Raw genomic sequence first — 72,089 nt, 5'->3', positions numbered from 1 at the left:
TGATTTAATTTTGAATGTATGGCTGAGTATGAGGCAGTATTTTGGGTCTTAGAGATGTTATCGAACGTAAAATAAAAATGCTTGAGGTATATGGGGATTCAACTTTGGTAATTTACCAAATCAGAGGAGAATGAGAGACAAAGGATTTTAAGCTTGTGAAATACCATAAATTGGTTCTGGAACTCATTAAAGAATTTGAAGAAATGACTTTCAATTATCTTTCCAGAGAAGAAAATCAAATGGCAGATGCCTTGGCAACTTTGGCACCCACATTTAAGGAAGATGAGCATTCAAGCATGATGCCCATTGAAATGAGGCTTATGAATATCCATCTCATTGTTTTAACATTGAAGAGGAAGAAGACGAGAAACCTTGGTACTATGATATCTTGCAATATATCATATATCAGAGTTATCCTGAACAAGCAACTGAAAATGATAAGAGAACCATCCGAAGAATGGCATCAGGATATGTACTAGATGGTGAAATTTTGTATAAAAAGGGCCAGGATCAAGTTCTGTTGGAAGCTAAATCAATTTTTGAAGAAGTACATGAAGGAGTATGTGGTACTCATGCTAATGGGCATACAATGGCTAGACAAATTATGAGATTTGGATACTATTGGTCAACTATGGAAACGAACTGCATTAATTATGCCCGAAAGTGTCAAATCTATGGAGACAGGAATCATATCCCTCCTCATCCATTGTATGTAATGACAGCTCCTTGGCCATTCTCTATGTGGGGCATAGATGTTATTGGATAAATTTTTCCCAAAGCTTCAAATGGACATTGGTTCATTTTGGTAGCAATAGACTATTTTACCAAATGGGTAGAAGCAGCTTCTTATGCAAACATTACTCAGTCCACAGTCTGTAAATTCTTGAAAAAAGAGATCATTTGTCGATATGGTCTGCCAGAGAGAATTATTACCGACAATGCTTTGAATCTGAAAAACAAAATGATGAAATATGTATGTGATCAGTTCCAAATAAAGCATCATAATCACCCAAAAATGAATAGAGCGGTTGAGGCAGCTAATAAAAATATCAAGAGGCTTATATAAAAGATGACTGAAACTTATAAAGATTGGCATGATACATGCACTAGAGTCCATAATGATAATACATGCTTCTTTGGACTAATTTTTCTACTTGAAACTATTAAAAGAACAAAGTCTCGAAGATTTAAAGCATATCTATTTGGTAAACATAATGTGAATGAATCAATAAACGATTCTAATGTTGTTCCCTTTAATGTTTCAAATTCGAGGTTGAATCTTTTTGAAGGAAGGTAGGATGATACATGCATCACAAAGATCACATTAAAGGAGGAAGTAATAACTCTTCCAAATGATTCAATTGTCTAAGCCTTGGAAATGAAGACCAGAATAGCAGTGGACTTTCGATGACTTTTTTAATGGGATCATGATCTTATTTGATCAACATGTCTTCTGGAGATACAACCAAATGTCTCTTATCTTTCAAACGGTTCTTGAATCACATCAATCCAATATCGGAAGCTCAAGATACGTCCATTTTAGTGAAGACATCGCATGCAGAAATTCTTATACGAGATTAATTCGTGATTTTGTAAATATTACGAATTTTCAATATTTTTATTGATTATTTGTAATATAATTTAATAAAGGATGATGCATTATCTACTAAGATTAGATTTATTATTTTATTAGGAATTAAGGTTGAGTTAAAACATTTATTTTATTAGGAATTAGAGTTAAGACATGTTTAGTTTGTTATTATTTTATTCATTAGTTATTTAGCACCTTTAGAACCCATCCCCTATATAAATGAGGCTTCATTCAACTTTGAAAAATAGATTTCTTTGATTAATAATACAACGAGAGTTCATTTTTGCAAGTGCTGACTGCCTTGTGCCTTCGAAGCTTATTTTCCTAGAGTTCTTTCAAGTTCTTATGAGGGAGATTAATCTTCACACTTCAATTTTCCTTTTCATCGCGACTAGGAGGGTTGTTTAGAGCCATATTATCGAGTTTTCCTTTTCATTGCGACTAGGAGGGTTCGATAGGACACTTATCCATATATTTTTCCACAAATCCATCCACACCATCAATCATCTTTACCGTTCATCTTCATAATGAGATCTTTTGATTTCTTTATTATCTTATTTCATTTTCAATTTGTTTATCTTATTCTAATCTTTTTGTCTTTTCTTTATCTAGTGGTTAGAGCATTTAATGCACCCAGTCCCTCCACCACACAGCTTACAGCCCCCTAGGGTGAGTCACCACCGTAGCTCTGGTGACTCACCGGGGTATAACCTTTTAACCTGTTATAGTCTATGTGTTTGGTGGAAATAAAAAATCTCATTACCAAATTTCAATTCCCAAGAAACTGACTTTAGACTAGATTTGTCAAAGTTTCATCGTTGAATCTCATCAATAGAAAATAATCTAGTTATCTTTGCAATGTCACGAAAGATGCCCCACGTTGTATGCTTCTAAATATCAATACCAAGCCTTTTGTCTAATTCCTTGCATTGGAGAAGGCTCTCTCATATTTGTGAGATGGTACAACGTCGGGTATATTTCATCTAAGGTAAGGTCAAGGTCTTTTTTTTTTCTAGTAGTGTTTAATCTTTATACTTTGCCAAAAATGTATAACTCTAATTATAAAGAGCTTTTAATATAATGATATTCAAAGAATTGCAAGATTGCAAAAATTGATTCAATGCTCCTAACCTTAAAAGTATCACACTTTATTACAAAAAGCGGAGAAAGGAATAAAAATAAGATCAAACAAGATGCTACAAAATGAAATGTACAATAGTGGAAGATAACAACTTCCACTACCTAATTTTTCCTTGGATGTTGGGTGTATAATCAGACCGATATCTTTCTCTATATTTGTACCCCATTTCTTGATCATTTCTTCTTGATCATTTCTTGGGTAGCTTATTTGGATGAGCTTTTAGGTACAAAAGTCTCTGCTTTTTCCTACGCTTTTTCTTGGTCAAATCCCATCATCATCTTTCCTGGCTGACGGTTGAGCTTAGTTTGAATTTAAGAACAAATTTCTTTAGTGGTGATTACTGTATCTTGGTTATGGATGTTTCTTGCAGCTGTACTTGGAGTAGCACTCTCTTTTCTCTTTAAATTGCCCTCTGCTTCTCTTGACTTTAGAAGATCTTTCATAGGTGTCTCCAAGGTTGTATATACCTTATTTCTTTTTAAACCTGTAGGACAACCTCGAATTACCTTTCCTTTTTCTTTTTCATTTCTTCTTTTTGTTTCACCCATCAAAGAAGTATCGAGAATTATATCAGTCATACTTACTTCATCCTCTTTGGCTTTGCCTTGTTCTCCATTTGTTTTGACACTATCAACTTCATTTTTGGGGTTGACTCCCAAATGTTTGATCACAATGGATTGACTGTTGGCATCCACTTCTATAATTCCATAAGTCAGAAGATCTTAGACTCGTCGTTTGAAGTTACCATAATTTTTGATGGAGTGTCCTCAGATTTCAGCATGATACTCAAAAAAGACCTTTTTATTATACCATATTAGGTAAAGAGGTACCAAAGGTTTAGCTAGACATTAGGCAATAAGCTGGGCTTTGTGTAACTCGGCATATAACTTGCTGCATGAGACCGAAGGAAAACAGGGTAGATATTCCCTTGATATGATTGTTTCTTTACTATGGCTTTCCTGAAAATGTTTGCTTTGAATGTCTGACTCTTTCTCAACCAGCTTTGAGTTTCTGAGGAGCTTAGGTTTTCTATTTTCGAAACATAATAACCCTTCTGCCATAAGCTCTTGGACTTTTAATTTCAACATTATGCAATTTTCTGTAGAATGACCAAAATCTCCAAAATGATAATTGCATGGATTCTTGTTATTTTTCCAATTTGGATGCAAATAAGTACTAGGAGGAATGAGTGTTACAAGACCACTTTTAAAAATAAAAGGTAACAACTTTGAATACAAAATTGGAGTTGAAAAGAGATGTATCATCCTTTTTTCCTTCTTGTCCTTTTTATCCATTTTCAATGGGACTTGTTCCATGTTTCTCTTCTTTGAACCAACTTCAATGTCCATGTTTTCTATCATATTTCTTGATCCATAAAGATGAGTTGGATTTTTACATTCCACAATAGGTTCTTGTTCATTTGTCATCATATCAGTAACGACATCCTTGAAATCAAGATTTTTTCTAAGACTTTTATCTTTTCATGCTCCATAGGGTCTTCTAACATCTTCTCCCTATACAACAGAGTAACCATCATACTCATCATATTAGACATCTGTTCCCTGGACTCAGCTTGGAATACTCTTGTTTCTTCAAGCATTTCTTGCTGGATTTCTACAAGTTGTTCTTAGATTCTTTCAATCTTTCCAACTCGAGCTAATATTCCATTCATTGCTTTCAATCCCTTTTTTAAGACCTGCCCTTGATTTTCAGAACTCATGATTCCAAAATCTTTCACTGATTACTCCCATACTTTTATGATTGATACATGTTATCATGCTATGCAGAACATGAATGTGAATATAAATGTATATGTAAATGCATGTACGAAAAGGTGTAATTCAAGAGTGATCATCTTAAAACAGCTTCAATTGAACACAAAAAGAGTTTTTTCTTTTTCACATCAAAAGATCATTACATATAAGGGATTGATTTTCCCCCTAATTTCTCTATTTCCTTAAAAACCCAAGTTAATTTCCATTCATACTCAGAAGTTGATTCATCATTCTGTTTCAGTTCCCTTATAAAACCGGCTAAGCTTACCAGCTTCTGGGCTACCTTGCTTGCTTGGGCAACAGCTTTATTCATGTCATCTTCTTTTTCTTGAATCTTACCTGCCATTTCCTGAATTTTTAGACAAAATTGTTCATTTTCCTTCATCAGAGAACCTTTATGTTCAAGAAGTTCTTGTACCAGATCTCTATAATCATATACCATTTTCGTCATTGTGTGGTTCTGAGCTCTTATGGATTTTAATTCTTCATTAATCTCACATTGATGGATCAGGTATAAAGTTTCCATGTCGGCTATATCCTTCTTCAATATCTGCCTTTCAGCTTGACATTTCTCCAAAGTGGTGATGGCTGTATTGCATATTTCTTCAGTAATTTGAAAGTCATAGGAGAATTTCTTTGCTTGATCCTCATGTATCTTTTTCCAGTAATAAGCATCAGTCTTCAATTTAATGATTTCTGTCATCCATTCTTCATGGGTATTTCCTAGTCCAACATCTTTAAAGGTTTGACTAACTTTTTAGAAATCATCAAGCATGGCTTCGACCTCTATGCTCAATTTCTTGTTTTCATCTTTCCATAAACGAGCTTGAGCTTCATAAAATTTTTTCTCCCTTATGACTTCTTCTATTGGTGCTCTTACCATAAAAAGCTTTTGGTACCAATCTAACAGGTTTTTTGTATGCATAGCCCTCCATTATTTTAAAAGCTTCCTTAAGATACCCTACTTTGGCTGCTTTATAGTTCACTTGATCATGAAACCCTTTGTCCATAATGAAAACCTTTGATTTTGATAATCACTCTTGAATCAACACTCTTGAGTATGCCATGTTTATGCAGATGCAAACAGAACAATTAATATATATACGGGAAAACTGGTTACTAAGAAAAAATTATATCCTAGCCTCATGCTTTCTAGTTCCATTATTTGTTTGGAAAAATAACCTAACCGCATGATTTCTAGTTCGCATGCATTTATTCAAAAAATAAGATAATATTAAATAAAAGAAAAAGATTCAACATGCTTTTCCCTTGTGTACTTAATCTTACAAGACTCAATCGGGCTAGGCTCCACCTAGACTCTAATTCTAGGTTTTATTATAAGCAGGGTTTTGGCTCTAGAGTAAGAAGGGTCAACGAATTGTTCTTTTTTGGTGTCCCCTTGGACTGCCAAGCCCTCAATCCTGATCCATTACAGACTTTCAGATTAAGTTCAATTTGAAGGATCACACTTCCTTATGTCCATACGGAAGTGAAAACCACATGAGGAACATAAGGTGTGAGTTCAAAGAATGGTCCCCTATCCCATACGGAGGTGAAAACGAGGGAGTAGTTTTCTCATTCACTTAAACATGATAAGAGTGGGGTTTTAGCTCATGTCATAAATGCAGTGCACAATATGTGAGGAAAAGCATAAAAAGAAATAAATTAATATATACATCATATTATTCTATTCTAATGAGCCAAAATTAAATATGTTCACACATAAAAGTTAGTAAAATAATTAAAACAAAATTAAAACAAATTTATTATTTATTGCAAAGGTAGCTAATTAATAAATTAGTGGCTGAACTCTCATTTTAAAAAATATCCCAGTGGAGCCGCCAAGCTGTCGAGACGTTTCTCTGCCTGGGCGACGGAGAGTGTAAATAGTACACCCCAAACGGTGTAACTAGTCTAAAAAAAGTAAGTGTTTATCCTCCATGAATCAGATGAAACACCAAGTTGTAGAGTTGCCACCAATCTTTTTATTTGGTGAGATTGGTCACCAAAATGTCATATTATTCTAATACAAATTCCTAAGAATAATATTAAAATAATACAACTCGGGTCTGCTTACCAGAAAAATGAGTTCGGGAGTCGGTTACGTATGGGGAAGGATTAGCACCCCAAAATGCCCAAATTTGGTACCGGTATTTATTAATTAGTGTCTTTGCAATAAATGATAAATTTGCCTTTTAAATTTAAATTTACTTAACACAACAACAACAACAACAATAACAATAACAATAATTACCAAATAATATTTAATATAAATATTAATAGTCCTATTATAATATTTAATACTATATTATAAAGTTGCCCTTAATATATGAAATTATACTAATATTATAATTAACCTTATAATAATAATTAATGACTAAAATTTAAAATTGTAATATTAATTAACCTAATTTGAAACAATATTAAAATAATATACTAACAATGTAATTTAACCTAAATTACTAATATAGGATTGAAATATAAATAATTAAAAATATAATGACTAAATATAATATTTTACCCAAAATATATAAATATATAGGCGAGACTAAAATATAAATAAATAAAATTAAAAGGCTGAATTAAAATGCGTAAAACCTATCTTCGGGACCAAAATGAAAGGTTTACAAAGCTGGAGGGATCACGCATGTAGTTTACCCATGCTAAAATTACAAAGATACCCTCCCCAAAATGACGTCGCACGAGGGAGGGTATTTAAGCCCTAAAACCGACCCTAAGGCCTTCATTCTTCTCATTTCTCTCTTTTCCCTCTCTCTAGACGAGAGAACCTCTCGGTTCTCTTTAAATTTCCACGCCTGAAGTAGTTCGATCACCGATCGACCGCCGAGTGCCACCGACAACCCCCACCGCCGGCCACCACCCACGGTGGCGGAAAACACTAAACTTACCCAAAATAAAGATCCAAACACACTCGTCCCAAATTCAATCTCCTTTTCACCTAAAAGCCTCACAATAACCTTATATCTAAATAAAACCGAGAGTTTTACCTCGATTTTAACTTGAACCTCCGACGTTTTGGCTTCCAGCGAAGTAAGTACTCTCGACTTCTTCTCTTTATTTGCTATTTTGGCCATGTTTTGCACTCGTTATCTCTTCTGATTCTCATTAATGTTGTTGTTATCTCTCTATTTCTTGTCGTTCGTAGTGCTTGCTCTTGTCATGTCTCTCTTGTTGTGTTTCCTTTGCAGGTTTGATCGAGTCCTTTTATAGGGCTCGGTGGTGCATCCTTTGGACCGGTCACAAGGGTGCCCTTCAGTGAGTCACTAGACCTACGATGGTGACTTACCCTAGGGTTGCAACGTGTACGGATGATAATCTTCTTCTAGAGCCTTCTGGAGTGCTCTGGTGAGATATGGAGAGGTGACGATGGTGTGGAATCAGGCGACTGGAGTACCTGGAGGCGGGAGAATGATAACCCAAGCGTTTCTATTGGCTCGACCTGGACCCTTGATCTACGTTGAGATCGAACGGCTGGGATCTGCTGGTGGCTGGAGAAGATGGAGAGAAACCATAATAGAGTTGGGTTTACTCGTGGGCTTGCTAGAATTGGGTCTGAACTTGTTGTTGGGCTTGAATCAATTGTTACCTAAATTTGGACCTAGCCCGAGTTGGGTTGTAATCGGGATTTCCTCTTTGTAAATGGGCCTCCATTTTTAATAATAATATATAATAACATAACACTCGAAGAAAAACTAGTGTCGACAATTGAATTAGGCCATGAAGGTGTGCACGTCCGATTGTGTCAAACCCTAAAATTCATTTGAAATTTATTAATTATTTTTCGGACTAAGCTATAAATTTTTAAAACTTCTAAGATAAATTCAAAAGTTTGGAAAATTTAGGGACCAACCCTATAATTTACCCATAACTCATATGACAACAAAATAAAAAAAAGGTGAGTAGGAGGCTGGCCAGCCTCAAACCCATGACCTAGGGTATGGCCAGCCATTCCCCTACCGACCGGCCTAGACCCTATTTGTGTTTAAAATATTAAAAACACATATTTTAATTATTTTGTTTTCAGGTTTTAAATTACCAAACCATAATCCCATTTTCCCCATCCCCATGATTCAACTCCATTTTCCCCTGAATTATAAACCTAACTGTTGCCGCCTCTCCTCCGTAATTCGCTCCGATCCGGTCGCTAATATTGCGCTCCGTTACCACTGATCGAACAAGCATCCTTTGGCGAACCCAACCCAACCGTCAGCGACCCGAATCGGCCACTGTTTGGCCTAAATTGAGAGTAAACTGCGCGTGACCCTACCATTTATTTTTTTGTCGATTCAAGCCGCCCTTCTTGTCGACTCACCTCACCACCACTACAGTTGGACTCCTCGTCATCGTGAGCTCAAAATTGGTTGATTATTACGGTTTTTGGTTGATTGTTGAGTTAATTGGGGTTGTTTGGTGTGTTTCGATGCGTTGGAGTAATCAGCGGCCACCCCCGACCCCGTCATCGTCATTAGGCACCACCACGTGGCGCCGTATGTGCATCTGGCTCGTTCCACACTCTGGTTTCTTCTGGAACCGATCTAGCCGGTCTGAGTTAACTCAGACCGAACTGAGTTAACCTGAACTGGTCTGACCCGTTGACTTTGACATGACCTGAATCGTTGACCGGTCTGACCGTTGACTTTGACTGGTTTGACTGTTGACTTTGACTGAAAAAAGTAAAAAATTTTGAAAGCCATATTTTATGTTTTTCAACGTCCTGAGTCTGATTTCAAAGTCCGTTTTACCAAATTCAAACCCAAAAGCCTCTGAATTAACCCTTAAACCTAAAAAATGCATATTTATTTAAGTGATTTAATTCAGTTAGTTTAATTCAAGGCCAAGGATTAATTTATGTTATGGTATATTTAAGGTACTTGAGGATATCCTGACCGTTCTACTGCTCGACTCGGTTCCTTCAGATCCGTTTGCCCGTGAGAGCCCGTGAATACTCGTATAGTTTTGTAACCCTGTTAAATATTCAATTTAGTATATTATGCCAATTATAATCATGTTCTGATATAACTTAGGTTCTCGTTCAGTAGAAGAGCCTAATAAAGTCAGTGCTCGATAGGTATACAAGACTGATCCATTTTGCGAGGTGTGTTCCTTATATGCCATTAACTTATTTTAAATATCTATTTGAAACATTATGTGCACATGATTGTTTTCTCTGATTTGGAATATAATGTTTGAACTGATTTGACTATTGTATAATTTACCTGATTTGAAGTATGATTCCTGATTTACTGAAATTTAAAGCATGATTGGCTGTCATATGATCTTTGGTTACTGTTTTACTGAATTGATTATCTATCTGAACTTTGATTTACTGCTACCACTAGTTATTGTCTGAAAAATGTTTTTATTTGGGGTACTCTGGATCTAGTATGAAGACTCTGACAGGTTCAGTCTCTGCTGGTAATTCCTTGTATAGGTTCAGTACCGACTGTAATTCTTTATAGACTTAAGGCGACCCTTAGGTAGGCTTTCAGGCCTCGAGAACGTTCTTAGGTAGGGTATTAGGCCCCAAGGTGCTCGCTTAGGTTATGCAGTTATGGAGAATTGCATATGGTGTTCGGTTGGAGGGCGATTCTAAAATTTTAAACTAAAAACTCAACAACTATTTTAATTACTATGACCTGAACTGATTTTGAAAACATAAATGTATGTTTTATTTTTGCACTGTTGAAACACACTGAGCTCCTTAGCTCACTCTCCCAAATTTCTCTCTTTCAGATACTTTCAGATACTTTTTAGATAAGTGACCCGTACCTGGCACTTGGAGGATCTACACATTTGTATAGTGAATTTTTTTTGTAATGTTTTATCTTCCAAGCTGCATTTAATTTGGGTGACATGTGCCTATGTTTTAAAAATACTGTTTGATTTACTGATGTTAGATTTGCCTCGATATTATTTTTGAAATATTTTATTTTTACGACTTTAATTTACTGAATTTGAACTTTGATGCTATTAATTATATTTTTAAAGATGTTTTTTTATAATTCATATTTTAAGTTATTAAAGAAAGTTTTTGGAAATTTTTTATCGTAATCCGCTAGATCTGGTCGTAACACATAGGTCGGGTCTAGGGGTTACAAGTATTGGTATCAGAGCTTTTGGTTTTCAATACCTCGAACATCAGTTTCTACAGTTAATTTAGGGAGCAGTCAGAGCTACAGGTGTTGCACCCAAGGTCCCCATCTCTCAAACTCTTATTGTAAATGGAGTTAGGATGTTTAGTGACCCTACTGGTGGAGCCCCGACTGAGGTCGAGATTTGGCTCTATGATACTGAGCGACACATAGATAAGCTAGGTTTAGATCTACATCGACATTATTTAGGAGCAATTTCTATGTTGGACGGGAATGCCCACACCTGGTGGGAGTGTGTGGTCAGCAGTGTTCCGACCGATCGTTTGACCTTTGATTTCTTCAAGGAGAGCTTTAGGAGCTTTTTTATGGGAGAGCATTATCTAGCTCAGAGAAGGCAAAAGTTTCAGGACCTGGTTTAGGTAGATATGATCGTTTCTGAGTAGAAGACCGAGTTCTTGAAGTTGCTGAAGTATGGATTCAGTCTGGTACCTACCGAGAGAGATAGGCGCCAGAAGTTTTCTCAAGGACTCCGATACAAGCTGCGCCGTCAGGTAGTTACTCATCAGGATGAGGTATTCAATATTATAGTCAGGAGAGCAAAAGACGCGGAGAAAGTTGAGGCTTCTGCTCCTGATAATGAGAGGGTAGATCAAGATCGATCTAGGAGGCCTTCTGGTCAGTCTGCGCCTTCCACACGCCCTGATAAAAGAACTCGTACTGCTTCTCATCAGATGAGTCATTCTGGTTCGAGGCCTATGTCTCCTCCACCTCCAGTAGCTAGTCAAGGTGATTTTTTATATTCCACTCCGAAATCGAGTTACGAGTTCTGTGGAAATCGACACGGGGGAGTGTCGTAAGAAGATGGGTATATGTTTTTGTTGTGGATCAAGTAAGCACTTCCAGAGGAATTGTCCGCATCTAGTTCCTATCTATTAGACACCTGCTCAGACTCCTATGTGTTTTCAGGTCTCTATTCAGACTTAAGCTAGGAGTCATAGTCAGGTAGGACTTCTAGATCTATTTCTAGGATCGACAGTAGAGCCCGATTGCATAGTAGAGGACCAACTGCTTCAGAGGCTCGACAACCTGCCCTTGTTTACGCTATCCGATGTTCCGATGATCGAGTTGAGGTCGAGACTTCTGAAGGTATATTTATTGTTATTTCTATTTCATGCCATGTATCTTTAACAACACTTTTTTATACCAGAATTTCTTATCTTAAGACCCACAAACTTTTGATTAAGGCACCGAGACCCTATTTTCACTCCGAGTCTAACAAGATTCTCCATTATCGTCAATAGAGTAATTAGTCCTTATCCTATAAAGAAACCTTCAGAGACCTAGTTTCGCTTTGTTTTTGACTCTACTCTAGTGAATTTCGAGGACGAAATTCTTTTAAAGGGAGGAGAATTATCAAACCCCAAAATTTATTTGAAATTTATTAATTATTTTTTAGACTAAACTGTATATTTTAAAACTTCTGAGATAAATTCAAAAGTTTGAGAAACTCAGGGTCCATCCCCATAATTTACCCATAACTCATAAAACATCAAAATAAAAAAGATAATATAGGGGGCTGGCTTGAACCCATGACCTAGGGTATGGTTGACCATGCCCTACCGACCAACCTAGGCCCTATTTAACTTTAAAATATTAAAACACATATTTTATTTATTTTGTTTTCGGGTTTTAAATTACACAAACCAAAATCTCATTTTCCCCCTCCCCGTGATTCAACTCCATTTCCCCCTGAATTATTAACCAAACCGTCGTCGCCTCTCCTTCGTAATTCACTCCGTTTCGGCCGTCAATACTGTGGTCTGTTACCACCAGTCGAACTAGTATCCTCCGGTGAACCCAACCCAACCATTAGCGACCCAAATTGGCCACCATTTGGCCTAAATCGAGAGTAAACTGCCCGTGACCCCACCGTTCATTTTTTATCGATTCAAGCTGTCATGCTCGTCAACTCTGCTCACTACCACTATAGCCGGAATCCTCGTCGTCGTGCACTCAAAACCCGACTGAAGGTGTCATCCACCGTCTCCATTTTCCTCATCATCGGCGTAGGTAAGCTATGATCTAAATTCCAATTGATTATTGCGATTTTTTGTTGATTGTTGAGTTAATTGGTGTTCTTTGATGTGTTTGGATACGTTGGAGTAATCAGTGGCCGCCCTCGACCCCGTCACCGTCGTCACGCACCACCATGCACCGCCACGTACGCGTGGGGCTCGTTCACCACTCTGGTTTCTTCTGGCCGAACCGAGTCAACTTGAACCGATCCAAGTCAACCCAAATCGGTCTGACCTGTTGACTTTGACCCGACCTGAACCGTTGACCGGTCTGACCGTTGAATTTGACTGGTCAGACCGTTAACTTTGACTTTGACTGAAATAGTCAAAATTTTTGAAAAGCCCTATTTTATGTTTTTCAACATCCAGAGTCTGATTCTGAAGGTTGTTTTGCCAAATTCAAACATGAAAGCCTCCAAATTGAACTGTAAACCTGAAAAATGCATATTTAATTAAGTGATTTAATTCAGTTAGTTTAATTCAAGGCCAAGGATTAATTTCTGTTATGGTATATTTAAGGTACTCAAAGATCACCTGATCGTTCGACTCCTCGACCCGGTTCCTCCCGATCCGTTCGTACGCGAGAGCCCGTAAATACTCGTATAACTCTATAACCCTGTTAAATATTCAGTTTAGTATATTTACTCCGATTATAATTATGTTCTGATATAACTTAGGTTCTCGTTCAACAGAAGAGCCTAGTGAAGCCGATGCTCGATAGGTATACATGACTGATCCATTTTTCGAGGTGTGTTCTTTATGTGCCATATACTTGTTTTAAATGTCTGTTTGAAATATCATGTGCACATGATTGTTTTCTCTGATTTGAAATATAATGTTTAAACTGATTTGACTATTGTATAATTTACTTGATTTGAATCATGATTCCTGATTTACTAAAATTTAAAGCATGATTGTCTGTTTTATGATATCTGGTTACTGTTTTATTGAATTGATTATCTGTCTAAACTCTGATTTACTGCTACCACTAGTTACTGTCTGAAAAACATTTTTATTCGGGGTACTCTAGGATCTGGTATGAAGACTCTGGCAGGTTCAGTCGCTGCTGATAATTCCTTGTATAGGTTCAGCACCGACTGGTAATTTCTTATGGACCTAAGACGACCCTTGGGTAGGCTCCGAGGCCCCGAGAACATTCTTGGATAGGCTCTCAATCCTCAAGATGCTCCCTTAGGTTATGCAGGTTTGGGGAGCTACATATGGTGTTCAGTTGGAGGGCGATTCTAAAAGTTTAAACTAAAAATTATACTACTATTTTAATTATTGTGACCTAAACTGATTTTAAAAACATAACTGTATGTTTTATTTCTATACTGTTGGAACACACTGAGCTCCCTAGCTCAATCCCCCAAATTTCTTTTTTTCAGATACTTTTTGGATAGGCGACCCGTACCTCGCACTTGGGTGACATGTGCTTATGCTTTGAAAATACTACTTTTGTTATTGATGTTAGATTTGTCTCAATACAGATTTCGAAATATTTTATCTTTACGACTTTAATTTACTGAATTTGAACTTTTATGCTATTAATTATATTTTTTTAAAGATGTTTAATTATAATTCAAATTTTAAATTATTAAAGAATGTTTTTGATTTTTTTTTTGTAATATGCTAGATCTGGTCGTAACGTATAGGTCGGGTCTAGGGTTACATATTGTTACTACATAAATCATTTGTTTCTTCGAGGATGATTTAATGCCCCGGAGATTCATTTTGAAAAAAAAATCATAATTAAATCACTATATTAATTAACTGTAAAAATAAAGTTATTATATTGTTATATTACATTGACGTTGGAAACTGTAGTTATGAGAATTTTAAATTATTATTTTTTGGTTAGACATGATTTGGTTAGAATTATTTTTATTTTTCGAACACCTAGATCTATCTAAACAGTAAAGATACTACTATGGGGGGAGAAACACACCTCAAGATGGAAGTATCTATCTACGCATGTTGTAGATTAGGATTCAAAAAGTTTAAAAGCTTTACGGTGATTTCATAGATTTGGAGAGAGATTCGTAAGAATCTAATACGATGAATTGAACGAAAATAACTAGAAATGACAATTGACGACAGCATCGACAATTCGATTGTCTCAGTACTTGAACCATGCTCCCCTGTTTCTAAACCATAAATCCTGAAACATATGAATTCCAGGATTTAATCGTTAGCTATAGTAAGAGTTTTGCTATATTATGTTTTCCATATATAGTACATTATCTTACAAAATTAGTCCACAAACTTTCAAATATTCTATTAAAGTCCTCAAAACATTTGTGTTGTGTAAAAAAAAAACTCTTTACAGCATTCCATTGGAGAAAAAAAAAATAGTTGAGCTAACTCGTTAAACCAAATCGAGTATAACAATACGAAATATTTTTCTACAGTTACTCTTATTCATCTCTGTTTCGCAGAATACAAAATATTGGAGAAATTAGGTTGTGGGGGGGGGGGCTACTCGTTAACGGCTAGAGCTATATATGAGAACAATAATGGGCGATGGAATACAATACAATACAATACAATAATTACATTTTCTAATATTATGCCTTCTATTCATTCATTATACTCGTTAATGGCTATGCATGTCATTAACCGTTCATCGGATTCGTTTTCTTCTTAAAAATCGAGATGCTGCAGCGCGGACAAACATGCTCCAGCCCGTCTGTTTTCGCATAATCCTGTCATTCATGAGAGAGTCAAACCCAGTTGCATGATCGTACCGAGTTCCAGTTTCATTTCTTGATAGGAAAACTTCAGAAGGTATACCTTAAAAGCTCCAAGGCCTTGCCGCCTGTCACGGCCGAATTGAGCCCGTTCACCACAAACTCCACATTTCACCCAGTCACCCGCTGCGCTACCGTAAACTTTCCACCGTCAGTATCGCAAACAATTCCGTATATGTGCAATCGTAAGTGAGAGGGATACCTGTGACATAACAAGCAGCATTCTCCGTCCACATCGTCGTGAGCCAGTTCGTACTCTAAAAGGTAGGACTCGTAATGTCGTTTCAGAGTGTTTCCACCTCCCTAGATAAATTTGAAGAAGAAGCAATGGTTATCGTCCCGATATTAGAAAGTCGACAAGAACTTAAAACTTCATACGATGTAACAACGTACAGTCATTCTGTTTGTCAATGATTGATTGCGCATCTTCGAAGAAACTTGTCCCTTCCAATTTATGCCATTCCCGACATGAAAGCCTCCTCTAGACACCACCTCTCTATACAAGTTAAAAAGGTCACGCTTCGCATTCAGAATGGCATTGGGAAAATCGGCCAACCCACCTTGAGGAACCTACCGATTATGTCCTCGAAGAATCAGAAACTGCATAACATCTCTCAAAAATTCTTCCTGCCAGAAATAAACATAATATATATATATATATATATATATATATTCAAATAAGTGGACGCTATATTTATAAACTCTTGAAACTCAGAGAAGAAGGCTAAACTCTGAGCAAACATGTATTGGGACTCTACCACAATCATGTTTTTAAGTGGTAACAGATTTAAAGATATAATCTGTTGGGTCTGATAAGAACTCGACAATGCTTTCCGCTGTGTAACAGGTGCAGGTTGCTTCAAAGGAACTACCGGCTAGTTAACCTTTCCTTGGTCACCATCATATCTCACGGCCACGGACAATCCAGAAAAGGGAAACATCTTATGGCGATGGGTTACACCTTCCATGACGGTATAGTTCAGAGGTTTAATGTCTTTACATGGCTCTGACCTTTTTAGACTAGGTGGAGGCGGCACCAACCAGCTCGGAGTTCCAGCAGTTATTGAACTACCCAAGGAGGGATCCTTGCCCAGGTTTTTGCAAAAGAAAAGAAGACGTTCAACGTCATCTATTTCGAAAGATGCCATTGACAAAGCCTGTATGCTAGCAATCCTCAGCATAGCTAAGCTGGGGTATGACACATCTGGTGCAAGTTGCCCTAACACCTGTCAAAAATCATTCCGAGAAACTCGTTTTGGTTTCAAATAAATCAAGAAAAGTCGAGCAAACTTTAAAATGGCTAAGGAGTAATATGGTAAATGAGAAAACCAGACCTGTTAAGCCCTTGTAGGCACCTTCATGCACACTTCAAACACACTTGCTCCACAGGCAATCGAGGATGATATACGGAACCCACGCCTGAAGAGGTGGCGGTGGAGCACTATAAGAACGGAACCCCATAAGTATGTTGATGAATGTAGCATGGGGAATGGGAACTCCATAAGAGAAAAGATCAAAGTCGCAAACATTCAACTCAAAACCCTCGAAATTGAACAAAGCCAAAAATCAACATCCCAAAAGAAACTATAACTACGGTCAAATTTATGGATACCTTGCTCGATTATGGTGTTTGCTACCTCGTATCTGAAACCGGTGACAATTGAATCTAGTTAATAAGTGAAGGAAACAGAACATAAAGTTTGAGAGAGAAAAAAATAGTACAAACTTACTTCGATGCTTAAGAGGGCATTAAGCCCATCCTCCAAAGATCCCGAAAGGAATGCATCCTGTAGGGCATACAATTAACAGCCAATAGAAACCGGGGTGAAAAATGTATTTACCGTTTCAAGAACAGAAAAACTAAAACAGAAACCTACCAATACGCATGGCAATCCAAAAACAAGATGTAACACCCTAAACCCAATGTGTCAACACTAGGTTTAAAGTGTAACATCTGGCCCAAGAGTATCCCAAAAATTCATAAAATAAAAAAATTCGTTAACTTAAAACTTCTTTAAAAAACATATTTCATATTAAATACAAAATATTTGACAACAGAGATAGTTTGTATTCAAAATGCGGAGCTTCGACTCTTTCATGATCCACAAAATATATAAAGCAGTTCAAAGTATATAACCAGACATCAGACTGAATACATATATACAACCCCAATGTACACATGGTATGCACATGCCCCTAATAGAATTCAGAACTGTACTCTTGTAGTCGAGATGCTAGATATCCTCAGCGAATGTGCTCTACGGATCTACTATCAGCTATTAACATCCTGAAAATGGTAAACAACTAAAGTGTGAGTTACAAGGGCCCAATAATGTATGCCTATTCAAAGAAACTCATATAACCATAAATTTAGAATGTAAGCGGAAATGTTATACAAACGTCATTAAAAACTTCTGATCGTACTTTGAGTATCATATTCTCGAGCTTTCGTTAACTTTATCAAATTTAGTTGTCACCCTTTATTTATCTATTTTCTCGATTATAACACGAGTCTCTTACCAAAACATACCTTTATTTCAACTGATATACAAATATAATATTTTGCTACTCATAAATTTGGATGTGTACCCAGACGATACATCATCACTTTCATAATTAGATGTGTACCCCGTACGATGCATCATTGTTTTCGTATTTAGGTGTGTACCTCGCACGATATATCACTACTTACATATTTAGATGCGTGCCACGTATGATACATCACCGCTTTTATATTTAGTTTGTACCCCGTACGACACATCACTACTTTCATATTTAGATGTGTACCCCATACGATATATCACCGCTTGCATAATTAGATGTATACCATGTACGATACATCATTGCTTGCATAATTAGATGTGTACCCCTTACGACACATCATCATTTTCATATTTAGGTGTGTACTCCATACGATACATCACTACTAGCATATTTAGATGTGTACCCTGTACGATACATGATCACTTTCATATTTAGGTGTGTACCCTGTACGAATACATCATCGCTTGCATATTTAGATGTGTATCCGTACGATACATCATCACTTTCATATTTATGTGTATATCTCGTACGATACATCATCACTTGAATATAGCATGAAATGGTTCCCATGCTCTGAAATCCATTTGCAACCCAAAATTTAAGTTTCTACTTTAAAATCAGGTTCCAACGTAAAATTCAGATTTCAACTTAAAACATTGTTTCACTAAACAAGTTTCATCCTAAAATATGGTTTCAACCTAAAATAAGTTCCAACCTAAAATATGGTTGCAACCTAAAACAAACAGGTTCCTACTTAAAAATTGATGGGTTTCTATATCCAACCCCCCCCCCCCCAAAAAAAACAAAGCAACGTGCTTTCAACTTACTAATCCAAATAACATGGTTTATATGGGTGTTCAAAGAATAAAAATACATTTCCTTAGCTTTGGTTACTACAAGAAAAAAACTCCCTACTTCCTTCTTCAATCTTTCTTCTTCCCTTTAACTTGAGAAGGTTATTCTTTTTCCCTCACTTCAAAATTAAATCATCAAATAATACACATATAAGAACACTCAAAGATAATAAGCAAGAATTATGCACATTCACTCTTTTAAAACTCATTTACTCTTTTCATTTTCTTCCAAACCCATCAAACCTTAGATGGATATTATCCCCAAGACATGGAGATCTATTACGTAGAATAAAACTTAAGTAACGAGGAGATCGGTTATTGCCTTCGTAATATTTTTCTATTACTATGTGGTTTCAAATAGAAGAGTACGAGAAGATGAAAAATAAAAGTGAAAAAGAAGAATGAAGATGATAGTTTTCTCTTCTCATTCTTCTTTTAAAAACTCACGGTTACCCCATAATTCTATAATCAACTCTATATTTTTCTTTGCTAAAGGGTTAATTATAAAATGAATCTTTCATTTTTTTGTTATACATTCAGTTTCACCATTTAATTTAATCAAATTATTTATTGGTTCATGTCTACCCCAGGTATCGACCTAAGGTTCTTCGGGCCGTTACAATTCCCCCCCCCCACTAGTAAAAATTTCATCCTCAAAATTTACCCGAGTTAAATAAATATGGATACTGAAGTTGCATTGCGTCCACAGTCTCCCAAGTAGCCTCTTCAACTCCATGATTTCTGCATAAAACTTTGACCAAGGGAATACTCTTATTTTGCAAATCTTTAACTTCTCGAGCAAAAATTTTTATAGGTTGTTCTTCATAGCTTAAGTCCGAGTTCTCTTCGATATGCTCCAATGGTATGACATAAGAGGGGTCAGATCGATATCTCTTTAGCAAGGATACGTGGAAAACATTTTGAATTCTCTCTAGCTCTGGTGGTAACACCAAACAATATGCCACTGGTCTAACTCTCTCTAAGATTTCATAAGGTCCGATAAATCGAGGGCTCAATTTAACTTTACAACTAAACCTCAATATATTTTACATGGAGACACTTTCAAAAACACCTCATCACCACTTTAAATTCTATATCCTTCCATTTCAAATTTGCATATGACTTTTGCCGGTCAAATGCTCCATTCAGTCGGTCTTGAATTATTTGAACTTTCTGTTCGGATTCTTGAATCAAGTTTGGCCCACCTATCTTCTCTTTGATAAGCTCAGTCCAACACAATAGAGTTCAACACTTTCTCCCATTGCTTAATAAGGAGTCATTTGAATGATAGCTTGGTAACTACTACTTTAAGAAAATTCAACCAATGATAAATTTTCTTCCTAGCTACCCTCAAAGTCAATTATACAACATTTGAGCAAGGTCTGAATAATACACTCTAACTTTTCATCGGTCTGAGGGTGGAATACTGCACTAAAATGCAATCGAGTACCCAAGGCCTTATGTAGTTTATTCCAAAACCTCGAAGTAAACCGCATATCTCTATCTGAAATAATCAAAGTTGATACTCCATACAACCTCACGATCTCGGCAATATAAAATCGAGCTAATCTTTCTAGGGAAAAATCCATTCGTACCAGTAGAAAATGAGCAAAGTTTTTTAGTCGATCCACTATAACCAAATTGTATCATACTTTCATCGCGTCATCGGTAATCTTGTTACAAAATCCATAGTGACATTGTCCTATTTCCATTGTAAAATTTGGATCAGTTGTAGAAGACCATAAGGTACTTGTAACACCCATCTCCCGTATACCTTTCCGTACATGAGATACAGTTGTCACATCACTTTTAAAGCATTTCCCCATTTGAAAACCTATAAAATTGTTTCTTAAAATTTAAAACAAAAAATATTTTTATACTACAAGAAAATAGTCGATGAAACATATTACAAAAGTTATCACTTTAAATACATTCTAGAGTAACTTTTCTTAAATTTCTATTACATGCCAGTAATTTTTCAAATTATCATGATTATCCTACTGTTACTGATAAGAGTCAACCTTATATTTATGATAGCTATTTCTGCTCCCAGTATCCGATTAGTCTTTGTTGTTACCTATGCGTGAAATCAACACACGTTAAGTATATACTTAGTGAGGCATAATATTGTAAAGAATCTACAATTTATACATAAGTATCTCATGACTATTTAATGACGAACTAAATTGCATACTCCATAAAGATTAGATAAATCCTTCTCAGTTAAACCAGATTTTTCTTTCATACAATCATCAAAATCATTATTAGTAATCCCAACATATCTATCATTCTATATATTTTTCCCAATTATTCTTTATTTGCCCTATGTACATTAAATGAGAAAGTACTGTTTATGTATTGCAACAAGTGCCAAATGGTCCTTTATCCTTTATAATTATCATGGGTGACATCTTATACACCATTAATATACTGCTATGTATTTTCATTTGTGGCATCCTTTCATGCCAATTTTCAATGTTATACATTTTCATTTATAGCATCATTTCATGCCAATTATGCACTGATCTTCATCTAACTTGTATTATTGACACCTTTATGCCAAATGCACATTTAGGCATTAGTATTTTATCTTTAAGGAATTTAACCTTTCGTCTAACTTGCATTATTGGCATCTTTCTGCCAAATGCACAGTTAGGCATTAGTTTTTTTTATCCTAAAGGCATTTAACCTTTCTTCTATCTTGCATTATTGGCACCTTTCTGCCAAATGCACAGTTAGGCATTTAGTCTTTTATTTTAGAACAATTTCTACTTAAATAATTATTAATAATATCAATTAACTCTTTTAATTTATTATAAACCCTATAATTTTGCACCTGTAGTGCTAACACGACAATTTACCAATTTTCGAGTCATGATCATTTTATTAAGATGCACATGTAGTGCCTATACGGTTGTTCATCAACACATGATGAATTCTGTGGGTTGCACAAATAGTGCCTGTACGGTTGTTTATCATCTCATGATGAATTTTGTGCATTGCACACATAGTTTCTGTACAGTTGTTCATCATCTCATGATGAATTTCGTGCGTTGCACACATAGTGCCTATACGGTTGTTCATCAACTCATGATAAATTTCGTGGGTTTCACACATAGCGCCTGTACGGTCATCAACTCATGATGAATTCCATGGATTGCACACATAGTGCCTCTACGGTTGTTCATCAACTCATGATGAATTCTGTGGATTGCATACATAGTTCCTATACGGTTATTCATCAACTCATGATGAATTCTGTGGATTGCACACATAGTTCCTGTACAATTATTCATCAACTCATGATGAATTCCGTGGATTGTACACGTAGTGTCTGTATGGTTATTCATCAACTCATGATGAATTCCGTGGATTGAACACGTAGTGCCTGTATGGTTGTTCATAAACTCATGATGAATTCTGTGGATTGCACATGTAGTGCCTGTACGGTTGTTCATCAACTCATGATGAATTTCGTGGATAGCACACGTAGTGCATGTACGGTTGTTCATCAACTCATGATGAATTTCGTGGATTGCACACATATTGCCTGTACAGTTGTTCATCAACTCATGATGAATACCGTGGATTGCACACATAGTGCCTGTACGGTTGTTCATCAATTCATCTCCTAGTTTTAATTATACTTAACCCTTCCTTAAGCTTCAATAATAGTCAATTTTCCAACCACAACCCAAAAACAAGAGAAAACGCTGGTTAAATTAAATATTACCTTTGGCTGTGGAGGATAGTTCTTGCACAGGGAAGAAGAAAAGAGATACTTTAATGGTTTAACTTTCCTCTTTTTCTTCCTAAATCCCTAATAAGGAATGAATTTTAAATTCATTTATCCTTAAAGGACCTAATTACCCTCTATATTCATTCTTTTATACAAATTGGTCATAAAGACTATTCCAATCATTTCCTATCTTTTTATCATTTATAAAATTGAGTCTTCAAATTTTAAATCTTTTCAATAAAGTCACTGACATAATATTTGGGGTATTACAATACTTGTTGTTCAGTCTTGAGCTGTTGACAAGTTAGGCACTTAGCCATAAATTCGGATACTTCCCTCTTTATACCTGACCATCAATAGTAATGCCTAAGCTCTTGGTACATCTTATTATTCCATAGATGGATGAAAAACATACTATTATGCGCTTCTTGGAGGATCTTTCTTTTTAACAACTCACTATATGGAACATATAATCAACCTTTAAAGTACAAAATTTCACTATCCCTTAACTCATACCCTGGGGTTTCGACTTGCTTTACTTGGAGAACCTTAGCAACCAATTTCACATCAGATTTTTGGACTTCTCTTACTTTGGGTGCTAAAGTGGGTTCGACTTTATGCTCAGCAATTAACCCGCCATCATCAGAAACAAATAGTCTAGCAAACATCTCTCGTAGTTCAAACATCAATTTTTGACTCAATGCATCCGCCACCACATTAACTTTCCCTGAGTGATAATCAATAACACAATCATAATCTTTAAGCAACTCTATCTATCTTCATTGTAGTAGATTTAATTCTTTATGACTAATGACATATTTCAAACTTTTATGGTAGGTGTATATATAACACTTTTCTCCAAAAAAGTAGTGTCTTCTTATTTTAAGGGCAAAATTTATTGCTGCCAACTCCAAGTCATGGGTGGGGTAATTTCGTTCATGAGGCTTTAACTGTCTCGATGTATAAGCAATCACTTTGCAGTCTTGCATAAGGACACACCTCAGGCCATTTAAGGATACATCACTAAAAAGTACAAAGTCCTTTCCTGACTCTGGTTGTGTTAGGACTGGTGCCTCAAATAAAATTTTCTTCAATTAATCAAAAAATTTTTGTCGTTCCTCAGTCCAATTGAAAGGTACCCCTTTTTGAAGTAACTTGGTAATTAGTGCAATGATCATCGAAAATCCCTTAATAAAATGATGATAGTAGCATGTTAGGCCTAGAAAGCTTCAAACTTCTGTAACATTTCTAGGCGGATTCTACTCCATTATAGCTTGGATCGTTGCGGGTCTACACAGATGCCCTCTGCCGAGATATCAAGACCCAAAACATTTACTTCGGACAACCATAATTCACACTTGTTAAATTTTTCATACAATTGTTTCTCTCTAAGAGTTTGAAGTACAATATGAAGATGTCTATCATGTTCTTCCTATGATTTAGAGTACACTAGGATGTAATCAATGAAAACCACTACAAATTGATTTATGTATGGCTGAAAAACATGATTCATCAAGTCCATAAAGGTTGTCGGCGCATTTATAAGACTGAACGACATTACCAAAAAATCATATTGTCCATTCCTCATCTGAAAAGCCGTCTTTTGAACATCAACCTCTTTAACCTTCAATTGATAATATCACGACCACAAGTCAATCTTTGAGAAAACTTGTGCATTCCTTAGTTGGTCGAAAAGATCTTCAATTCTTGGAAGTGGATACTTGTTTTTTATTGTCACTTTGTTCAACTATCGATAATCTGTACATAACTTCATTGTGCCATCTTTCTTCTTAACAAATAATGCTGGTGGTTCCCAATATGATACACTCAGACGGATAAATCCCCGATCAACCTCATTGTGTCATCTTTCTTTTTAACAAATTATGAACTTTTTTTCCTTCTTTGGATGAGTTCTTCTCATTATGAACCCTTCAATTAGAAATGTTGATCCACTTCTTTCTATGATGGAATTGAACATAATGTTGACATTGATCTACCTCCTTCTGCAATAAAGTCAAGGAAAATGATGAACAAGCCCTTCTCATTATGAACTTCTTCTCCTTCTTTGGATGAGTTCTTCTCATTATGAACCTTTCGATTGGAAATATTGATCCACCTCCTTCTGTGATGGAATCAAATAGAATGTTGACGCTGATCTACCTCCTTTTACGATAAAGTCGAGCAAAATGATGAACAAATTCTTCTCATTATGAACTTCTTCTCCTTCTTTGAATGAGTTCTTCTCATTATAAACCTATCCATTGGAAATGTTGATCCACCTTCTTTTGTGACAGAATCGAACAAAATATTGACTTCGATCTACCTCCTTCTAAGATAGAATCGAACAAAATGATGAAAATGTTCTTCTCATTATGAACTTTTTGTCATTCTTTGGATGAATTCTTCTCATTATGAACCCCTCCATAGGAAATGTTGATCAACCTCATTCTATGATGGATTTGAATATGTAAAAAGAATTGTCATATCAATAACAATTATTTTTTTTCAATACTCGAAGGTATTGACCCAAAGGTCCTTGAATCTTTATTGAGATCCACATTTTCAAAGATTGAAAGATGGATTAATTATTTGCTGAAATCTTCTTCAATAGGGAAATTTGAAATCTTTGCTAACTTTGGAATTCTTGTCAAATATTCAACATCAAAATGAAAATGAATAAGATTTTTTTTTCAAGAGAAGCTATCTCAGGTGCGATAAAATTTGGTTTCGAGTGAACAATTTCAAATTTTGTGTTTCAAGGGAAAACTGTCTCAAGCCAGATGAAATTGATTTTAAGAAAACCAATCTCAAGTGAGATCAATTTGGTTTCAGGTGAAACAAATTCCAAATTTTGTGTTTCAAGGGAAAACTGTCTCAAGCGAGGTGAAATTGGTTTTGAGAAAAACAATCTCAAATGTTAATTTTTAATAAAGATTGTACTAAGTGAGACAAAATTTATTTCGTGAAAAACAATCTCAATTGAGATAAAAATTTTCGTACTAAATGAGAAGCTTTGAAAACCGCTTTCTAATTATGCATGAATATCATATGAAAGCATCATAATGATAGGGTACTATGCTCCTCTTTAAAGCAATGATTCTTTTGTGGATTGGGTTTCTCCACTCTTGAGACTCTGCTACTCTAAAAATGATTTCCTCTATTTGAGGTTTGAATTGTGATTTCCACTTCTCGAGGCCTTGTTGTCACAAATCTTCTTCCTTATTCGGAAGATTTGTTGAATGATCATGCGTCTATTTATGAATATGTGAATGCAATTGAATGTTGCTAAATGGAATGAATATTTTATGCAAATGATGTACTCATGGATGCAAAAAATATTGTTTCATTTTCCTTTTGACTTCAAAATGGAGAACTCGATCTTCCTTCATTAATGAATCTTGGCTAGAGCCTACTCCAACATTAACACAGTGTCTTGTCAATTCAAGCAAGCATTCTCTTTTTACTTGGAAGAGCAATCTGATCAACTTGTGTCATCATGTCTTCTCTTTCCTCTTTTTGTTTCTTCACGAAAATCTCAGAAGAAAGGCTCTCTCTTTAATTCTTGTTGTGGTCAGATACTTGATCTTGACGCCTTTTGTGTCTGACCCAGTTATTCTATTAGAACTGTTTCTTCAAGAATTTTCTGCAACTGAATCATGAATGGTTTGTTTTTCAGAATAAGCTTTTCTTGTCTTTATTTCCTGCCCTTGATAGTCCAAGTAGCGGGGTTTAATCCTAACACATTCTTGGTTGGAATCTTATTATCCCAACATGATTTAGGTCTTTGGTCATGCCCCAATGTGAGTACTTATGATGCTCTTGATCATCATAATCAAAACTCTTTATTTTTAAACTTGCTCAAACAAGTGATCGATACATCTAATACAAGAATGTCCTTAACATTTGTTATGGCTTGATATTCCATGAGATCTCAAAACAATAGGTGTATATTCTTATTAAGGTGGTCGCCTACTTCTTGATCATTTATTGATAATGTCACAAAGAAGTGTGAAAATTTTATTCTTGAGTTTTATGATCTTTCAAACTTTATTGTTCCAAGGATTTGAGAATGTCTCCCTTGCCCTCGTATTTTTATTTGAGGCAGCATAAGTCTCACCAGCTTCAAGGATCTCTTTCATTCTTGAGAAATCATCTTGTTTATTTTCCCCATATGAAAACATCTTGGAAAAATGTCTTTGATGGGAATTGAATAACTATCCTCATGAATTCAACTCGTACACTCTTTTACAAATGAACATAAGTGTCAAGGTTTTGGGCTACTTTGGATTTCCTACACTTTAATAGATTAGTTCAAAGTAATACCAAGAAATCTTTAGTTTTCTTTTGAACTATGTTAATGTACTTATAAGATGCTTGTAAATGAACAAAATTAGGGCTTGAAAAGAAAAAAATGGAATTTTATAACGTCACGACAATCATGAAAATGATAAAAGTCAAGAAATAAAGTCGGATACCTCAAGCATCACTAGCATGAATCTTCCAGAACCAATCGACTTGATATAATCTGGAGCACCGAGGTAAGTTTCTATTTATAAGATCTCAAATGTTTAAAAAATGTCTATAGACGTGAAGACCCCTTCAAAATAGCAGGCTCTTTAAATCAATCAACTAAATATGGACCTGAAGCATAGAGGTAAGTTCTTGTGTCTAGAGAACTTCAAAAATTGCCAAAATGTTTGCAGACGTGAAACTCATCCCAAAGTACCAGAATATTGAGAGGTTTTTATTTGTCAGATTCCTAATATTATCACATTTGAGCCGCCCATTCAGGTTTTTAACTCAAATCCTTTCTTTGGATTCAAGACTATCTTTGTGGATTCTCGTCCTGAACCCCCTTTCAATTTTATTTTCTCTTTTTTTTTCTTTTTCTTATTTTTTCATTCTTCTTTATTCATTCTTTTTTTTTCTTTTTTTTTTAATTTTTTTAATTTTTTCTTTCTTTCATTTTTTTCTTTCATTTCTTTATTTCTTTCTTTTTTTTCTTTTTTTTTCTTTAGGTGTAATTCTTCTCAATTTGAATATGAATTTATTGGATCACTCAATCAAAACTCCTCTACAAATGACCTCTTTGATAATGTATGGTAGTTTCCCAATTAGGTATCCATTTTTCACATAAATCTTTATGAATTGGCAAGATATTTTCAATCACTAGCTCACCCTCTCAGATTTCTATTGGACAGACTTTCTTATCAGGAGCTCTTTTCTTTTTCTTCTGACACCTCTGTCTATGGTAGATAATTTTCAACATCTTTCTCCAACGGAGTTCAACTATTCACATCGTGCTTCAGCTTCATCTCAGTTCTACTTTGGTCGAAAATTTATGTAACTAAATCTCGACTACGATGAGTAAGACTATTTTTATTCCAAAACCAAATGGAATTGACGTTGCACCTCATCAGGGTACATATTGAAGTTGGACATGTATACACGATCAAGGATAATTTCCTGTGGCAATCCTCACTATCTTTGTAGTTGAAAGAATTCTAATCGAGGAACTTTCACATACTTTAAGCACTGACATCTTCTTTCCATGACTGCTCTTATCCTGAAAGCGCAAGCCGCAAGTTATGCCACATTGTTAGTGCAAAAGATCTCTGGCCTATTTTTGAAAGGGTAACAAACATTAACATTACCCCAATTCCTCTTCTCAAAGCATTAAATGCTCTATTAAAGTTTCCAGGATTCATCTCCGTATTTAATTTCTTCTTAAGTAGAGATGCACAATAAATCCTCATCCAAAAAAATAATAAATAAAGCTCAGGGACTCATAATCATCTGATGTTTGTCTTGCAAGTGATCTACCATGGTATTATTTTTTTATCGCTTTCTAGTTTACACGTATTATGTCAAAATCAGATAAAAACATTTTTCATCGAGTCATTCTTAGCCTTTGGGTAGCCCATACCAAATCACAATATAACTTTTGGATTAGTGGGTATCAAAGTTTGAAATCAGTAAGCTTCTTACTTAGATAATAGATAGCTTTTTTCTTTCTCCCAGACTCGTCATACTGCCCCATCACACACCCTATCGAATTTTCAATGACTGTTAGATAGAGGATTAATAGTCTATTAGTAATTTGTACACTATTACATATGTATTCAGTTCTGGCATGTTTTGATAAGATCAGGAAAAAATACCTTTGAAATCTTGAAGCAACTCTATCAGCTTGTCTCATTTCATGTCATAAAGTAGTGACAACCTCTATCTCTCTTTTTTCTTTATTCATTCAAAATTTTGATTTATTTATGGTGAGATAAGATTTGTTCATCCTCTTTTTTCACCAGCCTCAATAATTTTCTAGAAACATCATACTCTACTTCATTTTTGCACTCATAGATTTCTAGTGAACATAAGCTGGTGAAATTTATCTCATGATTAAAGTTCATAAACATTCATGTTATTAATGATTAGGGCACATGCAAAGAAAATTTGGAACGAATATATATATTTGGAAGAATAATAGACATTTGTATGGAATAAATAAAATAATAAAAAATGTCAAAATTGAAATAAAAGAAAGTAAAGAATGATAAAGAATATGAAAATGTATAAAATGATTTCCACTTGAGAAATGAAGGATAACATTTTCAATTGCAAAAAAAGTATAATTAACATACAAGCCCTTTACAAAAGAATCTTTAATGCTTGTGGGTAAAAGCATAAGGGTTAATTCCGAGCATTACTCTATTTTTTATCAAAAAAGCTACAGGAATATCCTCCGTAGTTCAGTTGTTCAGTTTCTCTTTAGGCAAACATGGTCAGATTTCAGTGCAAGTTTTCCAACCTCAGCATCTTTAAGCATCTCGCTAACATGCAACTCTTGATATTTCATCTTTTCTTCTTCATAAGTTGTTTCCACCGAATGTGGTTCAACATTAACTTTTTCAAACGAGAAAGTGTTCTTCATATGCCCTAAAAGTCTGACCTCTTTCTCTTCTTCTTGCTTGTTTAGCTTTTTATTCCTGGTTGGAATCTGGGCCCAAATTTTGATAAATTTTTTTTTCTTTGAGGATGATAGCATTGGTTGGGTTTTGAGCAATGGTTGTTGCAGTGTTTGGTGGAGTATTTGTTAGGCTCTTTGAAATATTTAATGCCCCACTTGTCATAAAAAAATCTGATATAGGCATCTGAGATGCTTTGAGGCTTGTATCTGGGCAATTTGTTCCCAATCCTATGGGCCAATTTAAGATTACATCCGCTGGATCCTTTTTGCTTGAATTTCTCTTCCTTTTCTCATGCGCAATGTAGTCTACACATGACCTGACTTCATTAATATATGTTGAGACAAAAAATTTTTGGCATTGAATTCTGGCCTTTAGCTTCTATGCCTTGGATCTCTTAATTTCTTGCTGGAGAGGATCTTGAAATTTTCCTTCAATATTACTAGAAACCTTAGCTAAATGTTTTGGGGTTTCAGTATGGTTTATCCAAGAAATCTCCTTATAGGATCATTCCTCGTTCGAAGGCCATTGTGAAAGAGTATCCCCCTTTTTGGCTTTCTTGATCAGTATTCGGGTTTCTTCAATGCTCATTTTCTTTGAGTCAAACCTATCCCTCATTATCAATTCAACGGAGCTTTATGGGATCACATTTGATTTCTGGAGATGGCTTGAAATACTCTTCTCTTTATTTAGTTGTTGATCATATATTTTTTTGTCATTTTGATTCATAGTCTTTACAACATGATCATCTAGTATCTTTTCCCCATGAATCAAAATAGTTATCACATGCATCAATTTAGAAATTTGTTCTCTTGACTCGTCTTAGAATTTATTTGCTCGACCAATCATCTCTTTTTAAGTCTTGATAAGCTGCTCTTGAATTTTCTCAATTATAGTAACAAGTGCTAAAATCTCATTCATGACTCTTATCCTTCTTTAGGAAGACAAAGTTGGCTCCAATTTATTTTTTTATCCATAGAATACTCTACGAAATACTCCCAAATTTTCATGATTGAATACGTGTAGAAAAGATTTGAAACAAACTTAAAAAAATACACAATATCTCAATATACCGAGGTAAATGAAAACTACAAATCACATCCTATTTCTAAATTTTATAAATTCTTTGATCGAATGCTCAAAGAAACATCCTTATTCTACTATGGCTTGATGCATAACTCTAATATTTCGACTTTTTTCCCAAAAAGTGTACTTGTTGAACAATCATATATGACTAGAATCATCCACTGTCTCATATTAACTTTCGTCAAATATAATACTTTTTTTTCAGCTGGTTATATCAACGACTTGATCAATTGCATCGTTTGAGCTTCATATATTCCAGCTTGATGTAACTCATCAGCTATTTCCTGGAGCACCCTTCTAGACCATTGATGTATTTTTGCAGTTCTATTATACCCCTTTGAGTGAAATTGTCGTATTGAAAGCCTTCTAATTTAACTATTAACTTGAGAATCAATACCTTTTATGACATGACATGTATTATACATGTGTTAATTTCAAGGTAATTCTCACAACTATCTCTTGTATACCTTTCAGTACACAAGATACATATGTAGCATCAGTTTTAAAACATTTACTCATTTGAAAACCCGTAAAATTTTGTTTCAAATTTTAAAACTACACAATTTAACACAATGATTAAATACTCATTGAAACATGTTAATAAAACTATCACTTTAAATACAGTACAAAATATTTTCTTAAGTTCAACTACATGCCAGATAAGTTTCAAAATGAGTGTGATTGTTCCAATGTTACAGACGAGTCAACCTTTAATTGATGACAGTTGTTGCTGTTGCACTCCTTAATAGGTAAACCTTTGATTTTTACCTACGCATGAAATCAACACACGTTAAGTATTTACTTAGTGACGCATAAACTTGTAAAGAAACAACAATTTATTCATAAGCATGTCCTGACTATCAAAACCATGATAATTCATCTATTTTGTGAGTCTCCTTTACGATCTTTTTAGTTAAATCAATAAATGACACCGTTTATGTCAAAATACACTATTAAGCATTTAGTCTTTCCTCTAAAGGCATTTAGCCTTTCATCCAACTATTATGATTGGCACCTTTCTGCCAAATGCTTAGTTAGGAATTTAATCTTTTATGCAAAGTCATTTAGCCTTTCATCTAACTTGCATTATTGGCACATTTCTGCCAAATGCACAGTTAGGCATTTAATCTTTTACTCAAAGGCATTTAAACTTTCATCTTACTTGCATGATTGGTACATTTATGCCAAATACATAGTTAGGAATTTAATCTTTTACTCAAAGGAATTTAGCATTTCATTTAACTTGCATGATTGCCACCTTTCTACTAAATGCACAATTAGGCATTTAATCTTTTACTCAAAGACATTTAGCCTTTCATCTAACTTGCATGATTGACACCTTTATGCCAAATGCATAATTAGACATTTAATCTTTTACTCAAAGGCATTTAGCCTTTCATCTAACTTGCATGATTAGAACCTTTATGTCAAATGCACAGTTAGGCATTTAATCTTTTACTCAAAGGCATTTAGCCTTTCATTTAACTAACATGATTGTCACATTTCTGCCAAATGCACAGTTAGGCATTTAATATTTTATTTTAAAGCATTTCTTACCCTAAAAATTATTCATAATATCAATTCCACACACATTATAAACATATATCATATAAGGTAAAACATACATTAATTTAAACATTTGAGGTGGACTTATTGTGAGTCTCCCTAAACCCATATAATTACAATATATGCACTCACCTGATATGATTCCCTAATATGCTGTAGTGATGTCCAACTACTCGACAACTTTGTCCTTCCCCTTTTTCTTGCTTAACTCGAAAGCTTGGTTATAATCTACACAAGCACTCATTTAGTACATATTCCATACAAATGTTAGTATATTATCTAACATTTATACTTAATAATACTCAAAAGTACTATTATTTTCAATTTCTATAACTATTTCAGCCTATTTTAAAATTACTGGCTCAATAGTATCGATACCCATACCATGGTGTCGATACTCCCTTTTAGTATCGATACCATTTCAGTAGTATTGCTACCATTTCAACATTCTGGAATCCATGGTATAAATACTTTTATTTTAGTATCGATACCCCATCAATATCGATACTAATTGCATCAATACTGATACTGTTCATCGCATCTTTACCCATTTAAACCTATAGTATCGGTACTGTTTTATCAGTATCGATACCCTTACCCAGATTTTCTATTTTTAGCTCAATTTTTACCCAAATTTGGTGAAATTCCCTTACTTTAACCTCTAACAATACTATTAAACTCTTCCTTACTTATCTCAACTAACTTTCCTTCATTTAACTTCTTATAACATCTAAAATCTCCCAAGAACATCTTAAAACAAGAATCACACCAGTTTATCTTACATGTTTTTAATCATACCTGAAGCTTCTAATCTCTTATTTACTTCTTTGACAAGTCAACTATACTACTAAACATCAATAAAAACTTATATTCCAACATATCATTCAAAAAGCCATTTCCATCAATCTCAAATAGAACATTCATCTTTTAGTTTTAATCTTCTTTAACCCTTCCTTAAGCTTACATATTACTTAAGGTTGCAATAACAAACCATAATCGAAAGGAAAAACTAATTAGATAAAGTTTACCTTTGGCTATTGAGAAGAGCACAAAGCCACTGGAGGAAGAGGATGAGAAGTAAATAACTTAATCTATTTTTTTAACTTTCTCCTTTCTTAAATCCCTATTATTTAAAAATGAACTTTAAATTCATTTAATTCCAAAGGACCAAAATTCCCTTTCAATCATCCATTTCTTACTAATTGGTCTTACTCAAATCATTCCTTATACTTTTACATTTATTAAATTAAATCCTTAAATTTTTAATTTTTTCAAAATAGTCACTGACCTACCATTTGGGTATTACAATTCTCCCACTTAAGAAAATTTGTCCTCGAATTTAAAAAAGTACCTGAAACGAAGTGGTTGGAAATTTCTTCCTTATGACCTCTTCTCTTTCCCAAGTACCTTCTCCTACCTTATGATTATGCCAGAGCACTTTATCTAACGAAATCCTTTTGTTACACAATTCTTTGTTTTTCTTAGCCAAGATCCGTACTGGTTCTTCCTCATAAGCTAAGTCTAGTCGGATTTCTATCTCTTTAGGCGTGATGACATGGGATAGATCTAATCTGTACCTTTTAAGCATCGATACGTGGAAAATATTGTGGATCATGTCTGTATCCGGAGGCAAAGCTAATTGATAAGCTATGGGTCTGACCCTTTTCAAGATCTCATAAGGTCCAATGAATCTCGTAATCAGCTTTCCTTTTCACCCAAATCATAATACATTCCTCCAAGGCTATACCTTCATAAATACTTTGTCTCCCACTTGAAATTTGATTCTTTTCAAATCTGCATAAGATTTTTGTCGATCGGAGGCTATCTTCAAATTATGTTGGATAATTTTTACTTTCTCCTCCATTTCTTTCATCAAATCCAAGCCAATTAGATCTTGATCTTTAAGTTTAAACCAATTTAATGGTGTTCGACATTTCCTCCCACACAAAGCTTAATACTGGGCCATCTTAATACTCGATTAGTAACTGATGTTATAAGCAAATTCTGCTAAATGCAAATGCCTTCCCATGATCCTTTAAATTCAATAACACATGCCCTTAGCATATCCTCCAATATCTGTATAGTTCATTCGGATTGCCCCTCTGTCTGTGAATGAAAAATAGTGCTGAAGTTCAATCGAGTACCCAATGCCTCATGTAACGACTTCTAAAATATTGAGGTAAACATTGGTTCTCGATCGGACACTATTTATATTGGCACTCCATACAGTATGACTATCTCTTTTATATACAACTTTGCATACTTATTCATCGAATAATCTACTCGAACTGGAATAAAATGAGCCGTCTTGGTCAATCTATCCACAATTACCCATATTGAGTCCTTTTTACCTGGTGACAAGGGTAATCCCAAAACAAAATCCATTGTAACACGTTCCTACTTCCACTCAGGAATGAATATCAGTTGTAGCAATCCAGAAGGCACTTGATGTTCAGCTTTCACTTGGTGACATATCAAACATTTTGCAACAAACTCCAATACAACTCTTTTCATACCAGGCCACCAATAACGACTCTTTAAATCGTGGTACATCTTATTCCCGCCTGGATGCATCGTCAAAGGACTATAGTGTGCCTCATAAAGAATATCTTTCTTTAATTCCTCATTACCAGGAATACAAAGTCTTCCCCGATAATATAAACATCTATCAGCCCTCATTTCGAAGTCTTTCGTTTCTTTTTTTTCTACTTGTACCATCATCGCCAAACAATTCTCATCTTGACCTTGCAACTCTTTTACCTGATCTAAAAGCATCGACTTTAATTTAAGTTCAGCAATCAAGGCACCATCTTCCTTTAAATACATATGCACATCTAAAGCCCGTAAAGCTGCAAAAGTCTTTCGATTGAGTGCATCAGCTACCACATTAGATTTTCCTGGATGGTAATCAATGATCAAATCATAATATTTTAATAGCTCAATCCATCTTCTCTGTCTCAAATTCATCTCTTTTCGAGTCAACAAGTACTTTAGACTCTTGTGATCCGTGTAAACATGGCAACGCTCACCGTATAGATAATGGCGCCAAATTTTCAAAGCAAACACTACCGCTGCCAATTCCAAGTCATGTGTCAGGTAATTTCTCTTGTGATTCTTTAGTTTTCTTGAGGCATAAGCCACAACGTTCCCTTCTTTCATCAGCACACATCCCAATCCATTATGGGATGCATCACTGAAAATGACATATTCTTTACCTGACTCAGGTTGCACAAGTATTGGGGCCTCTGTTACTATTCTCTTTAGCATTTCAAAACTTTCTTGGCATTTATCCATCCAAACAAAAGGCACATCTTTCTGTAATAACTTAGTTAGTAGAATAGCTAACATTGAGAAGTTCTTCACGAACCGTCTATAATAACCAGCAAGCCCCAATAAACTTCTAACCTCGAAAACATTATTTGGGGGTTACCAATCCACTATAGCTTGGATCTTTTTAGAATCTACTCTTATGCCTTATGCGGAGACTATAAGACCAAGGAAAGAAATCTTAGATAACCAAAATTCACACTTGGACAATTTGGCATACAATTTATTCTCTCGAAGTATCTGAAGAACCATCCAAAGGTGGTCATCATGTTCCTCTCTTGACTTGGAATACACCAAAATATCGTCTATGAATACCACCACAAATTGATCCAAGTAAGGTTGGAATAATCAATTCTTCATGTCCATAAATGTTGTAGGAGCATTAGTCAGTCCAAATGGAATTATCATGAACTCATAGTGTCCGTACCAAGTTTGAAAAATTGTCTTGGAAATATCCTCTTTTTTGATCTATAATTGGTGATATCCCGACTCAGGTCTATCTTAGAGAACATCGATGCACCTTTCAGTTGATCAAACAGAAAATTAATCCTCAGAAGAGGATACTTGTTCTTTATCATTATTTTATTCAACTAACGATAGTCAATACCTAATCGCAAAGACCCATCATTCTTTTTCACAAATAGAACCTGTGCCCTACAAGGAGAAACAATGGGTCTGACAAATCCCTTATCAAGTAACTCTTGCAACAGGATTTTTAATTCTCTTAACTCTATTGGATCCATTCGATACGGGGCCATAAAAATAGGTTCGTTACCCGGGTAAACCTCAATCCTGAATTCCATTTCACGATCTGGAGGTAAACCCGTTAATTCTTTCCGAAAAACCTCTAGAAACTCCTTAACTATTGGAATATTGTTTAATCTCATTTTCGACACTCGAGTGTCTATCACATTAGCTAGAAAAGCTATGCATCCTTTTGACATCATTTTCTTTGCAGTCATATCTGATATCACATTGGATGGTGATTTCACTTTTTTGTCAATCACTATAATTTATGAGTCTTTCGCATCTTTCAGAAATAATCGCTTCTAGCGACGATCGACCCATCCATGATGTGGAGACAACCAATTCATACCCAAAATGATTTCAAACTCATCGAAAGGCAACTCCCTTGGATTTTTATTGGGCTTTTTCTCCATACCCGCCTACACTGGTACTGTGACCCATAGGATTTACCACTATCATTTCACTAAAGATTGGTTCTAAAGGAATTCCTCTAGCTCTAACCTACTTTTTACTAATATATTAATGTGTAGAACTAAGGTAAACTAAACAAATACAGGCTGATTAAAAAAATAGAATGTACTTGTTATGATTTCCGGGTCATCCCGATCCTGAGTAGTCTTAATGTTATAAATTCTGTCGACTCCTTGAGTCTCTTGTCACTACAATGATTCATCTTGACCCCTTGATCTTCCCATTCCTCTACTTCTATTATAGGGTTCTACAGATATTTTAGATTGTGCCGAATGGTCCCAGATCTCTTTGGATAGTTTCAGGCAAAGTGACCAGTCTCACCATATTGTAAACAAGCTCCATTGAAAAGTCTGCATACTCCTCGGTGCCCTCTACCACATGTCTGACATACATTTCTTTCTCCAAATGTTCTACCCGAGCTAGCGGTAACCGACTGGGACTGTTTAGTTTTCTGTGAGGCTGCAGTTGAACCATCTCTATCAGTATATCTAGAACTCGAGCCCTTACCTCTCTTAACATAGTGGGGAATTGAAGGGGTTCCAACCCTTTTCCCCATTTGCAAACTCTGTTTCACTACTAATGTCTCTGCTTGAGCTCTTTCGATAGCTTTGGTTCAGTTTATAACTTCTTGCAAGCTAGGAAAACTAAAAGCCAATATCATTTCCTTCAACTTTGGCCTCAATCCCTCAATAAACGAATCGCAACGTGCCTTGTCATTGGGAACCACTTCAGTAGCAAAACGACTCAACTTATTATACTCAGCCTTGTACTAATCTACTGCTCGGTCGCCTTGTTTCAAATTAAGAAACTTCATCAGCATCACTCGTATGAACTGCTCACCAATATTCTTATTTTTAAATTCTTCCTGGAAGAACTGTCAGGTCAATTGTTCTGGTGGTGCATACATTGTAGTATTTGACCAACACACTTGAGTTAATCCCCTTAGCAACGATACAGCTCCACCCAGCTTCTCTGAATATGAGCAGTAAACACTTTCAAGCATTATCATTACATTATTCAACCATAAGTCAGCCTCCAGAGGGCCTTCCTCCTCTTCTCCACAAAATAAGGAGCTCCTAAACTCTTCAGCTCTTTTGGGATCAACATACTTGGTACTAGAGCAGAAGGGGGAGGCAGAGGAGGTTGAAAACGTGTCAATATGGCATCGAGAGCTTCCATAAAAGCTCTAAACTCTGGCACCAACATCCCTTGATGTGCAGATGCACTAGCATTTTTAGATGGAACCGACTGTTCACTATTAGCCTTGTAACTTTTGCTACCAGTCCCTTCTCTAACTTCTTATTCCCCCTCTTTATGCGAGTTTGAAGATTCTGACATCTATTAGAACATGCATAGAAATAACATTACGGTTAGTAAGGAGTGTCATCAATCATACTATAATGACACCATATTGGTAACCTTGACAATCTTAGTGGCATGTAATCCATTTTTCTTATTTCTAATGAACTCAGTTTTGGCCAAGAATCGACTAAACCTATAGCTCTGATATCAATAAATGTAACACCCATCTCCTGTATACCTTTTTGTACACGAGATACATATCACATCACTTTTAAAACATTTACTTATTTGAAAACCCGTAAAAGTTTGTTTAAAATTTTAAAACCACACAATTTAACACAATAATTAAGTATTCATTGAAATAAATTACTAAAACTATCACTTTAAATACATTAAAAATATTTCCTTAAGTTCAATTACATGCCAACTAAGTTTCCAAATGAGCGTGATTGTCCCAATGTTACTGACGAATCAACCTTTAATTGTTGATAGTTGTTGTTGCTGCACTCCTTACTCGGCAAAACTTTGGTTTTTACATACGCGTGAAATCAACACACGTTAAGATTTACTCATTGATGCATATTCTTGTAAAGAAACAACAATTTATTCATAAGCATATCCTGACTATCAAAACCATGATAATTCGTCTACTTCATGATCCTCCTTTACGATCTTTTTAGTTAAATCAACAAAATGACACTGTTTATGTCAAAATACACTATTAAGCATTTAGTCTTTCCTCTAAAGTCATTTAGCCTTTCATCCAACTTGCATGATTGGAACATTTCTTCCAAATTCCTAGTTAGGCATTTAATCTTTTACCCAAAGGCATTTAGCCTTTCATCTAACTTGCATTATTGGCACCTTTCTGCCAAATGCACAATTAGACATTTAATCTTTTACTTAAAGGCATTTAGCCTTTCATCTAACTTGCATTATTGGCACCTTTCTTCCAAATACACAGTTAGAATCTTTTACTTAAAGGCATTTAGCCTTGCATCTAACTTGCATGATTGGCACCTTTCTGCCAAATGCACAGTTAGGCATTTATTCTTTTAGTCAAAGGCATTTAGCCTTTCATATAACTTGCATGATTGGCACCTTTCTGCCAAGTGCACAGTTAGGCATTTAATCTTTTACTCAAAGGCATTTAGTCTTTAATCCAACTTGCATGATTGGCTCCTTTCTACCAAATGCACAGTTAGGCATTTAATCTTTTACTCAAAGACATTTAGCCTTTCATCTAACTTGAATGATTGGCACTTTTATTTTAAATGCAAATTTAGGCGTTTAATCTTTTACTCAAAGCCATTTAGCCTTTCATCTAACTGGCATAATTGACACCTTTCTAATAAATGCACAGTTAGGCATTTAATCTTTTATTTTAAAATAGTTCTTACCTTAAAAATTATTCAGAATATCAATTCCACACACATTATAAACATATATAATATATGGTAAAACATACATTAATTTAAACATTTGAGGTGGACTTATTGTGCGTCTCCCTCAACTTATTACAATATATGCACTCACCTGATATGCTTCCCTAATATGTTGTAATGATGTCCAACTAGTTGGCAACTTTGTCCTTGCCCTTTTTCTTGCTTGACTTAAGAGCTTAGTTATAATCTACACAAGCACTCATTTAGTACAAATTCCATACAAATGTTAGTATATTATCTAACATTTATACGTTAATAATACTCAAAATTACAATTATTTTCAATTTCTATAACAATTTTAGCCTATCTTAAAATTCCTGGATCAATAGCATCGATACTCAAATCATTCCTTATACTTTAACATTTATTAAATTAAATCCTCAAAATTTTAAATTCTTTCAAAATAGTCTCTAACCTACCATTTGGGGTATTACAGTAATTATGTTATAACAACTTTCAAAGAACTCAGAACGTCCCAATATGTCAAAGTAGATAAAAATATCTACCCCTTTCGTCTGGCGTTGTCAATTAAAAAACTTCTAATTTGATAATTAACCCGGGAATTAACACCATGTTTAGGCAAAAAATAAAGCAACATGACAAGGAAAAGATGTTAGAAAAATTAATAATGAAAGAGAGAAAATGTATGTTAGTGAAATATGAAAAAGATTAAATTCAACTTGTAAATGAACCATAAAATACAGTGAATAAAACACATAGAGGAAATTAAAATCCTAACGCATGTGTTCTAGTTCACGAGCATTTATTCAAAATAATCTATCGAATAAATTAAAGTGTGAAGGTTAGAGTTCATTTATCCATTATGTACACTTATTTGGGTACCTACGGATAGAGCTTCGACATGGTCTATTGCAAGTGCTGTGTGTGAGGAGAAATTTTAAAAACTTTGACAAACAACCACACACAAAATTGACCTAAAACAAAACAAAAATTTCAATATCTGAAAATCAATCAAATACAAACATTAGTATAAAAGGATATAAAATAAAATAAAATATAAAAATTGAAAGAAATCAAAAGAATCATGAATTAAATATAATTGAATTCTCAATTTTCAACTATAGAGACAATATATAATCGATTTAAGGCTTGATGCACTAAGTCCCCAGCAGAGTCGCCAAGCTGTTGTAACAGTCCCTTAAGCTCGGAACAAGTCTCGACTTATTTACGAAAAATTCGATTTTGTGAAGAAATGTTTTAGAGTCGTCATCAACCTTTTGGGTTAGGTAGGTCGAATACCTAAAAATTATTTTTTAAAAGAGTTTTTAAGAAAACATCAATTTAAAAGATAAACAAGTCTACGTGTAACAAAAAATTCATTTTTTTAATAAAAAAAGGTTCGAGGTCAATTACGCATGGGGAAGGATAAGCACCCCCACAACGCACAAAATTGGTATCTCATCGATTATAACTTGTCTCTAATAGTGGAAATCTAAGAATTCGAATATAAATTTAAGTTACGATCCTCTTATTCCAAATTCAATCACGTAGCTTCATTTAACGAGAAATTATAAGGAGAAATAAAAAATATTCCAATATTTCCAATCGAAGAGAAAATTATCCCCAAAATATTTTAGGACGAATATTTCTCTTTCCATCTGAAATAAAAAGAATATAATAATTTCTCTCAATAACTCATATTAAAATAATTGGATTCGACCAATAAAGAAAATTTAAGCTAATTAATCCAAATTACATATTTAATTGGAAAAGATAATGGATGTTCAATTATTTGAAAAGATCAAGACCAAATCCCTAATAAAAATTAGACGAATTGCTAGACAAGTTTAAATAAAAGAACATTTCCTTTTCCCTTTGATATTGATTAATTCTAAGCATCCTCAATTTTTAAGGTTCTTCTAGTAGGTTATTTGTTTATTTTAAAATATCGGAATATGACATCTAGTTACTTTAAGACAGTCATTTCTTAATATTTCAAAATAAATAAATACTACATTTAATCTAATTATGAAATCAACTAATTTTAAGGTGCTGGAAAGGACGTTATATGATATGAACGGGTCATTATTCGAATTATGAACGGTGTATTTATATGTTCACGTTGGTAAAATAATTTCCCAGAATTAGTTCTGCAATTGCTCTTATATTTCTCGCCACATTCTTCCCTTTCATTCCGTTTCTTCCATTAACATCCCAATCGATTTTGTTTGTTTCGAATCGCCTGATTTTAAATGACCATTTCCTTCGGATTACACGCTTCACTTCTTCAGGTGTTGGTGTATGGTAAGGAAAATTGAATCCATCCATTTTTGCCTCTTCAATCAGTGCCCAGTGATTAGGGGTGAGCAAAATCCGGCTAGATTCGGAAAACTGAATTTTTCGATTCAATTCGACTCGAATTGAGTTCGAGTTGCATTTTCATAAATTCGACTCGAAAAAATTTCAAATCTGAATCGAATTGTAAAATGCAACTCAAATAACTCGAAATTTTTAGTAATTAGTGAATTTATTTTTAAGTTTGACTGAATCTTTGGAGTTTATATATATATATATATATCACAATGAAAACAAATATGAAAAAATATATTTGTATTGTATATATGACTATATAAAGTCACTTTAATTGGAATCAAATAATATTATAATATTATAAAATATTTATAATTAAATTTAAACAGAAATTCGAAAAATCGACTCGACTTGACTCTAATTTTATAAACTCGAACCGACTCGAAAAAATTTCAAATCAAGTATGAGTTCTAAAATAAGACTCGTCAACTCAAATAACTCAAAATTTTTAACTCGACTCGATCGAACGCTAACCCGTACCAGTGATCATTAAGTCGTATACAAATATAACGTGAGAAATTGCAAGGTATAAATTCAGTGGCACATCCTCAAACTATGAATCAGATTTTAAATTAGACCCTAAAATTTAAAATGTTATCAAAGTTATGGTGTTGTATCAATATTCTCCAGCCATCGGCCTACCCTCATATCCGACATAGATAAATTTGTAAACACGTGTAGTTATTACATAATTGAATTTATCTTGAGAAAAAAATAACCCTTCTAATATATATTCATCGTCTTTTTCTTTTTAAAAAATAGATCGAAGCTATCCATATGATTAGGGATAGAACTGGATAAAATATTGGGAGGGACTCAATTATCTAACATCAAAGTTAATAGACCTAAAAATTAGCAGCGCTAAACATTGGGTGAGACTCAATTAATTTGAATGTATTGAAATTTAGTGATTAAATTAGAATCTAAGTGATAGCTAAAGGACATTTAATGTCATTAACCCAATTGCTAGCTAAGCATATAAAAGAGGAACATTGGTGAATTATTAGTACGATTCAAAATACGAGATTTTAAATTTTAAAAAATATATATATTTACAAATGAAATAACCACGGGTTCATATTTTTATTTCTTAAAATATTTATAATATTTTATTTAACATTTAAGTTTTTTTCATTAATTTTTTTTGAAGTACAAACAACTTAATATGTTGTTTATTATTAAATTATTATTATTATTATTATTATTATTATTATTATTATTATAAATTAAATTTACATGTTGAGTAAAATGTGATATAAATGAATTATTATGTTACAAATTTAAAAATAAATTGAATCAAATTAGGTGACTAAAATGAAATAAAAAACTCAAGTTTAATGATTACTTTGAAAAAAAATAATGGGGTGACGAAAACAGAACCGTAAAATTAGTTGAGTGACTAAATAAGTAATTTACCCAAGCTATTTTTAATAGAGTTAATTGCTAAGGTCAAACAAGATAACAATTTAAATTTCAGAAGTAAAAACGTCCCAAAAAATACTTTAGAGATAACTCGATACAAATGACATAATTTAAAGGGTAATGGTGATTTTAAGCCTAAAACTAACTCTAAGTAATAAAGAAATCTCGAAATAAAAGGACACCTCTTGCTTTCACCGAATAAAAATACCCCCTTTGACAAATAAAAATAAGAATAAAACCCAAAATCAAAATCCGACAATAAATAATTAAAACTAAAACTAAAAACTTTATATTTTGAATAAATACAGTTTGCTTTTTTCTCCAGTCACTCTCTCACAAAGCCCATTTCATGGGCAGGCACCCACCGAAGGAAATTCATTTGTTTAATTAAATTCCCATTTATCTTTTTCATCACTACGGAGATTATCGTCAATTGGATCACCGATTCTTACTTTTAAGTCTTTCAATAAATGACGTCTTGTTAAAAGTTTGATCCTTTGTTTAATTAGCAGAATTTGGAACTCCAACATAAAGATTATTAATAGTGTTGGGTTTCGAGTAATGTTCTTGCTTGGTTCATCGAAGAACTGGGACCTAGTTCCCCATTTGTCTTTTTCATCTCTATGCATATTATCGTCGATTTGATCATCGATTTTTTTTTTGTCTTTGAATAAATGACGTTTCGTTAAAAGTTTGATCCTTTGTTTAATTAACAGAATTTGAAACAGCAACATAAATATTATTAATAATGTTGGATTTTGTGTAATGTTATTGTAATACCCACAATTTTGATCAGTGACCAAAATGCAATTTTTAAAAGTTTGGTGCTCAAAGTATAAATTTTAATAAATTTTAATAAATTTTAGGGACCATAGTATAATTTTCAAAAGTTATGTATTTTGACCATGTAAATTAATAGCTCACTCCAGAGAACGACATTTTTTGTGGGAATCAGATTTTTAATACGAAATTTGTGTTAAAAGCTTAGTAAAAGTTCGAATAATCAGATAGAATCAAAAATTTGAGAAATTTTAAAGGATGATAAATTAAAAATGGAAATATTATTTCTATATTTTAAAATGATGGAAAATAATGTGGATCATTGGATTTGAGAATTATTTTCCATATTAATTATGGTCCGTTGGATGAAAACGACAAGATTGAAAATTTTGGAAAATGCATGGGTAAAGTTGTAAAGGGCAAATTAATTTGTTTATACTTGACTTTGGAATATGATAATTAACATGTGACAAGTTTTATGGTAATTATTAGGTTTCACTATGGGTAAAATTGTCATTTCTCATTAAATGAATTAAATGAATTTTTAATTCATTTAATCTTAATAAATGACAAATGTCCATGAAATTAACTAGAAATTTCATGAAAATCAATTTTTCTTCAACCTCAATTTCGTGGTGCTTCATGAACTAGGTAAGAGATTTTTTTTAATTTTCAAGCATTTTCCTTAGGATTTTGGATTAAAGCGTGAAATAGAAAATTAATCTATTCGAAGAGCTCTATCTTTTGGTACCTATTATGCATGCTAATCCTGCTTGAAATGCCTAGTTCCTAAATTTGGTGGATTGAAGGGGATTTTAGGTTTTTGTGATTTGATGATAGATTTTGATGTTGTTGGTGTTGTAGAGTTGTTTTCAAGCTTGTATGATGATTAAATCACTTGAAATCAAGAATATTGATGTTCGAATAAATTATAGGGTTTTGGAAAATTTATGATTTGACTAAATTAGGTTAGGGTATTCTTAAGACTAAAATGTTATAGACTGATGACAATGAGTTTTTATTGACATAAATATGTCAGAACTGATACATGAATATATTGTTAGAGAACAATGTATTGGATTAACCCGCCATGAGCATATGTCTTGGATTATTATGTGATGGTCACGATATTGCTCATGTTGACAACTATATGTATGTTCCTTAGACTTGAGATCATTACTATCTCAACATATATTGTTTTATGTTTTGATACAGTTAAACATGCTCTATAACTGGTTGCACTGCAAAGATTGTTTTTGAATATACCTCGATATATGTAGTGGGATGTGAATGATTAAGATAAGATTTGTCCTTCCTACATAATAGGAAATATATCACAAGCCACTTGATTGAGTGGGACAATAAATGCATGGCCATGCTAGAATAAGTTGATATGAGATATCACAAATTATTCGTTAGTTATAGTCAACTTTAGATATCAAGAAACAATATATGAACTATACAAGTGTGACTATTGCAGGACTACTCTAGATGTAAAGGACAAAAGGATGTAATACATAAAATAGTTAATCACGAAGATGATATGTCAAATCATGATTTCTTGTAACTTAGGTGAGAATGATATATTGCTAGATGTCACTCATTATTTGTAATATTAGAATGGTTCTAATAATTACTACTAATGTCAAAAGAACCTGTAGGGTCACACCCTAGGGTTGAAATGAGCAAATATGACAATTTGTAGTACATTTTTAATATCTATATCTATATATATCTATATCTATATCTATATCTATATCTATATCTATATCTATATCTATATCTATATCTATATCTATATCTATATCTATATCTATATCTATATCTATATCTATATCTATATCTATATCTATATCTATATCTATATCTATATCTATATCTATATCTATATCTATATCTATATCTATATCTATATCTATATCTATATCTATATCTATATCTATATCTATATCTATATCTATATCTATATCTATATCTATATCTATATCTATATCTATATCTATATCTATATCTATATCTATATCTATATCTATATCTATATCTATATCTATATCTATATCTATATCTATATCTATATCTATATCTATATCTATATCTATATCTATATCTATATCTATATCTATATCTATATCTATATCTCCATCTCCATCTCCATCTCCATCTCCATCTCCATCTCCATCTCCATCTCCATCTCCATCTCCATCTCCATCTCCATCTCCATCTCCATCTCCATCTCCATCTACATCTACATCTACATCTACATCTACATCTACATCTACATCTACATCTACATCTACATCTACATCTACATCTACATCTACATCTACATCTACATCTACATCTACATCTACATCTATATCTATCTATCTATATGTGTGTGTGTATTTGATATACATACAATTTTAATTATCCCGAATATAGTAAGTAAACATTAAAAGAATGTAATTATGATTACAATTCTTTTAATGGATATTTAATTTAGAATAATTAAATAAGGAAAAAATAGACATTAAAGAATGTAATTCATATTATAACTCTTTTAATGGATATTTAATTTGAATTAACTGATTAAGAATTTAATTAATTCAAAATAACTAAACCATAAAGGTTAGTGTAACTCGGGTTTATAAAGATAAGTAAGGTCTAGCATCCAGTTTGATCTTTAGCCAATTTTCTCAAAACCATTTTTTGGAAAAAAGTTAAAATTTTCCTTTCAACCAGGTTTACTCAGTAGAGGCCGAGGCATTTTTGCAGAGGCTTATGATTCGAACCGTTTGTGATCACCATTAGTCGCTGCTATCTTTGTTATTTTTTTTTCAAGGAACTGAATGTAAGTAATAGCATCCCTTCATCCTGATTTTGGATAAACATACATGGATTGTTGGTGAGACCGTCTCATTTTGTTTCCGTTGTGCTATGGGGTGCGCCGATGATCCCAAAAGTGGTATCAAAGCTACATGTACAATCCATATTCGGGTCAAAATTCTTGGTTGATGCGATATGTATGATATGCCTATTTTTTACTATTTTTGGCGAGTATGTGTTTCGAATGTATTCAAATCAATGAGTGTCGTGATTAATCTGTTAATCCAATTAAAAATAATAATTACAATTGTTGATTAAATGTTAATCAAAAGTTTGTTGTTGTACGATTTTGATGTTCGTATGTTAATTGTTAACATGATGAACAATAGTTATGTGATAGTAGATCGCATTCGGTAGAGGAACAATGGTTGTTCCATTATGAAAATACTTGGGTTTAATAAATCCCAAAACCACGATTTTGTTGATAAATTTTCTCAAATCGTGAGGTTTTTCCATAGAAAATAAGTATTGTTTGTTAAAAAATTTCCCCTTGACCTCGTAGGCTTCACCCCAAAAAATATTGTATGCCCATATTGGTTGTTCATAATAAACTTGTGATGGCATGTGTATGATATGTTTGGTTTGTATGGTGTTTGACTTACATGGTTATGACCCATATATTTTCATTAGTTGTAAAATTTTTAAATATGACCTGCGAGTCATTCCCCTCTACACTTATGTTTTATTTCTCTTCTCATTTTTCTCCCTCGTATGTAAAATGAGTTTCTAAAATTGTAATTATATGAAGATTCAAAGGAACAAAAGATTGGACCGACTAAAGGCGAGAAGATGCTTTAGAAGTAGTCTTAGTATTTAGTATTCTTGATTCTCCTATTGGCTTGGGATGGGTCACCTTAGTTATTTCTTCAGGGTTATAACCATTGCATTTGATTTACTGCTTTATTTTTATGTTGTATACAATGTTTGATATGGCAGCTTGCTAAATCTATTGATGAAACCAATAAGGGACTAACATTAAAATGAACATCGATGAGATAATTATGAAATCCCTCTAAATAATTTAAGTTAATTTTAACCACCCAATATTTTCCCTCGTTAAGGCTTCGATAGATATTATGTGGGTTTTGCCAAAGAAGTGGCACATATGTCTATCTTAGTTAAACGCGAAGAATAAGCAAGTGATATTCACAAGTTGAAATATTCGTAATAACTTAGCTATGTTATTCTAATATGATTAGAAACCTATGATAACTCCGTAAAAGGCCATAATTAGGGACTTTTCAATTACGTTATTGACTATCTAAGAGCTCATATAGGATCATATATATGCATTTAGGAGTATATAGTTGCATGTAGTTGAAATATATGTTGTCGTGACATTTTATTTTGTAAACGGCGTTGCGTTATGGGAAAATGTTTTGTCTAATGATGTACATGATTTGGGAGGAAGAATAAGTGAGGAGAATTGCCATGACATGCTGGGAATCCTGCGTAGAATGCAAATGCCAACTCAGACGACATTCCAGAAGCGGAAAAGGCAAAAGAATATATTTTTAAGACCCAGTTATCCCTATCTTCACGTGGCTCAAGCCGCTAGTCACCCAAGATGGAATATCTGCCACCTGGGTCGGCTGATCCTATCGGCACGTGCGCCCAACTGCAAGCTACCCAAGAGAGGACCACACCCAACTTCCCAGGAGGGGACCACTGCCAGCTATGCTACACCCCCTCACGTGAAGGAGAAAAGTTCGGGGTATCCTAGGAATTTTAATACAAATTCCTAGGTTTATTCCCCACAATAAATAGGAGAGGAAGCCACCTGACCAAAGAGACTTGACATGCCGTTTTGAGCTTAATTTAAAAAAGAAAAAGATATCTCCTTTTTCCGTCAATCATTTTTTCTGTGGCATTCCTCCATTAACAAGCTAGATGGAGTGGCAAGCTAGGCGTATGACAGGAGCTAGCGAGCTAGGGCAGTTCGTGGTGGCCGAGAGGAGCTTCAGAAGTGCACGTTGAAGGCTTTTCCTCCATCCCTTTGTTGTTTGCTTTCATTTATTTTAGTTGGGTTGTATGGAACATATTAATTTCATGTATTGTTACTTGGAATATTCGAACCCCACCATGAAATAGTCTTATTTGGTGGGAGTTCCTTATGGATACTTAGGTTTTATTTTAATGGATAGTTTCTTTTGTATGTTGTTATTTGTCTTGCTTATGACTTTTAATGCCTTAAGCTTGTAGGTGCTATGAGAATAGCCATTCATTAGGAGAATGCTTAGTGTTCTAGAGAATGACCTAGTAACATATTGTCGTCACTCATTTTCGCCCGGGGTGCTATTTAATATATATAATATATATAGAATTTTGAAAACATATATAATATATAGTTTTTGAAAAAGTTTTGAAAACTTATATATATATATAGTTTTTGAAAATATCTTGAAAATATATATAATATATAGTTTTTGAAAACATTTTGAAAACGTATATATAATATATAGTTTTTAAAAATATTTTGAAAATATATATATTTTGAAAATATATATATAGATATGGTTTTTGAAAACATATATATAATGTATAGTTTTTGAATTTTTTTTTGAAAATATATATAATATATAGTTTTTGAAAATATTTTGATTATATATATATATATAGTTTTTGAAAACATTTTGAAAAAATATATATAATATATAGTTTTTTGAAAATATTTATATGTATATTATACATTATAGTATAATATTATATATTATTTAATGGGAACAGTTTCTCTTTAGATCACATTAGCATGTTTTATCGGAAGATGACAGGATATGTAGGAAATAATCAACATCTAATTCATTGCTTCCAGGAGAGTTTGTCTGGTTCAGCCATCCGGTGGTACAATCAGCTGAATTGATCTTATATCAAGACCTGGAAAGATCTAGCCAAGTCATTCTTAGAACAATACAAGCATATAAACGATATGATACCTAATCGAGTCATGTTACAAGGCATGGAGGAGAAGCATAAACAGAGTTTCAGATAATATGCATAGGGATAGAGGGATTTTGCTGTGCAGGTTTATCCACCCTTGGATTAGAAGGAAACCATGAAGCTCTTCGTGCAAACCTTGAAGACTCCTTACTTCGGGCACCTAGTTGCAATTACATCAAAAAAAAATTCTGACTTAGTTATGGCCGAGGAGATGATTGAAATGGCCATAAAACAAGGCAAGATCGAGAGAGGGGAATAAAACAAGAAACCTCATATGAAGAAGAGAGATAGATAGATTAATAACATCAACACCTACAACTCTAATAAAGGTGTTACAATCTCCAACTAAAAAACAACTGTAGCTGTACCATCAGGTACTTCTAGTCAAAATCCAAGGGAACCTAGAATAGAAAGAGAAAAGAAGCATTTTGATCTTATTCCCATGACATACAAGGAACTGTATCAACAACTCTTTGACACTCATGTAGTGTCACCATACCCGGTGGAACCTATAAAGCCCCCATACCCCATATGGTACGATGAGAACGCCCACTACGAATATCATGGTGGTGTGCTGGAGCACACTATTGAGAATTACCTCGCGTTCAAGAGGATCCTGCAAAAAATGCATAACAAGAATTGGATCCACTTTGACTCGGGAGCACCAAATGTTGCACAAAATCCTTTGTCTAATCATCAAGAAACTGGGATTAATACAGTTACCACATATAAAGGCAGGAAAGTTAAAACTGGTGTTTCTGAAATAAAATCTCCTTTGGTTTGGGTATAGAGACAAATGGTGAAACAAGGTTTATTGCACCACATTTTGATACATCAAGGAGTGGAGATGGTAACCACAGTTGTTACCACAATGAAGAAGGGCATGAAGTGCAAGATTGCCCGGAGTTTAAATATTTGATCCATATAACACCCATAACCCGTATAATTATACCTATATAGATTATAGGTGTCACACGATTTTCTAAAACCATTTCCATTTTTTCAAGTGATTTAAAATTTATTTTCTTAAAATGGTAAATGATATTATATAAATATCATATCATATGAATTGTTTTTCATTATAACCAATTTAAAAAAAAAGATTTTTTATGAATAATAAATAGTAACAGTGAACAGTAACCATGAATAGTACTGTGAACAGTGGGGGTATCGATTTCCTTGTAGCCGGGAATCGGTTCCCCATTTATATACATATAAATTCATAAAAATTAACCTTTCATCACTATAAAAATTTCCAAAATTTATTCAACAAATAAATTAAACATTTTCAAATTACATGCCAGTATCTAAAATCAAATTCCATTATAGGATGTCTTACTGATATTGAAATATACCTCTCGATGGTTGATGTCACTTTGAACTCTTTAATCCACTATTGGCTTTTTACCTACGCGTGAAAATCATCACATGCTAAGTATATACTTAGTGAGGCAATTTAAAACAATAAAAGTGCAATACAATTCATGCATGATTTTCAATGTCAAAATCAAAATACCATTTAATCATGTTACTAGCATATCCAATATTTATCATGATTAAAATAATAAAACTTTCTTACCAATATACATATCATTTATCCCATAAGCTCGTAAGCTTATTTTACCAATATACTTACCATTTAATCCATAAGCTCGTAAGCTTATTTTACCAATATACTTACCATTTAATCCATAAGCTTGTAAGCTTATTTTACCAATATACTTACCATTTATTTTTATAAGCTGGTAAGCTTATTTTATCCATATACTTTCCATTATTCCATAAGCTGGTAAGCTTATTTTCCTGGTTACCATTTATTAACCAATAAACCATAAATCATAGCTTATAGCCCAATATACAACCTTGAGGACCCTAGGTATTCGAGTACTTTTTGCACCGTAGTGTTACACATAAGGTCGTGTCCACCATATACACCGAAGTGTATTACACATAAGGTCGTGCCCACCATATACACTGAAGTGTATTACACATAAGGTCGTGCCCACCATATACACCGAAGTGTATTATAAACCTGCAGTTGCTATACTCTATGGCATGCCAACTATACCCTGTCCCTCAATGACTTACTTGGGCATATAGTCTATTTTATTCAATCCATCCATGGCAAAGTATATTATCAAATTTAACATTGGGCAGTTCATACCCGAAAATATTCATGGTAAAATATCACATTTTTCATGATCAATGCATTTTAATTTCATACTCTGACATATCAATGTCAATTTAAAAAAATGATATAAAATCATGCTGATATAAACAAGGTCGACTTATCGCAAGTCCTCCTAATGATGTATAAAACATCCATGTATAATTTCATGCATGTATTGCACTCACCTTGACACTTTATAAAATCCACAATATGTGCCTCACTATGTTCCACAATAAACCCTTTTTATACTTGACTTGCTTCGATCGCAAATCAACCATTAATCTATATAAATCACAATTTCATAATGATACATATGTTAGTATTGTACTAACATAAACATATCCCAAAACAATTCCATAATATACTTGAAACTCATTTTCTATCAAATATTTAACACTTAATAATTCCTTTTTAAAATTGGAACCAATTTTTCCAATTTACTCAAAATGGTCCTTCACCATTTTATCACTAAAATTCTTAATGCCAATAATTCCAGAATTGAAATTATTTCCATTCAAATGCTTTTACAAAAGCATAATTACCTTTAAGTACCCCAACTATGCAAATGTTGTACTTAAATCACAAATCTTTTCAAACTTCCAAAATAGTCATATTTCACATCTAACACTCATTTGAATTCCAAAACAACAATTTCCAGCATAGTAAATCAATTATATAACACTTACACAACAACCCATAAATTTTCCAGAATTTACGAATTGATCCCAATCTTTTTCAAAACCTACAAAATTGTCCCCAATTTTTCTAAGGCTTGTAGAATATTTCCTTCATCATTTCCAACCCATATATAATTATTCCATAATTTTTCTCACTCAAACAATTCATGGCCGAAATTTAAAGAACAAGTTTTAGAAAGATTAAACATGTTCTAATTATCATACATACTTGAATATGAATCTACAACATGTAAATCATCAAGATTTATCATCAATTTCACGAATCCTATCATGAACATAAACCCTTAGATTTTGGATCTTTGAAATCCAACAAGATTAGAAAGCAATATTGGTACCAAATGATAGCATTTTTCGCTTAGATCACTTTCCTATCTCACGACATAACTCCAATTCCAAAGGAATTAGCTCAAAAATTGAAAATAGAATATTTTCTTACCTTCAAGCTTTCTCACGTGAAGATGCTGGAGAAGATGAACATTTAGCATGATATTTTAGATTCATATCATGCTTATCATCTTTTAAAATAATATTTAATCATTAACTTGAGAAAATACCAATATACCGTTAATATAACTTCATAATTACATTAAACCAAGATACATATCCTTATCATCTTTAAAATAATTTAAATATCATCCTTGTCATCTTTTAATAGTCAAAGATGAACAAATTAGTTTTCCACTTTACCGTTTTGCCCTTTCAATTTCTAAAAATTGCAATTCAGTCACTTTAATCAAACAATTCAAATTAAACATTAAATTAAACCATTAAGTATTATTTTCCAACATTTTAAAAATATGAAAATAATATTTTTATTTCTTATTTTCGTGACCAAATTGTAATTTTTCCAAAATTACATTTTGGTCCCTAAACTTTCCAAAAAATTATACTTTGATCACCAAACTTTACCAAATTTATAATTTGGTCATTAAATAAATCCATTTATGAAATAAAATTCTTTTTGGGAAAATCACCACTTAATTCCTTAAACTTTTCCTAATTTTCTACTTTAACCATCAACTTTCCAAATTTTCATTTTGGTCATTATCTAAATTTTTTCGTATTACAATCCAACTCATGATGGATAGGAAGGAGCTGGAATTCTATGACAAAATCCAAGACTCTCCAGAAGCAGATGTTTGTGCGACTGGAGAGTCATACAAAAGCGGATATGGCAGGGGTCGTCCTTTGGTAATTACCCCTAAAGTGATAGTAGAGAAAACGCAAGAAAATGTGGTGATCACAGCACCCCGACCTTTTTTTACAAGGATGGCAAGCAAGTGCCTTGGAAGTATGAATGCCAAGTAAGCATCCTGAAGGAATATGACAACAAAGTAGGGTATGCTGTGGGGAAACACTACTCCCAAGAGAATAAGTCCCCCATAGACCACTTGAACCCTTCAAAGGGGATGTGCTAACAATAAACGAGACAATAAAAGAAGAAGAAGCTATAGAGTTTATGAAATTTTTAAAGCACAACGAGTAGAATATCGTAAACCAATTACATAGCCTGCCAACATATATTTCAATGTTAACACTGCTACTAAGTTCAGAAGCACATAGGGAAGCACTTTTGAAGGTTCTAAATCAGACGTTTATGCCACAAGACATACCGGTCAGCAAGATGGATCGACTGGTTAACAATATTTAAGCTGATAATCTCATCTCATTTTCTGAGGATGAGATTCTGTTTGGAGGAAGAGGTCGAGTTAAGGCATTACATATCACTACTCATTGTAAGGGGTACACCTTACCAAGTGTGTTGATTAATAATGGTTCAGCCCTTAATGTGATGCCTTTAGTTACGTTGAAAAGGCTTCCAGTAGATCCTTTCCACATGAGAACATGCGAGAGTGTGGTCCGAGCATTTGATGGGACCAAGAGAGAGGTAATTGGAAAGATTGAGGTGCCTTTAACTATAGGACCTGCTATTTACATTATTGAATTTTTGATAATGGACATCATGCCTTCCTACAACTACCTTTTGGGAAGGCCCTGGATCCATCAAACTAGATAATATCATCTACGCTACACCAAAAAGTCAAGTTTGTCATTGATGTGCTCTTATAATTGTTAATGCTGAAGAAAATATCGTAGCGAGTGTGACTATTGACACCCCATACATAGAAGTAAATGATGGAGCGGTATAATGTTAGTTCCGTTCCATAGAGTTTGTGAATGCCACATTTGTGGCTGAAGGAGGAAGGATCCCCAAATCGTGACTTTTCGAATGCACAAAAATGTAGATCAAGTAGACCTTGGGAAAAGTGCCAACGTAGGAAGAGGATTCGAGAATCTGTTGCAAGGAAAGATCAACCCCGTCTTTACTATAACAAAGCTAGATCAGTTTGGGCTTGATTTTCATCTCAGTTAACAACAGGAGATGAAGGAAATCCAGAAAGGTCGAGACAGAAGGTTGGCCAGATTGAACGAAAAAGATTTTCAATGGGAACCCATTGTTTTTCCACCTTTTTATGAGACATTTAAATCCGGTGGTTATGAGTTTGGGACCACCTCACCAGATTTGGAGGTTGCTTTGAAAGATTGAAGTATTAACGTTATAACCACAGAGGATGCCGAAAATACGGATAGGTCAGGAATCCACACCTTTTCACCTGGGTCAGTGCTTAACAACCGCACGACTGAAGAATTACCTGTGGTTTTCAAATTTCTTTCAGAGTAATACACAAACTTTCTCTATTTGCCCACACCCGGGGTAATAGGTGATCTTTTGTAAGGGAGAATAAATGTTTTTTTAAATTCAATAAAAGATGCAGTTTCTTTCATAGCAAATATTTTTCTTATTTCATTTATTTTGAATTCAATTTTCTTCCATTTAGTACTTCGTTTCATTCTCTTTGGAATTTAATTTTCAGTCATTCTGTATGTAATATTTTCCTCTCATGCATACACATTTCATTTCTCCTTCATGTCCCAAGATAATGATAATACAGGTGCTGATGATCCCGACCCAGAAGTGGATGTTGAACAGTTCGATTATCTTGGGGAAGTTGATGAATGTGAAAATGAGTGTGGTTTACCTTCCAAGTTGTAAAGGATGGTAGAAAGATAAGACAAGCAAATATTTCCACATGAAGAGAAAATCGAAGTCCTGAATCTGGGTACAAAAGAGGAAAGAAAGAAAGTCAAATTTGGCACAACTCTCTCGAATGTAGCAAGACAAAACTTAATATTCTTACTTCATGAATACAAAGATGTGTTTGCATGGTCGTATCAAGACATGCTGGGGCTAGATACAAATATGGTAGTCCACAAACTACCTATCAAACCATAATGCAAACCCGTACAAAAAAAGCTAAGGAGAATGAGCCTTGAAATGCTCCTTAAGATCAAAGAAGAGGCGAAGAAATAGTTCGATGCCGACTTCCTTAAAGTGGCCAAGTATTCATAATAGGTGGCTAACATAGTGTTGGTTCTAAAGAAAGATGAGAAAGTACATATGTGTGCCGATTACCGAGACCTTAACAAGGCAAGTCCCAAAGATAACTTTCCTCTGTCGCACATAGACACTTTGGTTGACAATATGCTAGGAACGCTTCCTTCTCGTTCATGGATGAATTCTCAAGATATAATCAGATTAAAATGCATCCTGAGGATATGGAAAATACCACATTCATCACAATGTGGGGAACTTCCTGCTACAAGGTGATGCCTTTCGGATTAAAGAATGCTAGGGCAACATATCAAAGAGCTATGGTAACCTTGTTTCATGACATGATGCATAAATAAATTGAGGTTTATGTTGATGGCATGATTATCAAGGCATAAACTAAAAATGAACATGTGGAGAATCTGAGAAAGCTCGTTCAAAGATTAAAAAAGTTCCAACTAAGACTGAACCCCAGCAAGTGTACTTTCGGGGTAACATCCGGAAAGCTATTAGGTTTCATGGTCAGCAGGAGAGGCATTGAAATCGATCCAGTTAAAGTCAAAGCCATCCAGAATTTACCTCATCCACAAACACAGAAAGAGGTTCGAGGTTTTTTGGGCAGGTTAAATTACATAAAGCGGTTTATATCTTAATTGACCGACAAGTGCGATCCAATTTTCCATATTTTTCAAAAAAACAACTCTGGAACATGGGTGAGGATTGTCAAACTGTATTCAGGAAAATAAAAAAATACTTATCTCGCACACCTATCTTAATATCCCCCATCCAGAGAAAACCTCTATTCTTGTATTTATCCATATTCGAGAATTCAATTGGATGTATTATGGGTCAGCATGATGAATCCGGGAGGAAGGAAAGGGCCATTTACTACATGAGCAAGAAGTTCACTGATTGCGAGGTCAAATATCCTCACATCGAAAAGGTTTGTTGTTCTTTAGTCTGGGCTACACGTAGGCTCATACAATACATGTTGTACCATACCGCTTGGTTGATTTCCAAATTAAACCCACTAAAGTATATGATAGGTGTGCCTGCTCTCTCTGGAAGGTTAGCCCGATGGCAGATGCTGCTATCCAAATTTGACATCGAGTACGTGAGCCAAAAAGATATAAAGGGAAGTTCCATATTTGATTTCTTGGAAAGCAGAACTACTAAAAATTACGAGCTACTAGACTTTGCCTTCCTAGACGAAGACTTGATGGCCACATATGATGGGAGTGCCTGCTCTCTCTGAAAGGTTAGCCAGATGGCAGATGCTGCTATCCAAATTTGACATCGAGTACGTGAGCCAAAAAGCTATAAAGGCAAGTGCCATATTGGATTTCTTGGCAAGCAGAACAGTTGAAAATTATGAGCCACTGGACTTTGACTTCCACGCGAAGACTTGATGGCCATATCCTTAGAAGATACAAGTATTTCCACATGCGATTTCTGGAAAATATATTTTGATGGTGCATCAAATGCATTAGGATATGACATTGGGGCAATACTAGTCTCCCTTGAAGGAAATCATTACCCATTCACTAGCGGACTAAATTTCGATTGAACCAAAAACATTGCAGAGTATGAGGCTTGTGTTTTGGAGATTTGAGTTACTATTGAATAAAATATAAAGACCTTACAGGTATATGGAGATTCGACTATAGTGATTTATCAGCTCTTTGGAGAATAGAAGACGAAGGATGTAAAGGTGGTGGAGTACCAAAAGCTAATATTGGATCTACTCAAAGAATTTGATTAAGTCTCTTTCCATGATGTGCCTAGAGAAGAAAACCAAATGACTAATGCTTTAGCTACCTTAGCAGCCATATTCAAGGTAGGAAGGGGGTCTGATATGATGCCAATTGACATACAATCGTATAAGTACCTGACTTATTGTTACCAAATTGAGGAAGTAAAATACACTAAGCCCTGATACCATTATATTCTATAATACATCAAAAACTGAAGTTATCTAGAGGAAGCCACTGAATTTGATAAAAGAACTATTAGAAGGATGGCAGCTGGATATGTTCTTGATGGAGAAACCTTGTACAAGAAAAGCCATGTTCAGATACTGTTGAGATGTGTAGATGCAGAAGAGGAAAATATGATATTAGAAGAGGTACATAACAGAGTTTGCGGAATGCATGCGAATGGACATATGATGTCGAGACAAATTATGAGATGCGGATATTTGTAGTCCACAATAGAAAGAGACTGCATCAATTATGCTAGAAGATGTCATAAATGTCAAATATATGGGGATAAAATCAATGTTCCACCTTAATCTCTTCATGTAATGACCGCACCATGGCCATTCTCTATGTGGGGCATGAATGTTATTGAGAAAATTCATTCGAAGGCTTTAAATGGTCATCATTTCATTCTTGTGGCAATCGACTATTTCACGAAATGGATAGAGGTTGCATCATATGCTATTGTCACTCAATCCATAAGTTCTTGGAAAAAGAGACCATATGTCGGTATGGTTTACCTGAAATAATCATTATCGATAATGCCACGAACTTGAACAATAAGATGATGGACGTTGATTATGAATAATTTAACATAAAACATCACAAATCTACTATTTATAGATCGAACAAGCGGAAAATAAAAACATCAAGAAGATAGTGGAGAAAACAACTGAGACATACAAGGATTGGCACGAGAAATTACCTTTTGCTTTGTTTGCTTACAGAACCTCAGTACGAATTTCGACTGGGGCAACCCCATTCTCATTAGCATATGGGATGGAGGTAGTACTGCCCATTGAAGTAGAGGTTCCATAACTCCGAGACTTGTCAGTAGTTAAATTAGATGATGAAGAATGGGTCCAAACTCGATATGATCAGTTGAACCTAAAAGAGGAAAGTGGTTGAAAGCCATTTACCATGGTCAACTCTACCAAAAATGAATGATTTGAGCACATAATACAAAGGTGCAACCAATAGTATTCCACGAAGGAGATCTTATACTAAAGAGGATTTGGCCAATTCAAAAAGATTTTAGAGGAAGAAGGATGCCAAATTCGGAAGAACTTTAAGTCGTAAAAAAGGTTTTATCTGGAGGAGCACTAATTCTAATTGAAATGGATGGGCTGGAACTGCCAAATCCCGTTCATTCAAATGCAATAAAAAATATTTTGCTTAGGGTGAAAACCTGAAAGGGCACACTGAGTTGAAAAAATGAGAAAAGAAAAACAATTAGGGTGAAAACCCGAAAGGGTGCCTTAAATTGAAAAAATAAAAAAAGGTGGGTCCAAGATGAAACCCCGCAAAGGCCGTCTTGAAACCAAGGATGGATCCAAGTTGATTTAACGATTCGGAGAAATTTTACACTTCCGAACATTGTCGCATTTTCAAAGTACCCTTGAAAAAGGTTGTACTCAAAAGTCATCAGATGACATATCAGTTCAAAAGCACCCACATTATTAAGATCTAATGCATCTATTTATATTTCTTTTATGTATTAACTTTTCAGAATATTTTTCGTATACTCTGTTCCTTTTTCCTTATAAATGGCTTTACAGAATGTTTGTCATATACTCTGTTTTATTTTCCTTGTAAATGACCTTCCATAATGTTTTTCATATACCCTGTTCCTTTTTCCTTATAAATAAATATGGTTGTTTCTCTAAGTCAATTCCTTTTAAGCATCTTGGGTTGAATTTAAACTTAGTGATTTATTCACTTTTGAAAAGATAATTGTGTATTATTGTACAAAGATTTTTTTTGAAAGGTACAGATATTTGAAATCCGATTAAGGCTTATACACTATACTTGATATAACTCAAAGGCATTGTCCAAACCAAGACTGGAAATAACATTCTATACATCGGATTTAAGCATGGTAAAGAATCCAAGATCAAGATCAGAAATTCAAGATTCCAGAATCAAGAGTCATCAAGACTGACAACCAGAGATTGAAAATTTATCTCCAAATCCTAAAATAACATATTTTACATATTCATTTTAGGAACACATAAGAGCATTGCATCCATACCAATCATATGATGATTGTAATAATACATTTATTTACTGATTTTATTGAATAAAGGCATTTCCAATATTATTTTCAGTTATATGTCTATGTTTAACATAAACTGAAAGATAATAAAGGCCATATAATAACATTATTAAAAGATCCATAGTCAAGTATTATTATGGGCATGAACAATAATAATACGCTTAAGACTAACATGTTATTAATTGATGACAAGGAGTTTTCATTGACATAGAGATGTCAGAATTGATACATGTTTATATTATTAGAAAACAATGTATTGGATTGACCCATCACGAGCATATGTCTTGGATTATTATGTAACGGTCATAACATTGCTCATGGTGATGACTATATGTATGATCCTCAGACTTGAGATAAATGTCGTCCCAACATATATTGTTGTATGTTTTGATACACTTAAACATGCTCTGTAACTGGTTACACTATAAAGACTGTTATTGAATATATCTCGATATATGTAGAGGGGTGTGTGTGGTTAAGATAGGATTTGTCAATCCTACATAATATGAAATATATCACATGCCACTTCATTGAGTTAGACTAGAAATACATGGCCATGCTCGAATAAGTTTATATGTGATATCACAAATTATTCGTTAATTATAGTCTACTCTAGATATCAAGAAACAATATATGGGCTATACAAGTGCGACTATTCTAAGACTTGTGGCTATTCTAGATATAAAGGACAAAAGGATGTACTACATAAAAGAGTTAATTACGATGATGATATGTCGAATCATAATTTCTTGTAAATTAGGTGACTATGATATAGTGCTAGATGTCACTCATTGTATGTATTATTAAAATTGTTCTAATAATTACTACTGTTATAAGAACCTATAGGGTCACACCCTAGGATTGAAATAAGCAAAGATGTATAATTTTTTGTATGCTACTAAAATATATCTGGAGTTAATATATATATATTTGATATACATATGATTTTAATTATCCTGAATATAATAAGTAAGGATTAAAAGAATGTAATTTAGATTACAACTCTTTTAATTGATTCAGAATAATTAAATAAGTTTTTTAAATAAACATCAAAGATTGTAATTCATATTATAAGTCTTTAATGTATATTTAATTTGAATTAATTAAATAATATTTTATTTATTAATTTGAAATAACTTTAAAAACCCTAAGATGTTAGGGTAATTGATATATTTAAACGAGGTAAGGTCTAGCAACAGTTTTTTTAACTTCAGTCATTTTTTTCAAAACCAATTTTGGGAAAAGAAAATTTTTATCTCAATCGGGTCAACTAAGTAGAGGCCGAGACGTATTTTTGTGGAGGCTTACGATTTGAATTGTTCGTGATCACTAGTTCTCGTTGTTGTCTTTGCTGTTTTTCAAGGAACCCATTATAAGTATTCGCATCATTTCCTCCCGATTTTGGTTTTACGTACTTGGATCGCTGGTGAGACCATCGAGTTTTGTTTTTGTTGCGCCGTGTGTGCGCCAACAGTCACAACACATAGTTTTATAGATTCTTGTTAGAGTCAATTTCAACTTCACAGCAAAAGATATTAAACTCAAAGCGATGCAATTTACAAGATTAGATTTCAACTTCATAATGAAGGACATTCAATTCAAAGGTCAACTTCATAGCAAAGGAGCCATCCACGATTTTAACTTCACGAAGAAGGATATCGTATGGATTGACCTAGTGTCACAATTAATAAGTCATCTGCAACAACAGGGGGTTATCTCCCAGCTAATTACATTATAACTCAAGGCAAGAATAGTTATCTGTTAACGAGAACTTTTGAGTTCGATTCCGTTCAGCTCGATGACGTATTTACCGCAAGGTAGCAGCAAGGAACTACTTTCGGGTCAAATTTTCATACTAATGTCTTTAACAATCTTAATTTGAAATTTCAAGCTTAGAAGTCAACCATTCTCACCACCCATATGCACCGAACGAAAATTTATGCCTTTTTTTCTTTGCTTTATTTTGATAATGGGTAAAGAGGGGTAGCTGTAGTCACTCATTTTTGCCTAGGGTGGTATTTAATATATATATATAATATAGAATTTTGAAAACACACACATATATATATATAATATAGTTTTTGAAAATATCTTGAAAATATATATAATATATAGTTTTTGAAAACATTTTGAAAATGTATATAAAATATATAGTTTTTGAAAATATATATAATATATAGTTTTTGAGAATATTTTGAATATATATGGTTTTTGAAAACATTTTGAAAAATATAAATAATATATAGTTTTTGAAAATATCATTTTTGAAAATGTTTTGAATATATATATAGAGTTTTTGAAAATATTTTGAAAATATATATACATATAATATAGTTTGTTGAAAATATTTATATGTATATTATATATTATAGTATACTATTATATATGATTTATTATATTATTGTAATTTATTTATTATTTATTATTTTTATTTTCTTTTTGTTTTATTTGTTTTATTTATTTCCTTTGTTATTCGGCCTAAATAGTGAGTCCAGGGTCTAAGTCCAAGATTCAATTCCAAGTCCAGAAGGGATGAAAGAGCCCAACCAGGTAGCAAACCAACTCAGTTAAGAGTCCAATAAATGTTTAAGGTTTACCCTTTTGATACACGTGCCGCATCATCAGAACCGTTGGATTTGAACCAATCCAACAGTTCATACATGTAAGATCTTAGGGTTTCATCTTTTGACATCAGCACCACAACACCAAATCTGTGGAATCTGAATCAATCCAATGGCCCACATGTGCCAGATGTTAGGGTTTTGGCGTCGCACATTCAGGGGGAACCATTAGTCAGCCCGAGGACTCTTGGAGAGTCCTTGTTCCAGTAACAACAACAACACAACCCGAATAATTCAGTGCACAACGGAAGTCAAGCAAAAAATAGCAAAACAAATCATTGTTTTAGTCAAAATATAACTCTAAATCAACCAAAAACTAGTGGGTTCTCAAAGCTATAAATTCATGTAAATGTAAAACAAAAACAAAGAGGAGAATCAAACAAAAAAGCACTTGTAAAATTCGAAAGAAAAATCATAAATAAATGAGCATTGTTCTTTTACAAATCTAAAATCATTTTGACCTTTTAGGGGTACTTTTTAATCTATTGGAGGTAATTAATTTGGATCGAATTTTTTTAATTCAACATGCAATTTTCTTAATTAAGACAACTAGAAATTAAATTATTACTGAAAGGGTAGTATAAGGGTGCTAATCCTTCCTTGACTGTAACCGACTCCCGAATCTGACATATTTATGGTAAAACACATATCAGGTAAGATGGTGTCCAATCAACCTAAATATTTATTAAATGATCGGTGGCGGCTCTAACCCATTTATTTAAGTCGAAACCCAATTTCGAGCCCACCCAAAAGATGATTGCGACACATATCTTTAGTGTTCAAGAGAAACTAGGGAGGATCAACATAAACAAGGGGTTCTAGATAGTAACTAGACCTAATCAACCATAACCATAGGGCTAGGATTTCAATCGACTAAAAGGAGTAGTGCTCGGTCGAGAGGTTAGATACTAGTGTTCACATTGAGTTGTATTGTAGTGACATATTCTACTATTTGAACCAATAGGATCCCTGTAGTTGCTAACGCCAAGAGGTATTGCCATGGAATCCTCAACCTGTTGATTCCTTTGACTATAGATACCATAGGGAGCCTTTAGTAAACTTTTTCGGGCAAATAAGGCATATAAGTAACACCATCTTGAGAAGTTAGACTTAAGTTTCCTAAGTGAATCCTATCATTCATTCCCTTAGTAGCTTGTTGTGTGAGGATTGTCAAGTCATTTTATTCAATTCCAGTGTTTACATTTTGGTTTGCCTTTACATTTTCATTTGATTGCACTAAACACAATTTATTTATGCCAAGACATTTCCATCCATTTTTCCACAACATCCATATTCACACCATCATTCCATTCCTACCAACATCCATTTCATTTTTTCACACCATTTTTATTAGAACATACCATCACTAACTATACTTAGGTAAAATAGTTATTTTCTGTGATTAAACTTATAAATTTCCTCCAATCCCTATGGATACGATATTCACTCATTATTGTATTACTTGTTCGATTGTGTATACTTACACATATTTCGTGACCATACTTAATAGTCAGAAATCGTAAACTAGTTTTTGGCGTTGTTGTCGGGGATTAACATCTGAATGTTAATTAGTTTTGTCATAGAATTTTTATTTTATTTTTTCATTTTTTATATATAGCTTTACTTGTTATTTTCCTTATGTTTTTTTAGGTTTATCTCGATGTATGACCAGAAGACACTCTGACGAGCCATTAGAACCAATTGAACCTGAGATTGAGAGGTTGTTTAGGCATAGAAGACGTGTTCAACGTGAAAACATGTATCAAATTGGAAATCAAGGTATTGGTCATAAGGAAGATCAAAATGCCGAGGCAATTCTGAATGATGTGAATACAGCCACACCTCGTTCCATTTGTGATCACATAAATCCTGTCTTAGATGACTAAATTCTAGGAATTGTGGCTCCCGAGATTCAGGCAACCCATTTCGAGCTAAAACCTGTCATGTTGAATATTCTAAATCCCATAGGGTAATTTAGAGGCATGCCAAATGAAGATGCCAGACAACATATTCGTAACATCTTGAAGGTGAGCGATTCTTTCCGACAATAAGGAGTGCACAAAGATGTATTAAAGTTAAAGATATTTCTATATTCTCTGCGTGACCGAGTACGACCTTGGTTGAGTGGTGTTCCAGCGAGTTCAATTGAGTCTTGGACTGATTTGTGGAAAAGTTTTTACTGCGGTATAATACGCCGAACATGAACACCCAACTGAGGTACAACATTGCTTCCTTTTTTTCAAATTAATGACGAATCAATGTATGAGTGCTGGGATCAGTATAAAGGATTGCTTCACAAATGCTCAAATAATGGTTTTCAAGATTAGACTCAAGTTGTAATGTTCTATAATGGAGTAAATAAACCAATGAGGATGATGCTAGATGCCTCAGAAAACAAGACATTACTCAATAAATCACCTGCAGAGGTATTTGACATCTTGGATAGGATTGCCAATAATGATTATCAATTTCCATCTACAAGGCTTAGAGCCGGCCAAAAAGTGAATGGGAAATTTGAGTTGGATACTATAGATTCTGTGTCTACCCATTTTTCTGTCGTCACCAATATGTTGAAGAATTTGCAACGATCAAGTGAGGTGAAAGAAGTGAAGGCAACCAACTCAGCATGTCTATTATGCCATGGCAATCATCATGAGAGCGAGTGTCCAACCAATCAAGAGTCTATCAACTATGTAGGGAACTACAGTCGAGGTAATAACAACCCCTATTCTAATACCTATAATATTGGATGGTGTTAGCATCAAAACTTCTATTGGGGAAATCAAGGAACCATCAACGCTAGTAAGCCCTCTAGGCAGTAAAATTTTAATGACTCCCAAGGTTTTCAAACGTATATGCCATGGCATAAATCTAACAAGGCAGTGCCATCTTCATCCAACACAAGTTCTTTGAAGGACAAAATGCAAGATTTTATAGCAACCATGAAGACCATGCTGCATTACCATGCGACCTCTATAAAAAGGCAAGAAGCTTTGATTCAAAGCCACAACTCATCTTTGAAGGTCTTGGAGGGCCAGATTGGCCAAATTGCCACATCATTACATTCTTTCCCACTGGCCAGCCTACCTAGTGATATTGAAGTCATTAAGGCTTAAGACATGGAGCATTGTGGTAAATTCACCTTAAGGAGTGGCACCAAAATCTTCAAAGATGCTAAGTTTGTGGGGGGAGACACTCAGAGATCCCAATCATGAGGTTGTGCATGAAGATCCGATGATGTAAGAAGATTCACATTCGATGGAGAACAAGGATGAGGGTTTGAAAAGTACAACCAATGAAGACAAGAAAATTTTTTCCACGACAAACGAAAAGCCCCCATCAGTAGGAGTTGATGACCAAAGGAAAGTTGCAAAATTTTGTCGTAACAAATTTTTATGCACTGATAATCACTTGATGCTTGATGAAAAAGACAAAGAGGAGCACGAGGATATTCCTAAGGAGATGAGTCAGTCCAACTTACTCATAGCTAAATCAGGTACGAAATTTGAACCTTTGGATTTCATTGAATTTACTCATCCTAAACCCCAAGTGACTACCCATCTATATAGGATTGAAGTTAAAAAAGAATTAAGGAATAAAATGGAAATTAAGGAAAAATTCCCTAATGAGAAATTATTATTTACCTCAACAATTTTGTGGTATACTGACATTGTCAATTTTATCGTTAGTTTTTTTACTTCCTTACTTGAATAGCCATGGACATAACAAGGTCATACACGATGGTGGTTACTTTCATTGGGATGACTCGTACCTCTTTAAAGAATTTACTGCCCAAATGATTACAAGTTGTCAGAACAAAGAGGACCGAAAAAAGATTTCATTCCAATACTATTTAGCTTCATATAGAGAGCAATTTAAAGAACATAGGACTACTGCAAAGTCCTATAATTCATATGTGAAAGAAACGAAATGCCAAGGCAAAATATTTTGAAGGTGACACTGCTATATGTGTGGGGTATTTTAGTCTATATTGGTGCTCCAATCGAATGTAACAAAACTTCCATAATAATTTAATATATTTAAGAAAGAACATACTCTCAAACATGTGGACAATGGTAAAGTCCCTACGGTAAATATACCCAATTAGAAAGAAGACTCAATTTGTGTTGGCACAAATGATGACATTGCTGATAATGTCGACCTACCTACACAAATGCCATAGTAAATTGCAATACTTATGGCCAAGAAGACCCAGGGTCAAGTGGCGAATCTTACCAGTAACCTGACAACCTTATTTACTTATGTCAAGTAAAGCGACGTGGTTGTGGCAACGACCTTCATGGATCTTCTTCTACATGTAGCTCTTGATCTTCAAGTATTCACTGATGCATTTTTATGAACATCTGTGAATGCCACGACATCAATGGATGCTCAATAGTTAGATAATGAGAATGAGCTAGAAGATGTTAACCTAATCTATATAGTGCCGACAACTGTGTGACAAGAGACTGAGCTCTAACCACTAACCCTAATAGCACCACCCCAGCCCACAAAGCCAACAATACAACACAATCGTAAATGCCACAACAATTCCCTTTGTACAGGAGTTGATGTCGTTTGAACAAGGTGTCTAAACGTGAAGAACCTCAATTCACCCCGATCCCAGAAGACCTTAGGACCCCCTACTGCACCACCAATAGATTTTGAACAGTCCAGGCCTACACCATTGCGCAAGAGCCCATGTTGCACGACTGTCGCACCACCACCAGCATTAGTAGTCAAGGTACCTTGCATTGCAATACATAGCATGTAGTCTAGTTTTAACTTAGATTTCATTTATAATTGAGGACAATGTTTCTTTCAAGTTTGGGGGAGTAAGGGTATCTCAAGTCATTGCATAATGGTATTAGTATAATGAATATGCCATGACATTAGTAAGTGTTTGTATTAGTTTTCTGGAATAAATAAATGATGCATGAGGATCATGAAATCTTTATGGCTAGAATTGAATGTACATGACTGTTGAGGATGATAGAACCAACTCTAGGCCTTGCTTCTTTATAACTTTTGATACACTATTGTATGTTTTCCATGCTTAAGGAAATTAGATTTTTTTTATAAGAGAATGCTTGCATGCCTTGGCATAAAACTTTGATAATGTCATTGAATGATGAAAACCCCACATGTTAAAAAATGAAAATGATGAAAAAATTTATGAATAAATGCTTTGGCATATATATAGAGGGACATTCTGTTATGCCACGATATTGCCTGGAAACTGCATTCAAATAAATGGCAGCCACGACATATGAGTGAATGAAAGTAGTCACGGGATGACTCTACCTAACTAGCTCATGGGTAGAAGGTATGCTCATTTTCACCTAGAGTGTGGGATGGAAGGTGTGATGAGCTGACTCCCCTCATAACAGTGTTAAAGAAGAAGAAGAAAACAATATGGGAGTAAACTTGTAAATGCAGTGGTAAAACAAGAGAGCTCGCTTAGAAATTTTCTAAATTTGTTAAGCATGGACTTGATAGAAGTATACACACACAAAAAGGATCCTGCCCTAGGGAACAAAACTTGATTTCTCAAACTAGTCTAGCATGTTGAAGCCAACTGTTCTGAGGGCTGAAATTCTATCCTATATTACTATCTTGAACCTAAACTTGCCATGGTATTTGTATTTTGCTTAATACTATCCATTGCTCTAGGATAAGTAATAGCTTAAGTTTGGGGGTGTGATAACTCCATAAAAAGGACATATTTAGTGCCTTTTCACTTAAGTTATTGAAAGTCTAAGAGCTCATATAGGATCATATAGATGCATTTAGGAGCATATAGTTGCATGTGGTGGAAATATATGTTGTCATGGCATTTTATTTGTAAACAATGTTGCATTATGGGGAAAATGTTTTATCTAATGATGTGCAGGATTTGGGAGCAAGAATAACAGAGGAGAATTGCCATGACATACTGGGAATGCTGAACATAATGCAAATGCCAACTCATATGTCATTTAGGAAGTGAAAAATATGAAAGAAGATATTTTCAAGAGCCAGTTGTCCCTGTCTTCACGTGCCTCCAACTGCTAGTCACCTAAGAAGTAACATCTGCCACATGGGTCGGTTGATTCTATCAGCACATATACCCAACTACAAGCTATCCAGGAGGGGACCATGCCCAGCTGCCCAGGAGGGTACCACTGCTAGCTCTTCTATACCCACTCACGTGAAGGAGACCAGCTCGGGGTATCCTAGGAATTTTAACACAAATTCCTAGGTTTATTTCCCAGTATAAATAGGAGAGGATACCACCAGATTAAAGAGACGTGGCATACCATATTAAGCTTAATTTCATAAAGAAAAAGGTCTATCATTTCTCTGTCAACCATTTTTACCTTGGCATTTCTCCATTAGCAAGTTAGATTGAGTAGCGAGCTAGGCGTCTGAGAGGAGCTAGGGCAGTTTGTGGTAGCCGAGGGGAGCTCTGGTAGTGCACGTCAAAGGCTTTTCCTCCATCCCTTTGCTGTTTGCTTTCATTTGTCTTAGTTGGGTTGTATGGAACGGATTAATTTCATGCCTTGTTGCTTGAAATATTCAAACCCCACCATGAACTAGTCTTATTTGGTGGAAGTTCCTTATGGATACTTAAGTTTTATTTTAATGGATGGTTGTTTTTGTATGATGTTATTTGTTTTGCATATGATGTTTAGTGCTTTAATGTTGTAGGAGCTATGAGAGTAGTCATTCCTTATGAGAATGCTTAGTGTTCGAGAGAATGACCAAGTAGTATATCTTTACTGTTAGAGAGAAACTAGGGAGGATCCACATGAGCAAAAGGTTATAGATAGTAACTAGAATCTAACCTTAGACATAAGGCTAGGATTTTAATCGACTAAAAGGAGTATTGCTCGGTCGAGAGATTAGATGCTAGTGCTGACGCTGAGTGGTATTGCCGTGACATATTCTGTTATCTGAACCAATAGGATCCCTACACTTGCTAATGCCAAGAGGTATTTCCATGGTATCCTCAACATGTGGAGTCCCTTGACTAGAGATGGTATAGGGAACCATTAGTAAACTCTGTCGGGCAAATAAGGCATAGAATCAAGACCATTCTGAGAAGTTAGACATAAGTTTCCTATGTGATTCCTATCATTCATTCCCGTAGTAGCTTGTTTTGTGAGGATTGTAAAGTCATTTTATTCAAGTCCAATGTTTACATTTTGTCTTGCCTTTACATTTTCATTTGATTGCACTAAACAAAATTTATTTATGCCTTGACATTTCTATCCATTTTTCCACAACATCCATATTCACACCATCATTCTATTTCTACTAACATCCATTTCCCTTTTCCACAACATTTTCATTAGTACACACCATTGCTAACTATACTTAGGTAAAGTAATTATTTTATGTGATTAAACTTATAAATTTCCTTCAAAACCTATGGATACGATACTCACTCATCACTGTATTACTTGATCAATTGTGTATACTTGCATATATTTCGTGACCATATTTAGTAGTCACAAATCACAGACAACCTAGATGTTAATTATTTGGATAAATCATGAGATTATTTGAATAAAAGTTGTTCACCAAATGAAGGAATTATATGGGGTATAATTAGTAAGGTGTTACTTACCTAAATAATCATTTTCCTAAAAGAAAAGACAAAGTTGATTTAGGAAGTGAGTGAAAAATGGATACTCACTCACTATGAAAGCTTTTGAGATATTTTCCGAAATTAAAACAAGAGGGTTTTTAATTTTGAATAAAATAGTAGGAGCAATTTGTAAATAAATACCTATTTATAAATTTTAAATTCAGTAAATTACTTACTTTAAATATTTCTTTTATTGCAGTTTTAATGGAAAACACCACACTATCATTGCGATCACTCCTTGAGAAGGAGAAACTGAATGAAATAAACTTCCTTGACTGGTTCCGCAATTTGAGAATTGTTCTCAAACAGAAAAAGAAATAATATGTCATTGAATAACATGTTCCTGATGAACCGACAACTAATGCTTCTATAGCTAACAAAGTCAAGTTTAAGAAGCAAATGGATGATATGTTAGACATTGGATTTCTAATGCTAGCCACCATGACTCATGAGCTTGAGAAACAAGATGACGACATGGTTGCATATGAGATGATTAAAAATTTCGAGTAAATATATGAAGGCCAAGCATGTCAAGATAGGTATAATACCTCTAAAGCTCTATTTCAATGTAAAATGACAGAGGGATCTCATGTGGGAGATCATGTCATCAAGATGATGGGCTACATCCAAACGTTGGAATGTTATATTTCCTTTCAAAGTTGAATTAGCTATTGATGTTGACATGTAATCGTTGCCAGATAGCTTCAATCAATTTGTCCTTAATTTCAACATGAAAAAAATTGACAAGACTTTGCCACAATTACTTGGCATATTACGAACTACTAAAAGTAACATGAAAAGGTTGGGCCTAAGCCCATTTTGATGGCCCGAAATGACAAAGGAAAGGGAAAGAAAAAGATAGTGACAAAGTCTAAGGGCAACGGTAAGGCCAAGCCCAAAGGAAAGGATGCATTGAAACCCAAAAGGGGAGTTATCAAGGAAGTAAAATGTTTCCATTATGACAAGGTCGGTCATTGGAAGAGAAACTACCCTGTTTACCTTGAAGAGGTCAAGAAGGCAAAAGCAAATAAAACTTTTGTTTCAGGTATTTATATTATTGATGTTAATTTATCAACATTTACTTATTGGGGATTAGATACCTGTTATTGTTCTCATGTTTGTATTTCCGTATAGGAACTGCAAAAGAGAAGGAATTTGGCTAAAGGAGATGTAGTCCTACTAGTGGGAAATGGATCAAGAGTTATTGCATTAGCTATAGGGATATATGTTTTATCTTTTCCTAGTAGACTTTATTTAAATTTAGAAGATTGTTGTTTTGTGCCTAGTTTGACTAAGAACATCATTTCTTTTTCTTGTTTGGACAAGATTGGTTTTGAGATTATTATTAAGAATAATTGTTGTTCTTTTTATCTCGATAATGTTTTTTATGGTTTTACACAATTGGTTAATGGTCTTTATATTTTGGATCAAGAAAACACCATTTATAACATAAATACTAAAAGATCAAAAACAAATGACTCAAATAAAACTTATATTTGGCATTTCGTTTAGGACATATAAGTGATAATTACATATTAAAACTCTGTAAAGATGGATTCTTAGATTCACTTGTTTTCGAACAATATGATGTATGTGAATATTGCTTGTTGGGAAAATGACTAAGGCTCATTTTAATAGTAAAGCTGAGTGAGCAAGTGATTTATTGGGGTTAATTCATAGTGATGTTTGTGGATTGATGAATACAAAAGCCAAAGGTG

At 34.1% G+C, this 72,089-nt stretch overlaps 1 pseudogene; it reads right to left on the bottom strand.

Annotated features, from left to right (window-relative positions):
- Positions 1-15,310: 15,310 nt before the first annotated feature.
- On the bottom strand, positions 15,311-37,300 carry LOC120197621 (annotated as a pseudogene).
- Between the last annotated feature and the right edge of the window lie 34,789 nt (positions 37,301-72,089).

This window comes from Hibiscus syriacus, unplaced genomic scaffold, assembly GCF_006381635.1.
Source record: "Hibiscus syriacus cultivar Baekdansim isolate YM2019G1 unplaced genomic scaffold, ASM638163v2 tig00117048_pilon, whole genome shotgun sequence".
In the NCBI taxonomy this organism is placed as follows: domain Eukaryota; kingdom Viridiplantae; phylum Streptophyta; class Magnoliopsida; order Malvales; family Malvaceae; genus Hibiscus; species Hibiscus syriacus.
Note: the sequence above shows the minus strand (reverse complement) of the source record. Positions and strands in the feature narration are given on the sequence as shown.